This window comes from Miscanthus floridulus, chromosome 4 (assembly GCF_019320115.1).
Source record: "Miscanthus floridulus cultivar M001 chromosome 4, ASM1932011v1, whole genome shotgun sequence".
Taxonomy (NCBI): Eukaryota; Viridiplantae; Streptophyta; class Magnoliopsida; order Poales; family Poaceae; genus Miscanthus; species Miscanthus floridulus.
In genome coordinates, this window is record NC_089583.1 from 35,103,075 (window position 1) to 35,175,163 (window position 72,089).

Consider the following 72,089-nt stretch of genomic DNA (forward strand, 5'->3'; position numbering starts at 1 on the left):
TTGATGCTAAGTTTAAATTGGTTACCATAATCTTAAGCTCTTTTATGCAACTGTGTCAAGCTAGCCCACCTGAAAAGCCTTGCATGATCCTTGGTGTCTTATTTCTGTTTTTGTCAGGTAAGTCTAGCTGAGTACCTTCTCGTACTCAGGGTTTATCTCCCACCTGTTGCAGATGACCAGTTCTACTTTGGTTGCTGCAAGTACTGCCTTCTCCCAGCTGGGGATGAAGACTAGACCATTGGGCGCGGTCTCTACTAGTTCTCGTACCTGATAATGCTTTTATGGGACATGACTCAGACTTGGCAATGTATTTGAAAACCGTGATGTTTTGTACTAAACTATGTTGCTTCCGCACACTCAAACTTGGTTTGTAATATTCTATTTCAACTCTGATGGATGTAATCCGAATGCTACTTGTGAAATGTTGTAACAGATGGTGTGTTGTGTTGAATCACTACGATCTTGGTTTGTATGTCGAGAGTTGGTTGAGATCCTTCATGATTTCCGGACTACCGGGATTATGGGAGCTTAAGTATAGGAATTTGATCGCTTCGGTGATTGTTTTTGTACTTACGTTCTTATGATTTGGTCAGTTCTGTTACATTGGCCGCTATAAAAGTCACGCACGCCGCCACTCCTTTTCCATTCCCCATCCTCGCCGCCTTCTTCTCCCACTGCTCCGCCTCCGAGCCCCACAGCACCGCGCCGTCGGAGCCTTCGAGCAGCCATGCCGCGCCCCCGCTCCCACACCATCGTCGTCGTGCCCACGCACGGGAACGCCATCGCGACCTCAGTGCCGAGCCCGCTTCGCCTTGGAGCAGCGCACCTACACCATGACAATGCCACCATCAAGCCAGCGTCGCGCCACCACATCTACAGCCGTGACCTCGCCGTGAACCGCGTCGCTGTTCCTGCGTCGAGCCAGCGTCGCCACCATCTACCTCGACCTCGATAAGCACCAGGACCCCCAAGGCCTCGCCCTCCTTTAGCTCTTCGGCCCTTGCTTGCCTGTTTCGACCATCGACGTCGGCCATGCCCGCCCGTTGCCAATTGACCACGGAAACATGCACGCCACGCCGCAGCCTAAGCACGTGGCTGTGCCCACACGTGGACACACCCATGCACACCGGTAGGCTAAAGCCGACGGCCTCCCCTTCTTCAAGTCTTGGGCCTCCTCTCTTCTTGGACCGTCAGCAGCACCAGGAGCCCAAGTGCTGGCCCCTCTACTCCTTTTCCTCCCCGTGGGTGGGCCGGCCAGCAAGCCAACCTAGCCTACTCCGGCTTGTAGCCTGCGTGCAAGCCCCTGCCGTGGGCCACCAGCAGGGAGAAGCAGCCCAACTGAAGCCTGCCCCTTTCCATCCTTTTTCTGATTTTCAGAAATTCTTGGCCACATTTGGAAATTCGCTAAAAATTCATCTTAGCTCCTAAAATTATGAAACCAGTTCCATAATTTTTCTAAAATCAAGCCCTATGTCATGGACCTATCCTTGAGTATTTCTAACCCCTCCAAATGGTAAGCCATCACAATGCTTGCGCTCACTCACATTCGCGCAGCTCGCAGACTAACTTTGGATTGCCACCGTGGGACCCTAGCACCTGACGGTCGTGATATATGCCTAAGCTAAAGACTCGACGCTCGTAGCCAACCCTTGGCCACCTATAGCCATGACCGGCCAACCACGGCCCACCGTAGCCCCACGAGACTGGCTAACTAAAGCCGTATCGAGCCATAGCGGGCCATTGTTGGCCAGATGCAAGCTGTGACTCCATCTACTGCGAGCCGTTACCTCTAGATCTTTGAGTTATCGAACCTTAGTCGATGTCTTACCATGACGATGGAAAGCCCCGTCTATTATCTTCCCGTATATGCACATCTACCTTGTCGGACCCCAATCTCACGGCCAATCTGTTTATGCCTGTCTTACAGGACCCTTCATCTCCTAGCTATGGCATGTGCGACTCCACAGTCGTGTCGAGTCGTGTTGCCTTTTTGGTCATGTTTGGATCTTATCGTAGTTGTTTGAGTTGTTTCCTGTGTGCCGTGCTTCGAGCCGGCTAAGGGATCGTACCTCATTCAGACGTTATGATCGCGGGATTCGTCTTGCCATGGCCATGACGACGAGTGTAACTTGACCCCTCACTTTTTAGTTGACTTCATTGCACTATGAGTGTTAACTCCTACCTTCGGCCCTTGGATGTGGTCGTGATGGATTCAATATCGATGGCGATATCGATGCGGATATTACCCGCACATTTTGAGCCCTTTGTGACCAAGTTCTGTGGGAGATAACCTAGGAGTAAACAATCGTGGAACGATGGATGCCAACTCGTTGGCATAGCTTGTGGCCACGAGTTCACCTCGCCATAACCATGGAGCTACGCCTCTCTTTTGCTTTTAGTTGCTTCTTCGTGCTCAAGCCATTGTATGCTTGTACCCCGTTTGACCATCACGTTTCTCTAATTCTCGCGGTGACAACCGCACCACTTTGAATCTGAGAGATATCTTAGTGCTAGTGCACCTAGGTTAGGTACCCTACGAGTGGCTTACGCACTTGGTGTTCTTGAGTGTCGCTCCTTCTGATGCCCCGTCTTTGTCATAGCGTGTGCGTTAGAAGAAGTGGACCTTGTGCTTGGTTGTTCTTGCTCTTATTGCCCCGATAGCCTGCTCTGTTCGATCCCATCTTGCCCATGACGATTGGATCAAAGACTGGACTATTCCCTTTTGTTAGCGAAGCTATGGTCTATGTCGTACCTCGGACCCGTGCGTGTTGACCCGATCGACCGTCTAAAACCATCTTCCCCAAAGATGTGTCTGGGAACATAACATGGACATGCCTAGCTAACCCTGCTGCTTTTGCCATGTTGAATGACTGTCTCCTCGGCTCCCGACATTGATGTGTCATGTGGATCAAGAGGACCCGTCGCTGTCCAACCTCTTTGCGCTACCGCTTCCTACCATAGCGGGTGAGCCAAAGTACATTGGAGCCAAGTCACGATAGTGTTATTCGTTCTTGTTTGCTTCCCATGTCCAATTATGACTTGTGGGATAAGGCTATAAGAGCTGAACCCTATTGTTCTTCCTCCGTTGGGCATGTCTTCCGATTCTCGTCATCTCCATGATGCCCAGAAGGAAAGACAGCGAGCCATGATGTTTGCTATGAATGAGCTCTGGCTTAAACCGTTTATCGTAAAGTCGTACTAGCTTAGCCATGGCATAAACTTGTGCATAAGCAAACCATCACTTGTGTTTCTTGGCCCAAGGAAATCAGACAACCGCCGAGAGGGCTAAGCTGTGAATCTTTTAGTGTGCCATTGGTGTTATTGGATCTTCCTACGTCTTGTCGTCTTTTCGAGTGTTGTGTGTTCTCTAGCTTTCCGGAGTAGCTAGCAATCGGATCAAGAGAATGGAAACGACGACAAGGACTGTGGACTGGAGTCGACTCAGGAGGAGACGACCCCGCTGATTGAACACCAACAGATGGAGAATTGTACCACTACTACCTCTACATCGCAGGTGTCATGGTAGCACCCTCTTTTTAGAGAATCCTATTAGACATTGCATAATGTTAGAATTGCTAGTGCTTTATAATTATTCCTTTGCTAGTACTTTGATGCATGCTACTACCTGAGCCTTTATTACCTGATGCAACCCACTCTACCACGTCACCCTGCTTTGCGCATTCGCTCACTTACATATGCTTACTTGCCTGCTTACTTGCATATTACACCACTATACTTATTATTAACTCCACTTCACATTATATCGAGGATGTGATGCTGGTGGTGAACCCCTGGGAATGGTTTGGCTATGGGTTCCAGACTTGGTGGTGTGTGAGCATGCTGCGTGTGTCTTGGGTGCATGGAGAGTGAGGGTTGTGTCGACCGAGCTAGAATCATGATGAGCCTGGGGCAAGTCTTGCCGTGTGGTGCTACCTGGGCACTTGGATATGGAATACATGTGGTGGGTAAATGGTATTTGGAGGTGGCCTTGGGTGTGAACCTGTGATGGGAGGAGCCCAGGGTGGAGGTGCTATGGTGGCACGTAAAATGGCAACCCTGATGAAGACATTCTGGCTTGGTCATCCCTAAGGACTTACTAGTACTCAGATTCACCGGGAATCCTTTACATCCCACTCGCTCTAAATGGTGCAGGACGGTCGGACTACTTGATAGAGCGATGCCACTATTGCTAGGCGAACGTGTAGGTACGGGGCATGGAGTTCCCCACACCCTTTTGAGACTTCAGGAAGCCTTGTGGACCTAGCTCTTAACACCCGGAGGGCCCCGGCTCTATCTACGACTCACAGTATCAGCCATCCTAGACTAGACTTGGGGTGTTCCAGGGCTAAGAGGTAGGGTGGCATCGTTCTAGGCTAGCAAGCGACCGAAATTCTGCCTAGGAGAGCAAGACTCTGAGGATGGCTAATCTTGTGGGTATGTGAAACCTCTGCAGAGTGTTTGGTTGATCGATCGATACATATGCCGACTTGTCGGCTATGGACCTTTCCTGGGTTTCGTGTCGCTAGATAGAGAGATGAGTCCTTCTTCCTCCCTCTAGGGTTTGGGATATTTTCTAGCCATGAGCCAGGGGCTGCGGGCCATTGAGACAAGTGCCGAGAGGGAGTCGGCCTGTCGACCTGAGTATGTGAGATGAGATGTGGTGATGGTGGTGTGGTTATGGTTGGGATGGGTTGGTGGATGGATATGGATGGATGTGGATGTGTGTGGCTGGGAATGTTTTAAAAATTGGATATTATTATTACATTACTACTGTTACTTACTTCTCATGCGCTAAGGATGCAAACCACAGCCAAATGTTAGGATTGCCAGTTCCCCTTGTTTTATCTTTTCCACTAAAGCTCATCGGTGCTGACCATGGCCTGCACACATCTAGCGGTGTGTAGATTTTCCTGCTTCTCAGAGATGCTGACTTTAGAAGGATTAGGAGGTCTCATGCCTATGCTCAAGTTTGGTTCGGAGATGGAATCTATGCTGCACTACGCCAACTCTGATGATGCCCGTGAAGGAGGAGCCTTCACTCGATAGTCTTCCGCTAGATTAACTCGGTAATAGGTGTGTTCCCCAGTGATGTAATATCTTGTATTCTTGTAATCTTACAATGTATGACTGTGATATCGACTGATATATGATAATATGATGGAATCAACTAATGGTTTCATCATATTATAATTCATTCTGTGGATTTTCCCTTTGCGGAAAATTGAGGATGTTTCAATCTGGACATAAAGCACAGCTATAGAGAACTCATGGCGTCGAAAATCTGTTGACCCCTCTAATTTTCTCCCCCTTTGGCATCAAGTACCAAAAAGAGAAGAAAAGTCACTCATCATTGTCGAAGTCGACGCGGGCACGTCCGACGACGTGGGTGCGAGAAGTGAAGCGTGCTGAACGTCGTGGAGGAGATACCCTAGCTGAAGTAGAAGGACCTGGCTGATCCATCGAAGGACACGGTCTCCTAGAATATGTGCGAAACAAATCTGCCTTGAACCTATGGATTGGCCTCTATAGGGTGAATCTCTGCACCAAGGTCCTGCTGCCTTGGGGGCTCCTCAAAATGCTACCCCTATGGATACCCATAGTACTGACTGAATGGCTCATATGAGTGCCCATACTACTGATCATCTGGCTATTCATCATGGTGCTCATGTGGCTGATCCTGCTCTTCATCAGAGGAAGATAGGCGAGGCAAGTTAGGAAACTGAGGTGGCGACTGCACTAGTGGAAGGGGTGGCAGCCCTGCCATCTCCCTAGCATGCCTCACTACTTCCCTGTTTTCCATTCTATCCTCATAAATAGTCTATGAAGCATATGCACAATGAGCAAAGATTGCCTTCATCCATGCACTCATCTTCCCCCACTTTGACTTCTTCTTTTGTTCCCTAGCCCTGGATGGCTCAGGAATATCTCTATGTGTAGCTCCAGAAGAGTGAAAGCCTACTGCCCCACTATCTCTAAGTCCTCCATAACTAGTGTGCTGAGTAGCTGAGCCAAGTCCCCTTAAGCCACCATGGGTCTTTTTGATCTTGTAAACAGTGTGCTCACAATCCTTAGGGAACCACATGCCAGTCACTCTCTCAATCATAAACATGAGGTAAGGAGCATAGGGCAAAGATCTCCTCCCATCATCCATGGCATATGCTAGCTCAACCCAAATAAATCTTGGAACATTAAACTTTTCACAGCTGGGAAACCTAGACAACACATTTGTGATAAAGCCATTCAAATCTGTTGCATTGTCTTTGGGTTAAGAGTGATTCTGAAAAGATTGTTCATGATGTAATAGAAGCTCTTGAGCTTGGTCCTTGACCAATCAGGAACTGCAAGATTTTGATCCTCCCACATGAAGCTTACTTCCATTGGCTCAAGATGACACTCATTATGAATCCTCTCATATCCCCTGTGGATGTGTCCAAAACCAAGAATACGACAGAAGGTGACAAAATCAATGCGATAATGTCGCCCATCAGTCATCCAATGAAGCTCATCCACTTCCCTGTTCCAATAGTAAGTGCCATGGAACTGTGCAAGAATCTCCCTGTTCCAATCATACCTGAAACTCATGATGTCTATCATCTCAAAGCGGTCACAGGTCTTGATGGCCGCAGCAAATTGATGATCATCTCTGCTCTCCAAGCCACCAAAATCAACGTACTGCATCTTGCTGATCTTGCCCTTTGACTTGGATAGGATGGCTGTGGCATAAAAATCAGATTGGAAAGCATTCCAAAATCCATAATCAATGCCACTAGATATATCAGAGGAGTAAGGATCAATCTCTCTAGCTTCACCAGTCTTCTTCCAACTCATAGAATAATCAATGACCTTATGATTGTCACTATTTTGGGGAGGATTGAGGTTGAACACATCAGTGTTATCTCTCATGTAGCTGCTATCAAACTCTAAAATGTGCAGAGGAGAATCAGGCCACACACGAATGGTCATTCCCATCTTCTGAATTCTTTCTTCTTCAGCAAGGTCTTCATCAAGATTTCTATCACTGGGAATATAGGTTGCCTGTCCCCTGCCTCTCTTAACCTTTTGCTTAGTTGTCATCACCTTTCTTTTTGCTCGGTCCATCTATGCAATTAAATGAGACTTGATAAGAAACTGTAAAAGATAATGAGTTAGAGACAGCCACAAGCAGGTTTTAACAAGAAAAAGAATTTTGAAAATGACATACAAAGCTTTGCTGGATTTGGAATCAGCATGGTAGGGTGGCACTGCCGCCCCCTGAGGCCGGCACTACCACCCTTAGTTACATCACTAGTTCATTTTCACCTTTCTCGTTCTAGCTAAATCCTACTTCCAACAGTGTCTATCCATCATCACAATTTCATAATCATAGTCTAAACGAAAAATATATAAAACCCTAGCCATGGATTTGAAAGATTGAATATGAAAAACTTTAGAAACAATTTTGATAAATGAATCCAATCCATAGCAGTTAGAATCTGCTAGAGGTGCCATTAATGGTCCCATGGGCGGCATTGCCGCTCTCCCCAAAATCATCCAACCGGTGAAATTCAAAATCAATCCAATTCAACCATCGAAAACCTTTCTAAACCCTTCATACTCCCCCTAGAAACAGGAATCCATGACTAAAAGCTTCACATTGCATAGATTGAATGGGGTTAGGGTTTCACCTTGCTTCCAAAATGTTGGAGTGGAGGGAGAAGAGGAGAAAGGGCTCGGCTAGGAGCTTCCTGTAGGGACCAGCGATGAGGAGACTTGGCCGGCTGTAGGGGTGGCACTACCGGGGTGGCAGGCCGCAAGGAATGGCGGCAGCACATGCTTGAGAGAGAAGAAGAGAGGAGCACGGGCGTCAGCGTTGGCTGGGAGAGAAGGGAAGAGTTGAGTCGAGGGGCTAGAGAAAGAAATAGATAGAAGAAAATGGGCCCCGCAACCCAGCCAAAATTTGCAGAAAATAGCCCAGTTTTCAGAGAGCGGCACTGTCGGCCATTAAGAGCGGCACTGCCGCACTGCCAATTTTGCAGGGATTACGCTAAAACTCTATGACCTTCTTTACCTCAGATATGGATATATATAATCTAAATATCATGACCAGTAAGCAATCAACAATACAGACAATGGTCATGACACTTAGTTGGCATTTTGAAATGGTTTTGAAACATAATATAGTATCCTTTTAAATCATTTTCCTATGTCGCTAGGTTGTCAAACAGAGGTGAGCCATATTTCAAACCACATTACGTGAATCAAGTATATTTAGCTCACTATGCAAAGCACAAAACCTTGACTCATCGAGAGGCTTAGTGAAGATATCGGCTAGTTGTTTTTCAGGTGCTCACATGACGAATTTTGATATCTCCTTTGATTTCGTGGTCTCTCAAGAAGTGATGTCGGATGTCTATATGTTTGGTTCTTGAGTGGCTTACGGGATTGTTTGCAAGCTTTATGGCACTTTCATTGTCACACAAGAGTGGGATTTTGGTGAATTGACATCTGAAATCATGAAGGGTTTGCCTCATCTAAAGTAGTTGAGTACAACATGCACTGGCTGCAATATACTTGGCCTCGGCTGTGGAAAGGGCTACACAATTTTGCTTCTTTGAACTCCAAGACACTAGGGACCATCCAAGGAATTGACATGTCCCTGAAGTGCTTTTTCTATCTACCTTGCAACCGGCATAATCGGAATCCGAATAGCCAAGTAGATTGAACTTGGAGCCCTTGGGATACCACAAGCCAAGGTTATGAGTGTGTACTAAATATCTCAAGATTCTTTTAACAGCCACTAAGTGACACTCTTTCAGGTTAGCTTGAAATCTAGCACACATGCACACACTAAGCATTATGTCCAGCCTAGATGCACATAAGTAAAGTAGAGAGCCGATCATGGATCGATATACCTTGATGTCCATGGCTTTCCCTTGTTCATTTAGATCAAGATGTCCATTGGTTAGCATGGGAGTTTTGATAGGCTTGGCATTCACCATGTCGAACTTTTTAAGCATATCATGGGTGTACTTGGTTTGGCTAATGAATGTCCCTTCCTTCATTTGCTTGATTTGAAATCCAAGGAAGAACTTCAGCTCACCCATCATGGACATCTCAAATCTCTTAGTCATGATCCTACTAAACTCATCACAATACATATGATTAGTACTACCAAATATTATGTCATCGACATATATTTGGCACACAAATATATCATTTCCAACTTTGTGAGTAAAGAGTGTAGGGTCAGCTTTGCCTATTTCAAAGCCTTCTTTGAGCAAGAATTCCTTAAGGCATTCATACCATGCTCTTGGTGCTTGCTTAAGCCCATAGAGTGCCTTTTGGAGTTTATAGACATGATTGGGGAACTTGGGATCTTCAAATCCTAGTGGCTACTCCACATATACCAACTCTTATATTGGGCCATTGAGGAATGCACTCTTGACATCCATTTGGTATAGCTTGAAGTCATGATGGGTAGCAAAGGCTAGAAGCATTCGAATCGCTTCAAGTCTTGCCACCGGTGCAGATGTTTCTTCAAAGTCCAAGCCATCTACTTGAGTGAAGCCTTGGGCCACCAATCTTGCCTTGATCCTTGTCACCACTGCCATTTTCATCTTGCTTATTGCGGAAGACCCACTTGGTACCAATGACATTGGTATTGGGCCTTTCCACCAAGTTCCACACTTGATTTCTCTCGAAGTTGTTGAGCTCTTCTTGCATGGCCATGACCCAATCTAGATCTCCAAGTGCTTGTTCTACCTTGAGAGGTTCCAAAGAGGAAACAAACAAGTAATATTGACAAAAATTTGCTAAATGTGAACGAGTTGTTACCCCCTTTCAAATGCTCCCAAGGATGTTGTCAACGGGGTGATCCCATTGTATAGTGTGATGTAGCCTTGGATGCTCAACACCTCCTTGTTCTTCTTCTGGACCCTTAGCCTCTTCTTGTTCAAAGATAGGCTCTAGGTTGAGCCCTTGAAGTGGTGGAGTAGGAGTTGAAGGAGCTGCTGTTGAGGTGAATGGGGTGGCACTATCACCCTTAGGGGCGGCACTGCCACCCTACTGATTTTCAGCAGGTGAGTGCTGCCCTTGTCGATGGAGTACGTCAGCGGAAATTTGTGCAGCAATAGCCTGGGGATCCTCATCATCAGTGGCTCGATCTTCTTGTGGCCTAATGTCGCCTATAGCCATTTGCTTGATTGCCTCACATTGTGGATCCTCCTTTTCTACAACACTTGAATCAACTTGCTCCACTTGAGAGCCATTAGATTCATCAAATGTCACATCTACCATGACTTCAACTCTACCCATGGTTTTGTTGAAGACACGATAGGCATGCTCATTTGATCCATAACCAAGAAGAATGCCTTCATCAACTTTAGGTGCGAATTTAGAGGTTGTGGGTCTTTTGTTAAGTATAAAACACTTGCACCCAAACACTCTAAAGCATGACACCTTTGGTTTGTTACCGGTTAGAAGCTCATATGAAGTCTTCTTGAGTTTCTTGTGTAAGTAGAGGCGGTTGATGGCATGGCAAGCGGTGTTGATGGCGTCACTCCAAAAGAGGTCCGACGTCTTGTACTCATCTAGCATTGTCCTTGCCATATCAAGAAGTGTATGGTTCTTCCTCTCTGCTACACCATTTTGTTGAGGGGTGTAAGGAGTTAAAAACTCATGCTTGATGCCCTCATCATCAAGAAACTCTTCAACTAGAGTGTTCTTGAATTCGGTCCCATTGTCACTTCTTATCTTCTTGATAGGAAGACCAAACTCCCTTTGTGGCCTTCTCATAAATATCTTGACTTTCTCTTGCACCTAGGACTTATCATAAACAAAGAACACCCAAGTGAAGCGGGAATAATCATCAACAATAACTAGACCATATTTGTTACCCCCGATGCTTAGGTAGGCGACCGGTCCAAAGAGATCCATGTGAATCAACTCCAACGGTTGTGTGGTGGTCATGATGCTCTTTGGTGGGTGAGGTACACCTACTTGCTTTCTAGCTTGGCAAGCACTACAAATCATGTCTTTCTGAAATTGAATATTGGTTAGTCCAAGGATGTGGTTGTCTTTTAGGAGTTTGGCCAAGTTCCTCATCCCAACATGAGCTAGTCGGCGATGCCATAGCCAACCCATGCTAGATTTTGCCACTAAACATGTCTCAAGCTTAGCTTTACTTTTGCTGAAATCAACTAGGTAAAGCTTGTTCTTGAGGCGACCCATAAAGACAATAGAGGAATCCTCCCTCTTAGAGACTTCCACACCCTTATCCATGAAGAGACAATTGTAGCCCATCTCACATAATTGAGAGACGGACAATAGATTGTACTTCAAGGAATCAACATGTAAGACATTTGTAATTGAATGATCAAGTGTAATAGCTACTTTACCAAGTCCAATCACGCCCCCTTTTGAATTATCACCAAATATAATATTCCCATCTGAATTTGTAGTTGGGGAGTATGATGAGAACATACTCCTTTCTCCTGGTCATATGATTTGTACAGTCAGTTGTCAAGCACCCAACTTGACCCACTGGAGGAGTATGCCTGCAACACAAATTTAGTTCCTAGTTTTAGGTCCCCAAATATTCTTGGGGCCTTGCACGTTAGTCATTAGAACTTTAGGAACCCAAATGGAAGTATTAAGATAAACATTTCGACCATTGCCAACAAACTTGGCAAACACTTCCCCCTTGCTGTTGTGCTGCAAAACAAAGTTAGAATTCAAACATTGTTGAGGTGCTTTTGCCTTTGGTTGATAAGCATATCTATTTGGAGTGACCCAGATAGATTTCTTTGGTTTCTGGACAACCTGCTCAGGATGAGACACCTTCTTGGGCTTGACATGAGCAGAGGAGAAGGAGGTGGTCTTCCCTTTTCTATGGGGGGCGGCACTACTGCCCTTCACAGCGGCACTGCCGCCCATAGGCTACGGTGCTGCTCTGGGCTAGCCTTGTGCCACCATCTATGCAGACCTATCTATACCTTCCTGCCCTTTGCTCATGAACTAAACACACTCATATCCATTGATTACCTTTCTCCCATTGGTTTTACCTCCATGAGTATGCCCAAGCCCATCTTTGATGCATGGATTTCTTCCACCTTTGTATTGCGGCCTCTTTGGTTTTTCAACTTTGCCACCAGCAGGTTTCTTGCCTTTCATGCACCTTTTTCCTAACATAGCATTGAGCCTAGCAATCTCCTTTTTCATAACCTCCAAGTTTGCAAGGTTAGTGGAATAAACATTTAAGTCAAGATTATAGCATTTTCCACATCCTTGGCTAGTGGAGGGAATAGAAGTGTCATTTGTGTTAGAGGGGAGTGGGATGCCCTCACATAGAAGATTATATTGCTTCTCAAGCTGGTTGTGCTTTTCAACTAAAACACAATACTTGTCATTGAGTGCAATATTTGCCTTCTTTGTGAGAGCATGTTCTCTTTGTTCTTCATCCAAGGCCTTGTTCAAAGAGTTCACCTCACTTCTCTCTAACTCAAAAGCTTCCTTGCAGCCAATATACATCTTTTCAGTTTCCTCAAGATATTCATCTCTATCGGCTACTTTGGCTTTGACACTTTCTAATTCCTCCATTAGATTTATGATGAAGAACTTGGTCTTAGGATCCAACTTTTTAGTCAATTTAGCATATTTCTCAACATCACTAGTATCATCATCACTAGAATCACTAAGTTCACTACTAGAGATGTCACTAGGAGGTGGAGGAGATTTGGTTCTTCATTTTACCTTCTCACCCTTTGCCATAAGACAAACGTGAGTGGAGCGGTGGTCATCATCATCGGACATGTTGTTGAAGAGCCTTGGTGTAGAGAATGACTTTTGAATGGCCAAGGTTGCAACCTTCACATTCTCATCACTTGACTCCTTAGTTGAGTCCCACTCATGCCCAATATGTGCCTCTCCTATTTGCTTGTATCTCTTTTTGTGTTCATGCTTGCCTTCATTGTTGTCCCTCTTGTATTTGTTTTCTTTCTTGTCATAGGGGCACTTAGCAATGAAGTGCTCCATGCTCCCACAATTGTAGCAAGTTCTCTTCTTCTTGTTTGGGAACCTTCTTTGCACTATTTTATACCCATTCTTTTTCAGCCCCTTGTGATAGCTCTTCATGAACAAAGCCATGTCATCAATCTTCATGTAATCAGCCCCATCATCTTCATCTTCACTTGAGGATGAACTTGGATCATCATTTTGTGGAGTTGGCTTGATTTCCTTGGGTTGACTTGTTGATGCTTGCTTGCTGCCCTTTGCCTTGTTGGAGGTGCCTTGATTGCTTGATTTATCGGCCTTGAGAGCTGAAAGGATCAAGATGCCCAAGAGGGGGGGGGGTGAATTGGGCTAATTCTAAATTCTCTTGCAATAATCAAATCCTACGGATATCCCAATTAACCCCTTGTGCCTAGAAATGTGTTTCTATCAAACTAACGCACAACGAACTTGCAACCTATGTTCCAAACTTACTCTAGCATGCAATTCTATGGATGTAAAAACAAGTATTGAATTGCTCAAAGTAAATACTCAAAGTAAATGCTCAAAGTAAATAGAGAGAGAAAGGAACACAGCGATGTTTTGCCGAGGTATTGGAGAGTTTTCACTCCCCACTAGTCCTCGTTGGAGCACCCGCGCAAGGGTGTAGCTCCCCCTTGATATGCGCAAGGATCAAGTGCTCTCTATGGGTTGATTCTTTGACACTCCGTCGCGGCGAATCACCCAAAGCCGCTCACAACTTGAGTTGGGTCACCCACAAGCTTCGCCGGGTGATCACCAAGCTCCCAATCACCACCAAGCCATCTAGGTGATGGCGATCACCAAGAGTAACAAGCACGAACTCTCACTTGACCACGCGAAGCCTAATGAGAAGATGGATGCACACTTTGCTACTCTTGATTTACTAATGAGGCTACTCTCTTGGATTCTCAAATCTCAATCACCTCACTAGGACCTTGCTCTTCTTGGCACTCACAAATGTGTTTCTCAGTTGTTGGAATGAGCAAAAGTTACTCCACACACGAGTGGAGCTTCTATTTATAAGGCAGCCTGAAAAACGAACTGTTATGAGCTTTTGCGGGGTGATCGGATGCTCTGGTCGTGTTGACCGGATGCTCCAGTCAGTTCAACCCGCGAGCCAGTGAGATTGTGTTGACCGGACACTGGCAGGGTCCGGTCAGCACTGACTGGATGTGTCCGGTCGCATGAAACCCTCACTAGAAGCTTACTGGACTCGACCGGACGCTGAACCCTTAGGGTCCGGTCAATACTGACCGGACACGTCCAATCATAGATTCCCTTCTCTAAAACCTTACTAGAGTCGACCGGACGCTGCCTTTCAGCGTCCGGTCACTTGACCTCTCCAGCGTCTGGTCACACCGAACGCTGTTTGCTTGATCAAATGAACTGACCAAACCCTATGGCCAGCGTCCGGTCAGCATTTGACCCTCCATTCACTTCCAACTCTCGATCATATATGAATGAAGTTTGCTCCAAAGATCTTAGGCATTCATAGGAGCTACCTAGAGCTAGTTTTAACAAGTGTGCACCACACCTAACTCACTAGACTTAACTAGGTTAAGCTACCCATTCATACCCCCCTTAATAGTACGGCCAAAGGAAAAACAAAGTCCTAAACTACTCTAAGTGTCACTCCAACTCCAATCGACACTTAGAACTAGTCATCCTTAACCTTGTCGTCCATCCTTTGAAAACCGAAATGATTTCCATCGTAGGGGCATGACAACCTCGATTGCCCAATCGATCACCATTACTATGACCTAACTCAATTGCCTCTGCAAAACACACGTTAGTCATAGTAATCTTGTATTGACATTAATCACCAAAATCCAACTAGGTGCCTAGATGCTTTCAAGAGCTACTTCCTTGATTTTCATGCCTTCTAGCTTGGCTTGCAACTCACCAAGTCATCTCCTCTCATTGGCTTCTTCTCTTTGCATGTCAAATGTCAACAATCTTCCAAGCACATCATTAGGTGTGAAGTGCTCAAACTTCTTCTTATCTCTAATCAAGGTAACTACGGTCTCATTTCTTGGTGAGTAGGCTTCCAACATAACCTTCACCACTTTGTGATCATCAGGCTCATCACATCCATAGCCTCTAATCTTGCCCACCAAAGTCATCAATCTATCAAACATCTCTTGTGGCCCCTCTCCATCAACAATCACGAACCTATTGAGCTTAGCCATCAACAAATCAATCTTTGCTTTCCTCACTTTATCAACACCTTCATGTGCTAGATGCAAAGTGTCCCAAATCTGTTTTGCAACATTGACATTCATCACTCGGTTGTACTCATTTCCATCCAAGGCACTAAGAAGAATACTTGTGGCTTGGCCATTGAGATGGATAGCAGCTAGCTCCTCATTTGTTGGCGCTTTGGGATCTTCCGGTGGCTGCAATCCATTCACTACAATCTCCCAAAGACCAGGGTGAAGACCTACAAGATAGGCGCTCATCAAGTGCTTCCACTTGGCGAAGTTTATCCCATCAAAATGAAGCAACTTGCCCGTGGGTACATTGATAAAGGACCTTTTATTATGGTTAGACAAATAAGAATAATTAAAGGATACGGCAGCATATTTCTTCTTGTTGTTGTTGCTGCCCTTGTCATCGCTATCCTTCTTCTTGTCCTTGCTCTTCACCTTCTTGCTATCTTTCGAAGCATGGTATGACACATCATCATCTCCATCATCCGAACTACTAGAGAGCTCACTAGATGATGCATCATACTCATCCTTCTCTTGCTCTTGAGCCCTTGCTGCCCTTCTCTTGGCTCTTGCCTCTCTTGTGATTCTTCTAGCTTCTTTTCTTTTCTTCTTGTCTTTGAGCCGCTACTCTTCCTTCTTCTTTTCTCTTGTTGCGATCTTGGTGGCTTTTCTTTCTTTTCTTGCCTTTCTTCTTTCAGCATCGGTGGTCTTAGGTTTTTTTATGGTGGTGTCACTTGCTGTCGACATGGACAGCTCGCTGCTGCTGCCGACATCCTCGACGTGCACACCACTTGCATCTGCATCGCGAATGGTCCTCGAACCTCCTCCTTCTTCCATACTTCATGCGGTGAAGCGTATACGAAGCAACCTTGCTTTGATACCACTTGTAGGATCTACAGGAAGATAAAGGAGGCCTAGAGGGGGGGTGAATAGGCCTATAAAAATTCAACTCAAAACTCTGTTAGAATAGAGGGCGACACTAACGGCCTTATAGGGTGGTACTACCACTCTACGAATATAAATCTAACACAGCTGATATTTTACAGAGATAAACCTGACCCCACTAGCTGCTTAATCTTGTAATAGAAAGACAAGATCTAGTTCAAAGACTGAATACCACAGAAACTCCACACAAGAGTGGATCGAGCAACTAAACCCTAACAACAGCTAGCAATGAGCTAAAACAACAAGTAAACAAGATGAAACACGCAAGACATAAGATTTATCCCATGGTTCAGCTCACCACAAAGGTTTGCCTAAGTCCACGTTATTGAGGAAGCCACAAAAGGCTTGGCCTTGCCACAAAGGCTTGCCTTACCCTCGTTCTCAAATCAAGAGAGCGAACTCTTGAGGTGAGACGTGATTTCTTAGCTTTTGAATGAGGTTACAAACCTCCCAAGGGTGCCACACGAGTTAGCAAGCGCAAGGGCAATGCCTAGCCAGCTAGGAGCAAGCTCCAAGAGTAACAAACCCTAGAACCACCGGCCAAACATGAACCAAATGCTCTTAGACTTTGGGAATCAGTGGATCTGCTCTCCAATCGAGTTTTGCTACCTTTCTCTCAAGTTTTGATGGTTGGAATCAAGGATTTACTTGAGGGATGGTGGAGCAACAATGGAGGAGAGAAGTGAGCTTTGGTTCTGTCTTGTTTCGAGCAGAATGACTCAGTGAAGAAGATGACCATTGTGGGCCGGGCCTGAAGGGTATAAATACCCCTCGAGCCCAACGGTCAGTTAAGGGCGGCACTGCCGCCCTAGCCAAAATACTATTTTGACTAGGTGAGAGGATGTAAATCTGAGAATTTGAGCATCTAGTTCAACAGTTGACCAACTATCCTAAAATCCCTCTTAATAGTATGGGTTTCCCTAAACTCAATTTCAAAACATAAAAGAATTTATACCTCCTTTGAGCTAGGTCTAGCCACCTTTTATAATTAGAACACCTGCAACCTGTACATCATCCTTATTTTTCGATTCCCTACTTGTCATCTCGATAAATCTCATTAGTCCTCTAATTTGGTGGTCATCAATGCCAAAAACCACAATAGGGCTTGATTGCACTTACATATAACATGGGATCTTCCTTGTTGTCCTATACACCTTTAATCATTTAATTCATACTGCATGTGTCTACCTTGACTACCACTAAGGATTTCCTAGTACTTTGTTACCTTGTACCTTGTTACCTATGGGGTATTGCATTGGGCAGTATGATGCTAGTGCTCAAACTAAAGCCATGATCTTGTAACTTGACTAATGGAATATGTAATAAACATTAAAAGATGCTTTTTAGCAACATGGAACAAGGGGCTAGAGCATTGGGCTATTTTATGGTGCTCTAGATTCCTCTCCCTAAGGACTTATCTGTAAGTGATCATTCGAGACTCACAGTATAGCTATGAGGGCTACATGGCTCTGGCTTTAGCTCAGTATGAGAACCTTTTTCTAGCATGTTAGTGGTTACCTTTATTGGTGTAAGAATGGATTGACGAATTGGGTATAGGACTGCCTCTGTCCCCTTGTGTATAGGATGCGTGTCATTGTGCCATCAGGAGTGGGGGTTCTTACATCTGTTTGCTGAGTGAATCTAATGGTCCTAACTTGTTACATGAACCTTTGAAAGGCTTCATAGTGAACCCTACCGACCTTGCTTAGTAGTGGGTCAAGAGGCTGATCACCTCGGGTGAAAGGGTAAATTACGACTCATAGTGAAAGTGTACAACCTCTGCAAAGTGTAAAACTAGTATATCAGCCGTGCTCACGGTCACAAGCAGCCTTGGAACCCTTACAGAATAGATGATAAACACTGATGATACTGATGATGAAGATGCTCATTAATGGTTAACTGTTTATGCTATTCATTATTCATGTTTACCTGATCATGTGTTTATATGGGCTTATGAATAAACTTGTTGCTACTCCTATGCTAAAATCATGACTCATTAAAAGCTAATCGTAGTTAAACCAGTGTCAGCCTTTTGAGCATCATGAACCCCATGATATATTTGTTGAGTACGACATGTACCTACGCTTGCTTTATTTTTCAATTATTTGGATAAAAATTCTAGATGGGTGCTAGATTTTGGAGGAATTAGGCTTGTGATGAACCAGTCAGTTGTCCCTGTGGAATTGGAGTCTTCAGCCAAAGATCAGAGTTGTCTTTCCACTATTTACTATCTAAGGTTATATTCTTTATACTAAGTACGTTATATATTGAGCATTGTCTATTGATATTACCCTTATTTGTAGCTATATGTGAGATTTGACTTCCTGGGCTCACATATAGTGTGTATCAGGTTTTGTTCTTAATACCGGGTGCTACAGGTGCACCTAGCAATTTCCTATTCTATGCGATGTGTGTATAGCGTGTGTATGACATGCGAGGCCTAGGGCCAGTGGTGTGTGCCGATGATGTGTGGGCCAGTGTGGCCCTCTTTGACCGCAATAGAGGGATAGGGTGATGCATGGGGATGACATTTGGACATGACTGTGTCACCCACTGGTCCCACTTGATAGCGAGAGAAGGAGGGAGAGGGAGACTGATACCCAAATGGGATAGCCGACGTGATGTCAAAAATAGGGGAAGAGAGCACGAGCTTGTTACGTCGGTGACCTCAGGCCTTGGGAGACATAGAGGGGTGGACAGTGCTCAAGAGGCCTAGCCCCAACCCTAGGCAGGGTTGCCGATGATGGTGGGCTCCTGATGTGATCATGGTGACATGCCGGAGCATCCGTGGTAGTGCCGTGTAGTGTGTAAGACATAGAGGTCCTACTCTAACTAGTTTACTACATGTACGTGAGTGTGAGTGTGGAATGGTGGTGCTAGAGGTGATGTAGGATCCAGCCGGGCCTTGTCGACGGTGACCGACAACCATGGCGTCTCGAGGGAGCAAGGCGCTCGGTGGCAACATAATGTAGATAGAAAGGGAGGGAGAGATATGAAGGAGAGGGTACAAGAGAGAGCAAGGGATGCACCTGCTTTCCAATCGGCCCGAGACACAATAGAGAAAAAAGAAGGGGAGGGTGTCTCCTATGGCAACAAGGGCGCCTGATTTGGGGGAAACTAACCTAGAGGTCTACAAAGAGGAGGAGAGGAGGAATGGAGGGGGAGTTGGAATGTTCTAGCTTATGGCGGAGCAAGTGTTCGTGGTGTGGCCGGAGTGCCACTGGCTGGGCCTATTTATGGCTTGGCCATGGCGGCACCTGCATCGAGATATTTCCCGATCGTCAGGATACTTTCATTGCCCATGCACATGTTTGAATTCCAATGGCAGTTCACAACAGTGCATCCTTATCAGCGCTCAGCTAGAGGAGCTTCGAGCTCAGCCATGGCGGCAACGATCGAGTGTGCTCCATCCACCGCGTGTCAAGGTAGAGCAGGGCAGGAGAGAGAGGAAGTAGTGGGCCAAGAAGCTTCAGGAGGGGTCCTTGAGTTTATCCGCTCGATGGCAGGGCGAAGTGGTGGCGGCGCGGCCGAGCAGTCGGCAGCGACGTAGTTTTTGTGTCGCTGCGGCAGGAGGTAGACGCTGATGTTGTCGACAGCACCATGCATCAATGGAAGGAGGAGAGGCAGAGAGCGAGCGGGTGCTCGGCTAGGCTAGGCCGGCCCATCGCGGAGCAAGAGAGGAGGGAGCGGGCACACAACGGGCTGGACCGGCACCGCTGCAGGCCTATTGCGGGAGAGAGGAGAGGGAGAGGAGGTAGCTACTGTGGGTGGAGGGAAGAGAATGAGCCCAGTGCTCATTTTTCTATTTTGTTTTCCCTTTTCTTTTTCCTAGAATATCTATAATGGGTTTTTATATGGATTTGAATTCAAATTTGGTTGAGACCTTTTAGAAAATTGTACCACCATATGTTTAAGCAAGTCAAACAAAACCACAAGCACTCAAGCATTTGTCACACAAGAAGTTTTTATTCTAGGTTGGTTTATTTGTGTTAAAATAATTCCTGGGTATGTTAAAAATAGTAAATAATTCCTTTTCGAGTTTGTGATTATTTTGTTTTATGTAACGTTTTAAAAAGTTCAAATTTTAGCGATTTTTAAATTAGGGCCAAAATTCTGGGTGTTACACAGCTCTCCCCTACCCCGACGTGGCACCCTCCCCACTCTCGGCGGCGCCCTCTCTCACCCCAGCGATCGAGCTCCCTCCACCCCGGTGACCCAAATCGACCGGCCTAGCCTTCCCTCTCCCTATGTTACATATGTATGTTTCAAGTGTTTCAGCCATTTCAGATGTATGTTGCATTTATTTTATATGGATGTTGCAAAAGTAGATCAGGGGATGTTGCGCATGTTGCAATTATTTCAGAGGCATGTTGCAAGCGTACGTTTTGTGTGTTTCAGATGTTTCAGATATATGATTCATCTGTATTTTCCGGACGCATGTTGTAAGTGTGTTTATCTGGATGTTCCATATGTTTCATAGATACATTGCATGTGTTTTATTTGGATGTTGCGTATGGTTGTAATGGTTTTTAAGTGTTTTCAGGTGTTCTTTTTAAGTTTTTCAGAAGCATGTTTGAACTGTTTCAACTGTCTTCAGAGTATGTTGCAACTGTTGTATTTGGATGTTTCTAAAGTTCGATTAGGTGTTGCGTCTCTCCTCCCCACCTTCTGCTGCATCATCCCTCCTGGTGCCGGCAGGGCATCCATATGACGCCACGGTCGGGTCCTTCTGAATCGGAGGCACCGTGCGCCCTTCCCCTCTTGTCACTTGAGCAGCATGGGCCCCGCTTGGAGCATGAAACGGAGTGCAGTGCGCAGGCATCCGGACGTGGGAGTCCATCCGGGTGCTAGTGGTACCATTTGACAATTTCAGCACCCCAAAACCAAACTTCAAAAAGGTGAAATCCATTCAAATGAAGTTCAATTGAGCTCAAATTTTGTGGAGATGTCCCTAAAGATGTTTAGAAACTATCCCCAAAAGATCAAGTCCAAAATATTCACAGAACAATGTAGATAAAAAACTCTCCAAAATTGGGGTTTTCTCAACTTTCGCCAAAATGCCCAAACTTTGTGCTCGTGTGGAAACTACCAAATATGGTTGGTAGACATGTTCCCTAGGGTCCTAGCACGTATGCATCCACTTGAATCGACCCAAAAGCTCAGATTCAAGAAATATCACAAAAGAGAAAAGAGAGGTGTTTGGGCAGAGGAAAACCAAATCCCATAAAAAAAGTTCAGACTTGAGCCACGAATTTTAGAGGACAACTTGCTTTATTGCTAAAGAGAAAGAAGCACAAGATCTGGTCTTACATAGATGATAGTATTATATAGGTTCAGGCACTCATATGTGGATCTCTCTCTTAGAGCAGAAGTCTAGATCTAAAAACTACTGCTAAGGCACATGAAACAAAAGTGCATGAAATGAAATGGTAGAGAGATAGGCTGGTTTGGAGCAGCAATCCTCTTATTTATAGAGCTAACAATCCCCAACCTTCCCTTAGATACTTAGGCTGGACCACTTAACCCCGGAGGCAAAATGGTCCATCTCTTGATTGATGCATTAGACGACCATGAGCTCTTCACGACTTTGCTTCGTCTCGACGCAAACTTCGTGATGACGCCACATGCTACTTCCCGTTCCCGCTAGAACTCGAACCAAGTTTTGAGACCCAAACCTAGCTGGTGGTTTTGAGGCCCAAACCACCAAACCCCCTAGAGAAGTGTATCCGCTACGCCTCCTCCATGATCTTAACACGTGTCACCATTGTCCTCGACCACCCAATCACCAAATCCTCTAGGTTCTAGCGCCTTCGCTTGACTTGGTCAATTGCTGCCTTGACTTGGTCAACACAGTCTACTCCTCCTCATATACTCTTACTTGTTAATGTCCACAAGTGACAGCCACCCACGGTCAGTCTTCTGGCCTTCTTCGTCCCTCGTTCTAAGCCTCACGTCTGTCCTTCAGTGCACCCGCTAATCCATCGGCACGGTAGGACAACACGTCTCTACTTGACCTTCTCCACATCCGTCAACTGTCTCTGTGCTCCACACCTGCACAGTAACGCAGCCAAGAGACATGTTACACACACACTCACACTAAGTTTAGTCTCAACCGCAACTGACGCCTGATCATCTCCTGACAATCACTTATCACAACTCAACACACATGGGCACATATCAACCATGTGTTCGCAACACGATGTTTTTTGGATCTGCTAGCTAGTGCGTGACATTTCCTGGGAGGAAGACGCCACAAATATCCTAACAATTCCAACAAGGGCTGACAGAGATGATTGTATTGCTTGGCACTTTGATAGGAAAGGTGTGTTCTTGGTAAAATCAGCATATCATGTGCTGGAAGACCGAGAGCAAAGGATGAAAAAGCAACATCAGGGTGAAGGCAGCTTGAGCAGTCGATCAGGTGATGTAGTAGCAAGGCAGTGGAAGCAAATCTAGAAGTTTCAGTGTCCTCCAAAAGTAAAACAGTTTGTGTGGAGACTTGCTCATAACAACATGCCAATGAAAATGAATATCAAACAAAGAGGAATTGATCTGGATACAAGATGTCCAGTTTGTATGAGGTTTGATGAAGATGGAGGTCATTGTTTTCTGAAGTATAAATTTGCTGGAGGGTGCTAGAGAGAGCTTAGGCTGGATGCTGTACGGACTTCACTTTGAAGACACATTCATCAAATGAATTTGTCCACGAGATTATGAAGCTAGATAAGACAATAGCTATCAAAGTAGTCCTGCTATTATGGAGGTGGTGGGATGCAAGAAACAAGGTGAACGCAGGCGAAAAGCTACAGTCAGCATTTGAAATTGGCTGCAATATGCAGCCACGGCCAACCTGCTAAGAGCACATGAACCAAGGTGTGGTCACTCAAGAAATTCAACAGATGGGTGGTCACCACCGCCAGACGGAATGCTGAAAATCAACACGAATGGAGCTTATGTGAAGGGAACAGGAGCAGGAGCAGGAGCAGGAGCAAGGGGCTTCTGTTGGCCCCTAGATCTTTGGCATGGGTGAGCCGATTGCTCACCGGTATTGGCCGACCACACACTATGGCTAGAGGTAGAAGAAGGGAGAGAACAGAGCGCGCCCACACACAACACAAGCACCAGCGTTGGCCAGAGCTCTGCAGAGGAGATGGCAAAACTGAACTCGCTCACTTTACTGAGTTGCAGTGGAAAACTATATATACAACTTTACCTATCTAATCCTAGTACACAGACATGTCAGGATGCCATGCTGCTATAGTGACTAGATGTGACAACAAGACTGACTTTGACGCCTGCCCCTGCTATGGCTACAGTGCGACAGGGGAGCCTTTCGGCACCTGCCCCTGCAGCAGCAGGAGAGCCCTTTCGACGCCTACCCCTGCCGCGCGTACAGGAGATGAGCAGCAGATTATTTAACAGCTTCATCGTCAGGGACCATTCTGGTTGCTCGGTTCTGGCAGGGGCAGGTAATGCAGGGCAGGTTCATGGCGCGTTGATGGCGGAGGCCCTAGCCTACATGAAAGCACTGTAAGCGGCCGATGTGCATAGTATTTCGCGTTTCCAGCTAGAGATGGACTCAAGTGATTTTTTTGAGGAAGTTTTTTTTAGGAAGGGACTCAAGTGATTTGAAGAACACTGTATGTTCCACGGCAATGGACAGAGCCCCAGGTGGGATGATGTTCAGTGATATTCGCAATCTCTTGCATGAGCGTTTCGTTTGTTCGAACGTTGTACTTAGTCCGCGCACAAATAACTCGTGTGTCAACGAGCTTGCGATTCAGCTGAGCTCTTTGGTAGAAATGTAACGCATTTTTTTCCCCCTAAGGGCACATGCCCTGCTGCCGTAGATCACAAGATTCACACTAAGATTCATGCACAGTAGCATGGCATGTGCCGTTAGGGGCAAATTTTTTACTCTACCGGACATAGAGCCGAACCTAGTTAAAAAAATAAACACATATACGGTATACTTTTAAGACTGTAAGCCAATGATTGGTTAGCGGTAACGACTATGTGTCTCCACTAGATATGCAATTGTCCAGCGAATGAAGTTGAGGACTTGAGGTTGTTTTTCTCAACTATATGCATTGATGGTGGAGCATAAAAAGTAGGAAACATTCACCAGACTCAGCTCCTCAACTAATCTTCAATATGTTGTTGATCACACTAACAAGCCACGTGACATTCATTGCAAACAGTATCATCAATTAGTAGACTGTGGTTTCGTATACACTACTATAATGTCGTTTCTGTAATAGAATGTTCTTTCACGTATACTCCATTCATACACGCCACAATAATTCTTTACAGTTTTCAGTAATATTACGAATTACTACCGGCTTTGGTGCCTCCACGGATGCAATGCAACAGGTTTGTTGGCGGCTATATGGTTCCCCATTTAATTCCTTCTTATCAAGTCAGCATGCAGTACATTTCAACTTTACATTAGGACACCTTTTTTTTTTCTCTTTCAAGAAATTAAATACAAGCTAATTACACTCCTTTCTTATTGACGTTGACTTCAAAGTACTATACGTGGATGTGCTCTTCTTCATTTGTCGTTCCCGCCTTAGCCATCCTCTTGTGCTACTCGCTATAAATTAGCAGGCTGTTCGGGAGGCCGTATCATATCGTGGATTATTTACTGCTGGCTGGTTTGGTGTGAGAGAAAAACACTGTTTCTGACTGAAAATTTACGATCGTTTACGAGCAAGCGAACAGGCTGTAGACAGCTAGCCTCATACGCCACAACACAGCATATATGTCACCAAAGTTGAAAGCAAACTGAACCAAAAAGACGTGCGTGTGCACACAAAAATATACCTATAGTCATAGCTATAGTGATATAGTGATCGTTGATCCATGGCAGCCTCGCCACTGCCGAGATGTGCGCCGGCACCAAGCCCGACCAGACTACTCAGGGTGTCGAGCACCGGCCAAACAGCCATGTCTTCCTCAGGTAGCAGTAGCTGGTGGGTATTGTGCGGCTCCGTCTATCCGCCGTGGAGGCGCTCTACACCTCCGTCGCCGCCAGCGGGTGATCCGGTCAATGCCGCGGATGATCGTCACCGGTTCTGCTCTCATCCATTGGACTGTGTTGGAGCCAGAGGCTGCAGTCTACCAGAGGAGGCCAGCCGTGAGGTGTTCCTGACATGGGAGGATCTTTCGGTGACAGCCTCTAGTGGGAGGGCGAAAACTGCTGTGATTCTCCACAAGATCAGCGGCTATGCACGTCCCGGTGAAGTGCTGGCTCTGATGGGGCCTTCGGGTTGTGGCAAGACAACCCTACTTGATGCCCTAGCTGGTAATGACTCGAAAATCTTATTGAGTTACCTCACCTTGTAATGTCTTTATAAGCTAACTTGTGTTTGGTAATGTCTTTATGCCACATTTTCACTGCAAATGACTCTAGATTGACACCTTTTTTTGTTGAATTTAAAGTAACATCGTCGTTTATATTAACAATGTTTTGATGGAATTGCAAAAAGAAGGAAATGAATAATGATAGGTTCTCATGAACACGCATCGCTGCCAGCACTATCAAGTTCATGACTACAAACCGGCCACAATGATAAGGTAACCAATAGCGATAGATACAACTATCATAGGCACAAACCAGCAGTGAAAAGTTCGGTATTACTCTCGGGTAGCAAAGTATCACTTGGGTTGCACAAAAATTCTAACTTTTTCATATGAAGTCGGACCAAGACGAACTTTGTACCAAAATTGTAGAGTTCAAAAAGATATAAAACTTTATAGCTGATAACTTTTTAATTAATTTGACATGGTTTATATGTGCATATATGCAATATATGTTCTCTTACATGTTAAACAATCTCGAATGAAAACAAAATCAACACCAAAGTTGTAGTATTTGATGAGATCTACAATTTTGCAGTTAATAACCCTTTTTCATTTGAGATCATTTAGAGTTCAAATATACAATACAAAATTCATTAATATAAAGTTAAAAGAATATAGCATCAGTCATATAATCACAAGTGTTGTATAGCTGAGATACTTTAGACTTTGAGAGAACATATTGTGGTTGGGAGTACAATTCTAGAAAAAAATATCTTTTTTTTGTACACTGTAGATTCATGGCTACAACCGACAGTGATACTATTTGGCATCACTGCCGTTTGTCCACTTCGCATGTGCAATGGCTCTGGCAGCAGCCTTGCCGCCTCTCACCATATCGCACCACCTATACGCTGCTGCTAACAATCTTATCGATGATGCTATCTTCAATTAGGGCATGTTTAATTTGGATCCCATAGTCTGAAGTTTAGCCACTAAACTTTAGACCACTTTAGCTCGTAAGGCTCCAAACATGTGGTCTAAAGTTGTTTCTGAAGCTTAGCCAACCTCACAAAAAAGGCTTTAATTTATTAGACCATATAAGTCAACTAAAGTGTTCTAAAGTATATTTAGCCCTTAACTTTGGCCAACAAAACTTTAGAACATATGATCCAAACAGAACCTTAGTCTCTCCTCTAGGGCGAGCGAGTGGCCCACAATAGTGACTAGAGACCCTCGAAGCCCAAAAATATTAACCTGCCCAGTTGCCGTCATCGTCTCAACAGGGTCAGCATAGTCCATCTTGTGTGTGGCCTGTAGTAGATTAGTTTTTGTACCGAGGATAACATGAGCAAGAGCAGCAAAATAGTTGAGTAGATATATTTTTTGTCATTTCACCTACTTCGACATGGACTTTATTTACTTAGGAATCTAGCTAGACTGAATTTCCTCATCGAAATTGAATCTAGCATATGTGTAAGTGAACCTGATTGTACATGTATAATGGAGTTTCCACCTCTTGATTCATACAAACAAGTTTTAACATACATAGTAAGATAAAAAAAGGCAATATCCAGCTATGAATGCGGTATGTCGTTGTCGGTTCCACAAGTTTTATTTGGCTATGAATTCGGCATGTCATTGGTCCATTGCTAAGGCGTGGGTAGCGTGAATGCTCTCCGATCCACAAGTTTTATTTGGCCATGAATTCGGCATGGTTGTCGGTTCCATTGCAAAGGTTGCTAGCATCAACCTTTTAAGTTCCTCTCATGCTCTCAACAAGTTCTTTTTGACCATTAAATTTGGAATGAATGTAGTAACAATGACATGTTATTTTGCCCTCGATAATATCAAAATAGACGAGAATGTTTGCATATATTGTTATTCCATATTTTTTATAAAGAAAAGCTTTTATTAATTCACAATTATTACATCAGGTTGATACAATAATCATGAATTTACTTTCAGACTCTGCATAAAAGCACATAGCCTAAACAAAAATAAAGGAGAGCCTGTCACTCTAATGACTATCAATTCTAAATCTAGATTGTTATGCCATATGACCAATAACAGGTACATCACGACAATAATGTATATGCCATATTTGAATTTCTCCAAGAGACTGAACCATACTAAAAATGTGCCGAGCTCGATGATTTGAGTCTAACATTTGGATGTCTTCCTGACACTTGAATAAGTTCCTTCACACACATACATAAAGAGTCTCTATCCAAGCGTGTATGGGAATGATTAATAAAAGAATGTTATATTTAACTGTAGGACGACTTGGGTCTGACAAGAAAAAGACGGGTAACATCTTGATCAATGGCCGACGAGAGAAACTTGCTTTTGGAACATCTGTAAGCATTACTGTTTCTATGTTTCAAAATTAAGAAACAATAAACATGTTGTACATACAAAGAACCCACCCAATTAATACGGTGGTGCATCTTAATTTCCTTGCATTGAAGGCCTACGTGACCCAAGAGACCCTGCTGATGGCGACGCTGACGGTGATGGAGGCCGTCCACTACTCGGCGCAGCTCCAGCTGCCGGACTCAGTGCCGGCAGCCGAGAAGCGGGAGCGCGCAGACCGCGCCATCAAGCAGATGGGGCTTGCCGTGGTGGCCGGGCACCGGATGGGCGGCCGCGTGTGCAAGGGGATCAGCGGCGGGCAGCGCCGCCGCGTGAGCATCTGCATCGAGCTGCTGGCGTCGCCGGCGCTGGTGTTCCTCGACGAGCCCACCAGCGGGCTCGATAGCGCGGCGTCGTTCCACGTCATGAGCCGCATCGCCAGGCTCGCGCGGGACGAGAGGGTCACGGTCGTCGCCGCCATGCACCAGCCCAGCAGCGAGGTGTTCCAGCTCTTCCATGGACTCTGCCTCTTGGCGTATGGGAGGATGGTGTATTTTGGGCCAGCATCGGATGCAATCCAGGTTATAGTGACGTTCTTGAAAAGCATACATATCACTACTGCAGACGCGCTCTTTGCCGAGTGCCTGGGGCACTCGGCAAAGGTCCTATTGCACTCGGCAAAGGCTTTGCCGAGTGCCACACTCGGTAAAGAGCAAACGGCAAAGCCGCATCCGGCGAAGGGTTCTTTGCCGAGTGCCGTTTTTTCGGGCACTCGGCAAAGGCTTTGCCGGGACGGCACTCGGCAAAGAAAATTGGCCGTTAGCCGTTGACGGCGTCTTTGCCGAGCGCCGGGTCAGGAAGGCACTCGGCAAAGCTTTCTCTCTCTTTTTTTTTTTTGAAAAATCCTTTGCCGAGTGCCTTCCTGACCCAGCACTCGGTAAAGAATTTTTTTTTTTTGAAAAATCCTTTGCCGAGTGCCTTTCTGACCCGGCACTCGGCAAAGAAAAAATATTTTTTTTGAAAAATCCTTTGTCGAGCGCCTAGCTGAGACAGCACTCGGCAAAGAAAAAATATTTTTTTTTGGAAAATTCTTTGCCGAGTGCCAGAGTCCTGGCACTCGGCAAAGCTGGGAAACACATGGTAGTGTACACAGCTTTGCTGAGTGCCAGGGTACTGGCACTCGGCAAAAAAACCTGATAGCGCATCTTTTGGCAGCTTTGCCGAGTGCCAGGGCAAAAGGCGCTCGGCAAAGGCTCTTTGCCGAGTGTTACACTCAGGCAAAGTGACCAAAATTTTTTTTTTGTTTTTTTGCTTTCGATCACTGTAAACATAACATATGGCATATATATCACATCCATCACATATATACCACATCCTGCACCATATATGTCACAATCCATCACACATACCACATGAATCACATCCGTTCACCACATGTCACAGTAATTCCATCCATTATTCGACAGGATTCCACATCATTCAACAAGTAGTTCAAATCCATCACCACATGTCACAATAACACATGCATGACAACAACATTGTCTCGGATAGAAATCCATTGCGAAGAGAACAAGACATGAAACTACAAGCGCTACTCACTGAAGCGGCCCTTGATGTGGCCATCCTGCTGACGACGGGGAAGGAAACATCTGCTGGTTCAGAGTGCCCTAAGCTGGGTTGTTCGAACCTGCCGACTGAGGCTGCACACAGGAGAAGAGATTGCATGAGACAAGATTAGTTGAATAGCGATTGTAGCAATTCCTTTCATGTGTGACATTACTCACTGGAGTAGCGGAGTGAGGAGGCTGAGGTGGACCCATTAACCCTGGAGGCATAGCAGCACCCGTCGTAGTTTGCATCTAGGCAATAATGTCCGCCAACCTTTTCTCCTGGGCGAGTTTGTCGGCCTCCCACGCGGCCTGCTTGGCCACCAACCCCAGCTCCAGCTCCTGGGCCCTCCTGTTTGCTTCTTCCACCTGGGCCTATAAATTGTTGCAAAGCTAATGTTACAATAATGCAAAGGAAATAGAGTTGTGTAAAGATCAATGTACGATGAGTAAAACATGAATAACCTGGAGTGTGTCGACCCGGTGCTATGAAATGCTCGGCCGTGAGCGTATCGCCAGGAGTGAGGAGGCGGTCGTGCTCTGTGCTCGGATCTGGGAGAGAGTGGGAGTAGAGGCCGTGTCGATCATGCTGTCGCCAATCCAGTAGCGGCCATGCTTCTTGCCTTGTCCAATCCTCATGACGGTGTTTGCATCAATGTTGTCGGTCCGTGGATCGTACTCCGGCCCATGGATCGACCTTGCTGCCGCCGTGTACTCCGTGATTTTCTCATAGGCGCTCGAGTCTGTGTACGCCTCGGCCGGGTCATCCGGGTTGAAGGAGACGTCGCACGACGTCTTGCCCTTGTGTGCCATGGCAAATGCGGCGAAGTTGGAGCACTCTTGGCCTTGATGTGCCGCCGACTGCAAGAACGAAAACAAGATGATTAGAATTCTTTGCCGAGTTCAACGAAAGCAAGAAGAATAGAAACATGACCATGTACCCATGCTCGGGCGTATCTGGAGAGGTTGCGGTTGCCTTGATGGTGTGATACACCTAGCATGAACAAACGCCGCTGCCGAGCAGCCACGTGCTGAGCGGCCCACTCCGCGCTTAACCACCTGTCCACCATCTTCGCCCAAGCCACGGGGCACCCATTGCACCACCAAGGAATCACCTACACGTCATCAAGTAGTTGACATATTAGAAAAACAAGTGATTCGTACTTAATCTCAAAAGGAACCAATTTTAATGTTCTTTAGCTACCTCAAGGAACTGGGGTTTGGTCAGCGTCAAGTCTTGTTCTCGGATGTCCTTCTTGGTGACCTTCTATCCGAGCTTCGTCCCATAGTAATCTATGATTGCCTGGAGTCACGCCTCATGATGGACGTCGACGACGCGTTTCCTGCAAGCTCGCTTAGCCGCTGCCTCCGCCGTGCCCTCGAATCCGTCGTCAAGTTTGAAGTACTCCTGCATATACAGACACGATGTATGCATTAGTTATTTCAAGTAGAGTCCAATGAGTGCGTTGTATTGAGCCATGTAGTGCGAGGAAGACTTACCCAGAACTCCCAAATGACGAGCGCAGCCACGGTGCCTGCTTCCACGTGGGGGCAGACTCGTAGTTGTCAAACGTGAAGGCGGGCTCGAGGTTCCCGACATGCATGACCATGCCAGGGAAGTGTCTCCTGCACAGGAGACCTAGGATGCCATTGACATGGCGGGAGGCAGTGTTCCCCAACACAATCTCCCACCCCCTGCAGAAGTGATTAAGAAAGCATATTAGTCTCTATTTCGATATCGAACATAGCATATGAAGTAAAAGTGATAACATGCAAAGGCACTTACCTTTGCCCCTTTGGGTGAATCACTGGGCATAGATGAGTATGCGGTCGGTCAGGGAGGGTGGAGGGTCCTCGCAAGTAGACACCTAACAAACTAGAGGAAGCGGTAGCTCCCGTCCCGCCCCCGTCCTCGTCCTCGTCCTCGTCCTCGTCCGCCTCCTCCTGGACCAGCGTCTCCTCCTCCTCGCCGACATTCACAAGGGCATGAAGGCCGACATTCACGACATTCACAATGGCACGAAGACCAACATTCACAAGGGCACGAAGGCCGACATTCACGACATTCACAACGGCACGAAGGCCGACATTCACGGCACGAAGGCCGACATTCACAAAGAGATGGTGCATATACCTTGGGCGGTGGCGGGACGTGCACGCGTAGAAGAAGATGCCGAGAACTCCTCCTCCTTCCTCCTCCTTCTCCTTCTCTTCCCCTTCCTCCTTCTTCCTCCTTCCTCCTTCCTCCTCTCCTTCTTCCCCTTCTTCTCTTCTTTTCCTCTTCTTCTCCTTCTCTTCCTCTTCCTCCTTCTCCTCTTCTCCTTCCTCCTACTTCACCTCTGCCTCCTCCCCTCCAAGAACTGACGGCGAGGGGGGGGGGGGGGGCAGGCTGGGCGCAGCCCCCACAGGGAGGGGAGGTGAAGGTGGCCCTCCCTCTCCTTCTCTGGCGACAGTGGGCCGCCGGCATTTAGTGGCGCCGGCGAGGGCGCGGGTGGGGCGTGGAGGGGAGGAGAGGCGGGCGCACGGGTGGGGCGGGCAGGCCGGAGAGGCGGGGTCGGTGGCCGCCGGCGCGGTGTGGGCCCGTAGTAGTGGGCGGCGGGGCTGGGGGCGGGCGGCGGTGCTGGGGGCGTAGGGCGGGGACGCGGTGCAGGGATGGGGGTGCGGGGGTCGCCGACGGTGGTGGGTCTCGCCGGCGGGGGGGGGGGGGGGGCGGCGGGCCACAGAGACGGGTGCGGGGGCGCGCGCGCTTGTGTGGCCGATGGGGCTTCGGGGTGGGCCGGCCGAAGGAAATTCCCTTTCCTTTGCCGAGTGCCCGCGAACTGGCACTCGACAAAGGATTTTTATTTTTTTTTCAAATATCTTTGCCGAGTGCCGTAGATATGGCGCTCGGCAAAGAGTTTTCTTTTTTTTTTAAAAAGAAACAACCGTACTTAAAAGAAAAACACTTACCTCTTTGCCGAGTGCCGTAGATCTGGCACTCGGCAAAGCTCAGATTAAAAAAATCCGAAATCATCCACGTTTTTTAAAAAAACTTTCACCTTTGCCGAGTGCCCCCCCGTTAGGCACTCGGCAAAGAGTCTTTGCCGAGTGCCAGAGTTGGGCACTCGGCAAAGCATAATTTTTTTTTGTTTTTGCCTCCAAACTTTTTCTTCAGCCCTTACACATTAAGTTGAAGTACATCCTCAAATTTGGCACATTTCTCGATCTTTTTGCTATATATCCTTAATTTATTTCATTTAATTGCATTTTTTCGGGAAATGTAAGTTTGAACTGCAGGTGCATCGAATCATAGAATTCAATGAGTGGAAAAATGATATCCGCGTTACTTATTGTATTTTGAGGCCGTTTCCAGGAGCACACCCGAAGTTTCAAACATCTCACGCACGAAACATGGCGACAAAATTGCGGGTGAAGTGTTTTTTTAATTATATAAAATGCAAACAAAGTTCGAAAATCATGAAACTTGGTGACGCGTCTTTACATCACATGTGGAGGCTATGGTAAAAATTTGAGAACATTTCGCGCACGTTGTCACGTAGGATGGTTAGAAACCTAGACATATCATTTGTGGGATCACGTGAGATGTCTAGGTTTCTAACCATCCTACGTGACAACGTGCGCGAAATATTCTCAAATTTTTACCATAGCCTCCACATGTGATGTAAAGACGCGTCACCAAGTTTCATGATTTTCAAACTTCGTTTGCATTTTATATAATTAAAAAACACTTCACCCGCAATTTTGTCGCCTTGTTTCGTGCGTGAGATGTTTGAAACTTCGGGCGTGCTCCTAGAAACGGCCTCAAAATACAATAAGTAATGCGAATATCATTTTTCCACTCGTCGAATTCCATGATTCGATGCACCTGCAGTTCAAACTTACATTTCCCGAAAAAATGCAATTAAATGAAATAAATGAAGGATATATAGCAAAAAGATCGAGAAATGTGCCAAATTTGAGGATGTACTTCAACTTAATGTGTAAGGGTTGAAGAAAAAGTTTGGAGGCAAAAAAATTATGCTTTGCCGAGTGCCCAACTCTGGCACTCGGCAAATACCCCCGTCAGCTCTTTGCCGTGGGCCGTCCTTTGCCGAGTGCCCGGCACTCGGCAAAGAGGCTCTTTGCCGAGCGCCGGTCTTCGCCGAGTGTCGGGCACTCGGCAAAGGGAGCTTTGCCGAGTGCCGGTCTTCGCCGAGTTCCTGGCACTCGGCAAAGAGCTCTTTGCCGAGTGCCCGACATTTAGCACTCAGCAAAGCTGGCGACACTCGGCAAAGCCAGGCTCTTCCGTAGTGTATGGAACATATGCCATGTTCTCCAGAGCACAAGTTTTCATGAAGGAATAGACATTTACTATAACTACCTACATACTAGTTCATTCCAACCTAATTTTAACACATTTCTAGTAGATTTTTTATACTAATGTACTGAATTCGCCTTCCAATATAATCCATCGCAATGTTACTAAACTAAAATGAATATAACAGTAATTGTGACTTCGTTTAAAATATCAATATGTTTTCTGTATTATCATCTTACAAGAAAATAACATAAAAGTAATTGAATCGAAGGGCACTATAGGTACAGTTAAAGTTTTCATAACTGGATAACAGTAATCTAGTTTTAACATGTTTTTTTGCAAAAGAAGGCAGCTCAATTGATCTGAGTATATATATCCACATTAGTGTAATAACTATCCGTGTGACAAACCGAAATGTTTGACCCAATATAATTATGAGTTGCTGTATGATAGAGATTAATTTGTAGAATTTTCAGCTGTTAGTTAGTTGTTGGCTACATCAAATTGCTTTCAACATTAATTAACCATACATCTCAAGTCTACTCATGTTTTTCATATGATGAAAAAGACAGATGGTTCGAGTATCTCTCCACATGATGTTTACCTAATATGAGTATGTCTCCATATGATGATTAGTTGATTACCTAATATGTTTCTCTTTTTTTTTCCAAAAAGAGCTAATATTGTTATGGTTTAATATATCTGAGGGTTATTAGAGCATTAATCCATATGATGGTTATCTAATATGTTCCGCTTTCTTTTAAAAAAAAAGAGCTAATATGATTATGGTTTAATATATAACCATTACAAGTACAAATTGTTAAAAACTTTTTAGTTGTAAAAACTGTAGAAATGTAAAAAAAAATTGTAGGTACGTTTGAAACCATGAGCATGAAATTCATTGTTTACATATATTCCATAATCTATCCATCATATGAATGATTTCTTTACGGATTAAGTCAACTTTTGGCCCCTCAACTATTGTGTCGGTCTAATTTTAACCCTCAACTACAAAACCGTCTAGTACTGGTACCCCAACTATCAAAATCGTTCACTTTTAGCATCCGGGCGGGGCAAGGCTGCTTTGACCGACGTTGAGCGGTTTTGACACGCAACCTCCATCTCAATGACATGTGGGGCCCACACGTCATCGGCTCAATCCCTCTCTCTCCATCCTCACAGCCATGGCTCACCGGCAACCGGCCAGCTGTGCTGCTCGCGCCGCCACCCTACTTGCGTGTCACGCGCGTCGTGCTGCTCGAGTACCACCGCCCTGCTCGCGCACCGCTGCCGCAGCCTGCTCGAGCGTCGTCGCCCTGCTCGCGTGCCGCCGCTGCAACTTGGCATCGGCGCCTCGGCGCGGACGTGGGCACGTCTGGCTCGAGGAGCAGCCCGTGAGCCTGTGGCCGGCGGCGACATGCCCGCCTTACCGCGTCTCGGCAGACGCGTCCCGGTGATGCCACAGCAACCCCCATGCGCGAGCCCGGCAGCAGCTCGGTTGGCCCCACGGCATGTACGCCCGACAACCTTGGCGCGCTCGGCGTGGTGTCGCGGCTGGTCCACGTGCTCAGGGTCAGGTCCATTGGCGCGCAGTGGAGCTCGCGAATTTTGGCCGGCGGCGGCTGCTGCTCTCCATAGAAGCGACGAACAGAGAGAGCAGGCAGGGAGAATGAGCGAGAGATGCAGGCACAGCACGGGCACAACACGGCACAGGCAGCAGCACTGTGTGTGGCAGCGGCAGCAGCACCACGTGGCAGGGGCACTGCTCAGCACAGCACGGGCGCAACACTAGCACGGCGACGACACAGCACCACAACAGCCCTGGGACCGCCGAGAGGAGTGGAGGCCTGCGCCGCCGCGTCGCTCGCGCCGGGACCGCCTGCCACGCGAGGGTCAGCGCCCGCGCCCACTAGAGGAGTGGAGGCCAGCGCCGCCGCATCAGAGGGAGCAGCACCCGCCTCGCCGCGCGCGGAGAGAGGACGCGTCGGGGGAGTGGCCGTGAGGATGGAGAGGGAGGGATTGAGTTGATGACGCATGGGCCCCACATGTCACTGAGATGGAGGTTGCGTGTCAAAACCGCTCAACATTGGACAAAACAGCCTCACCCGCGCCCATGTGCTAAAAGTGAATGGTTTTGACAGTTGGGGTACTGGTGCTAGACGGTTTTATAGTTGAAGGTTAAAATTAGACCATACAATAGTTGAGGGCCAAAAGTGAACTTAATCCTATCTTTACTCCATGAACAATGCCAGCTGCCCGTTGAAGTACATTTTACATATATATCGTTTCTGCAGTTCTTTGATGCTAATGGCTACCCATGTCCTATGAGAAGGAATCCTTCAGATCACTTCTTAATGATGATAAATAAAGATTTCGAGGTATTTATATTATCGGCTGGAATTAAGGCCATGCTTTGTTCTTTGTTTGCATATTTTCCTATGCCTACAAGAAAATACATTTGAATAGGAACTTGAGGAAGGGTCCACCCTTCTGTTACCATGTGCAAGTGAAGTCATACAAACTTTAGTAGATTCTTTAATATCTCAGAATAGTTTGGCAATGAGAAATGAAGCCTTTATGATGAAGCAGGTAAGCCTCTATGTCTAATTTAGCAAGCTACAATGACCGTATTATTACCGATATTAATTCTTACATCACTTTTCATTTAATTGTCCAGGGTGCACCTTTCATTAAGAAAAGGCAAGCTACCTTCTTGATCAAATGTTTAGTGTTGACCAAAAGATCTATAATTAACATGCATCGAGACATGGGCTACTATTGGTTGCGGTTTGGTATTTATATAGCCATTTGCGTAAGCATTGGCACAATCTTCTTCAATGTTGGCTATAGTTTTGCATCAATCCAAGTAAGTAAGCTCAAATCATTATATGCATATTAGAACATTGGAAAGTATTTGACTCCATCACACTCCTTGAGGATTTCAGGCAAGAGCATCTATGTTAATGTTTACATCAACTCTATTGACAATGATGTCAATTGGGGGATTCCCATCTTTTGTCGAGGACATGAAGGTACAAATGTTAATACCAATAGAAATATGTCTTAGATTTTTCTTGGATGTATTGTATGTTGTATATTTGCCTTTCGTTCCTTTTTTTAAATGCAGGTGTTCAGAAAAAGAGTAGCTGAATGGTCATTATGGTGCTACTGCATTTGTCATTTCTAACACACTCTCATCAGCACCATACTTAGGAATCATCTCCATAATACCAGGTGCAATATACTATTACTTGACTGGGCTTCAAAGAGGCTTTGATCACTTCCTCTACTTTTCGGCAGTGCTATGGGCTTGCACAATGCTGGTTGAGGGGTTGATGATGATTGTTGCTGCCATTGTGCCTGATTTTCTGCTGGGCATAATAACTGGTTCTGGAATGCAAGGGCTGCTGATGCTCAATGCTGGTTTCTTCAGGCTTCCGAATGACCTCCCGAAACCCTTGTGGAAGTATCCAACATACTATATCTCCTACCAAAATATGCTACACAAGGACTTTATAAGAACGAGTTTCTAGGATTAGTATTTGATGATTTAGGAAGGGGACTCACTGTTAGTGGTGACTACATACTGAGGACCAGCTTACAAGTGGAGATGGGTTACTCTAAGTGGGTGGATCTTGCAATATTGCTTGTGATGGTATTGATCTATCGGGTCCTTTTCTCAGTCACTATTAAAGTAGGTGAGGCAATGAAACCCATGATTAAATGCATGTCAATTAAAGTCTAAGAAATACCTTTTCTTTTCTACTTTAGCCAAAGATATGATGCAGCCGTCATCAATGTATTGTAACAGTACAACCTTGTTCAACCTCCAACAAACAATGGATGATGACAAATTGTTGAAGGTTTGTAACTATATTGATGTGAAGAATGTAATTGGATTGCTGATACGACACTTGGTTCACCGCTACAGAATAAAGAATTCCTGTCGGAGAATCACTGCTGGATATGTATGAGCCTTAACTGCAGGGTCGTAAGCCTATAATCAGGACAAATGTTCGTCATCCGAGAGACTCGATAGTGAAGTCCAGTGGCAGAGCTGGTGAAACTCCAGTCCTAGGGCCACTGTCTAAGTAGCTAAGTGTAAGGAAAATGGACCCTCTTAGCTCATTTACTTTGAATTTTGATGTTTGATAATCAATAGGACCAAAATGGACTAATGTGTTTGCAAGTATTTGTTTTGTAGTTCAATAGGATGCAAAATGTGACTTGAACGAAGGCGACGTGATGATCTGATGATCAACACCTCAAGCAAGACTCTAGAAGCACAAGAGAAGACCTAAGAAATCATGCAAGTCTAAGGCACGAAGATGTAACCAAGCCAGACGTAAAGATCGCGAAGAAACGAATGAAGGCGCTCGGCAGAGAGGACCGGACGCTGCCACGAAGGCACCGGACGTGTCTGATCGTTGCTCATGCAACCGCAGTGACAGACGCGATGACCAGACGCTGAGCGAAGCAGTGACCATATGCATAGGTGACACTGTTCACCAGCGCAGCAGTTTCTCAGCAATGACCGGATGCGATGGCAGGTGGACGATCGGACGCTCCAGCAGTAGCGTCTAATCACATCCAGAAAGATTCTAAAGTGGCGCCAATGTGATCGGACACGTCTGATCGGTTGAGACTAGACTCGGCCTAGAGTCTGATCAACGCGCGCGCTCCAACGGTCGGTAGGACCGGACACGTTCGATCAGGACGTGATCAGCGTTCGGTCACTAGCAGAAAGTTAGGTCTCGGGTCCAATGGCTAGCTCTCATATGTGGGGCTATAAATAACCCCCCAACCAGCCATTTCAAGTATGGAGAGTTGAGAAAACATACCAAGGATGTTGATACACTATTTTAGTGATCTCTACTTGCTATAGTGCTTAGTGATTTATTAGGTGATTAGTGTAGATGCTTTGCGAAGTGCTTAGCTTAATTAGACCACCGCTATGAGCTTGCTCTTCGCTTAGGTCTAGTTGCTAGTGAGGTTTGCATACCTCTTGATCAAAGGTACTTGCGCGCACCGTGTTTGTACTCGGCGGGGCTTGTAGTCTTGCGAGACCACACCAACCATGCTTGTTGTGTGGCCACCATCGTGTACCATAGAGAACAAGGCCTACGGCAGTTCAGTCGAAAGCTAGATAGTGAAGATGGTAGGGAGCGGTCCGGGAGAGGCTTGCTGCAAGGCACACCAGGAGATCCACTTGCATGTGGGGAAGACCCAGGGCTATCTACGGAGTTATCCGACTGGGAGCTTGGCCCTTGCGAGGGGCTCCAATAAGGACTAGGGGGAAGCTTGAGAGCTTCCCGATACCTCGGTAAAAATACCAGAGTCGTCAATGGGAGTTTGTATCTCTACCTCATCTTTACCTTTCGCATTTATATTGCTACCTTGGTTGTGTGCTTTATTTTTCTAGCTTAGTTGATAGGCTAGTTGATAGGATTAGAACCTAGGTTGCATAACTCTTTTGCGGTAGAGATAGAAACACACTTAGCAAAAAAACCATAGTTGCACATTTAGATAGATTACTTTATTGCATAGGTTTTACTAAGGTGGAATTAAAGGTTGTAGTTAGAAGTAGAATTTTAAGTTGCCAAATTCAACCCCCTCTTAGGCCTCATGGTCCCTTACAAGTGGTATCAGAGCCGGTTGGCTCAATTTAGACCTTTGGCTTCACCACCGTTGAGCCGACGCTATTTAGAGTGGTTGGGATGGATACCTCTAGGCCTCCGCACTAACTTTCTCTACTACAAAGCTAGAATGGCTTGTCACCTAGAGGCAGTTGATTTAGGTGTTTGGAGTGTCACTCGTGACGGGATGAAACCCATTAAGAATCCCGATAAACCCATTAAGAGTAAAGAAAAAGAAATACATTTCAATGCAAGAACTAAAATTGCTTGTTTGAATCCTTTAGCATGGATGTCTTTAACTAAGTGTTCACCTTAAATATGGCACATGAAATTTGGTTAAAACTCGAAGAGCTTTATGACGGCACAAGTAATGTCCGTGAGCAAAAATATTGTCTAGCTAAACAAAATTATGATTTCTTTAAAATGAATGATGATGAGCTTGTTCATGACATGCATTCTCGCTTGAATATAATTATCAACACTACTAGAAATATCCACTTCTATGACGAAAATCTTAATGATGAATCAGAAACCGTCATAGAAGAGCGATTTTTGTGATGAATGTTTCCATTTTGTCATAGATCGATGGGGACGATCCTGCAACCCTCCCTTTCTATGATGAAATCAGGCATCATCACAAAAAAAACATCATAGAAGAGCACGGGGTTTCATCGCAAATCACTCATGTGTCTCATATGTGATGATCTCCTTTAAGACTATGATGAACAGGACTTCGTCATTGAACTAATTACACATCTATGATGAACAATATTTGATCCGTAATGAACAGCTTCATCATAGATCTACGCACGATACTTTATCCATCCGACGTGTACCTGTGGGACCTGTAGTTACTCATCTGTGATGCTTCTAATTTGTCATAAAAGTCTCCACTGGTCCTTCCTCCATCCGACATGTACCTATGGGACAGCCCTGTTACTCATCCGTGACACTTGCAATTCATCATAAAAGTCTCCGTTCGGTCCTTTCTCCATCCGACGTGTACCTACGGGATCCTTCTGCATCAGACCAATGGGACCAAACATTTGACATGTACCTATGGTACCTATAGTTACTCATCCATGATGCTTGCAATTCATCATAAAAGTCTCTGCTCTATCCTTTATCCATCCGATATGTACATGCAAGACCTTTTTGCATCTGACCTATGGGACCCTTCTACATCTAATCTATGGGACCTGACCCTATGGGACCCTTCTGCATCTGACTTGTGGGACCCGACGGCTTACGTGTCCAGTCTACCTGTGGGACCTTTTTCCATCTCCATCTGACCTTTGGGACCTAACGGCTTGTGTGTTGCCGGTGTTTAATAAAATCTAATTAAAAAACACTGGGACCTGGGAGTCGAACCCGGGACCTAGAGCAAGGAATAGACCATCTTCATCATTGCGCTAGATGCCTAGTTGTGTTGACATGTCTTTAGAGTCCTTATAGTAGTATATTCTCTGTGTAGATACCCTATAGGTTGACCTATATATTGGATATCCACTGCAAGTGGAAATAAACACTACTACAGATTCACTTATCACTATCGCCACTTTCACTAGCGTAGCGATAAAAGCGTCGGTGTGATACTTCCACTGTCGGTTGTACCGATAGGGAGGCCTCCTTAGGATGGAAACCGACAGTTGAAAACCGTCAATGCGGTGGTGGTAGTGGGATTGAATTCCATCGTCGTTTGGAACGCCGAGCCGACTGGGATAGGTGTTATGGCCGCCAATCCTACACGACCGTTTGGTGTACTGGCGGTAGTAAATTCAGCATGAGTTATTTCCCCATTTTCCAACTACTCACAGTACAGTTGCATCACCATTACATTCCTATGGAGTATTGCCTCGTCTTCCCTGATGCTTATATTGACTGCTCCTCTCTGCTTCTCCATCTTCAAGATTGGCCTATTTAAGCCAGGGCTAGATGCGCTTCTTAGCAATCCACACACTCCTTCCTCCTTAGATATAGATACATACAAACAAAGCTCTTGAGCTAACCATCTATATTTTCTTCATCACCATGGCGCTCCTTCTCCATCTCCTCTGGAGATAGCGGCGGTGTTGGGAGAAGGCCTTCAAGATTGGGTACTACCGGCATCTAGGTGTATCGGGTGCTGCTCGATCTAGGTGCTAGTGGAAGTTTTGGGATTAAGGGGGTTCGCTTATTTGGACAATCCAAGGGGTACTGAATGCACTTTGGTGTATCCCTAGTTTGCCCTAGCGTATTTCTTGTGCCGATTCACCATCCTGGCACCCTAGCGATCCTCCTTCCTCTGGAGCAGCAACGATGATGGTGGTGCTTCTCTTCCACGCCCTCTTCATGACCGTGAGACGTGAGTACCACCATATCCTAATCGACATGGAGTTACTACATAAGAAAGGTGGGCAAAAAATGGTTTCTTTCATTTTTTCCTACTGCTAAACTTACATGTTGACAATTAGTCATCCTATGCAGGAATGCACACGCTCGCAACCATGAGAGGTGGAGATGCTCCTCTTGCTCTCTCTCTCGACCATGAGAGGTTCAGCAGGGAAGGTAAAGCACCTCACTGAGATGCTCCTCTTCTTGCTGTCTCTCTATCAACCATGAGAGGTGTAGATGCTATTGGAACTTTTGCAAGATGATGCCTTGTCCTTAGCTTGCGCTGCCTGTCTCTAGACTCGACTATGGGATGTACTAGTACTTGATAGGTCTTTGTTATTGTACACCTAGTAGTCTTCGATAGGTTGTTATTGTACAACTGGAATGTAACTGGAGTTATCAATGAAATTGCTGTGGTAATTGTTATTATGTTGTTTATATATATTTTTGCCTTAAAACAATTAATAACTGAATGGTTGTGATGCTTGTTACTCCATTTTTTTTGAAGTGTTGTAGTATTTGCCTTGGCTACATAGACATGAGCTAAAGCACCTCACTAAGATGGTGCTAGGGTGGAAGTATTTGCCTTGGTTTATTTACAAATTATCATTATTGCAACTCCTATCACCGTTTCATACAGTGATTCAACATTAGTGTTAGATCGCAAAGTGCAGGGAATCAAATGGTGGCCATGGATGTCACATACCTTGACTACTGCCTTCCCCGCTCGTGTTTATTAGTAGAGATGAATTGAATAACTTGTATGAAGAAATTAGAAACATGTGGAAGGGAATCTGAACCGCATCATACAAGAAGGAAGGTAACTGTAACGAGTTTAGAAAGAAATCATACTTGCATATCATTGTATTAAGGAGAATGAAGAGTTTATCAAACAAAAAAAGAGTTTATCATACAATTCTCATCATCCACATATATACATATCTACATTGATCTGCACAGAATCTACCACATTGATCCGAAGAACCTATCACACTCATAGCAGATCCTATACTCCTCGCTGCGAGAACATAGCCCACTCCTCCCAACTTTCCCATCCTACTTGGACGGTGCAGCCTCTGCCTCCGCACTAATGTCTGTCCTGGCGATGCACTGACATGGCCAAAGGAGGCGGAGGACTAGACTGACCCGGCACCGCCCACCCAGCAAAGTCCTCCAACACGAGCATTGCCTATTGGAGGCGTTGTTTACATATCTCATTCTTCCACATCACATTCACTGTTAGGCCCGCTTCATCACCTTTGACCTTCCTCAACCACACCGGGTAATGTTGTCATTGCCAACACCGCTATTGGACCTATGGAGCACAAGGGAGAGAACAAAAGCTGCAACATCATCGCCTGCCACGGTGGAGCGCTCAAGCATGTTGAGCTGCGGCATGAGCACAGTACGGTCTTCCATGAAGATGGTGTGCATCCCAGCGTAGAAGCAGGCCTCCGGCTTGTCGACGCTAGCAAGCCTAGCGATGAGCTTGGTGCGGTACTCGTGGTCATAGAGCCAGTTCTAGGTCCCAAGGTGTACCCCACATAGCAGGACCCACCATAGTGGTATGCTCCATCCCACTACGGCATCGCCGCACACCCTACACATCTACAAATAGGTTGCCAGCAGGCTACCAAGATCTTTCATGGGATTTGCTACAGCCATAGCAACACGGCTAGCAATCTCATGGGATTTTCTACAGCCATAGCAACATGGCTAGCAATCTCAACAACCATATCCTTTGGGAGCTTCTCCATGGAATGAGGACATGTGCGGCGGCTGCAAAAGATGGATCCTTGGGTCGGGGAGCGACATCACGGTAGAGCAGAGCACTAGGGAGGGGGATCGGAGTGGAGCAAGGTGAGTTCCAAAAAACCCTCTTGGGATTTTATGATCACTTCGTTCTTGAAGGTTTCGTGGTGCAGGTATGTCAAACATCTCAGGGAAGTCAATCATCATCCACTATGTGAATCGCAGTAAACCATGTATGAAAATGTGAAAAGAATTTAGAATGAATTTTTTTATCTTACTATCCTACGAATTACTAATTAGAGGCCCCAACAGTGTAAACTGTGTGAACCACGTAAACTGTGTATGTAAACCGTGTGAACCCCCTAATTTTGCATGTAAATTACTGACCTCTACCATTACAAAAGATAATTCAAAGCAATCGATAAGAATAAAATAGGCTAGCGGTTCGTCACTTCGTCTTCCCTAAGATCATGGTTAGCGCTAGAGGGGCTGAGCCGCGTGGTCAAGTCAATTTTCTTCGTCCAACTTCCAACACCGTTCCATCACCATTACTTCCATAGGGAGAAGCATGCTCCACTAAGATCGTGCAAGACGTGGCCTCACCTTAACTCTTGCTCTCGCTCAGTGCAATCGAAGGGAACTCCAATGGGCGCCTATCTCACCCATCCTTCTATAAAAGCGGAGGCTAAGGTGGGGAAGCAAGTACACTATTCCTTTTCTCTCAAACTTCTATCTCTTCATCGGTGCTTCACCTCGACACCCTATGTTTCACATCTCATCCAATGGCGGATCGGGCAATGAAACCCCTAATGGAAGAGTCACTAGAGGTTGTCCCTGCTCGTCCCCGCTTTCGTGCGATGCTGTGATGGGACAAGGAGGGCAGCTCGGCGGCACCACCACCAGAGAGTCGATCCCCACTTCCAACTATCTCCGACAATGACGATAGGGGGGGGGCAGATGATGTCCTCACATTGGTGGAGCAGCTAGACGTGGCCACCTCTGCCCTCCACGAGGAGAGCCAGGAGGCAAACTGGCTGCACCTCTCCATTGCAGCCGCAATGCAGGAAACGGCTACGGTGGAGCTTGCCACCGTCGAGGCCTAGGCACGCCTCGCTGGTAAGGCATTCGGAACTATATGATCTTGCTCTTTCACTACATGTCTTCGGTTTTAGCGTTTTCTTGTCTCTTTTTCAGCCATCTAGGAGCAGCTGATCGCCACGCAAGACGAGGCGGCGGAGGTGATCCACCTTCGCCAGATAGCCGAGGAAAATGCCTGGATGGCGGATGAGAGCAACAGACCCTACCATGACCTCCACACAGCAGCAGGCAATGTCGTCCACGTGCTTTCACCTCCTGTGCCTATGGGGATGACCCTAGCGGACCACCTCCGTACCATGCCACCACGGGTCATGGAGGTGGCCACGTACTACATTCACCTAGGGGCTGCTTCGGCCATGGCCACCGCCCAACTTTGGCTGGGTGAGGACCTAACCATGGTGGAGCCAGGGTTGTCAGGAGGGACGAGCTATTGGCAGCTCCAGAACCTGATCGGCAAGTTCTCCGCCATCAGTGATGGTGTCCTAGCCGCGGTGGATGTAAAGGACATCGTTCGTAACACTCCCTATGAGTAGTTCGATTGTAACATGCCTCTATATTCTGAATAAAAATGTTCATAATATTTGTACTTATTACTTTGAGTTCATCTCTATTTGCTGTGACTTGAACATTCCATTTCTGTGCCTTAGAGTTCACAGACCAAATGATAGGTCTGTTGTTAGTCGGTGCTAACAACTCCCAATCATCACCGCCGGTAGCCTTCATCGCCGCTTTCATCAATTTCCAAGCCCGCGTGTGAGTCCTACATGTCAGTCCTGCACATATTTACAAAGTTTTTTTAGAAATTTGCATTCCCACATCTGATATAGTTGCTTATAAAGGACGCTCCCCACCATATCTTTTTCCTTAGTGTTGTTGTTCCTCATCACCGCCCCTACTCCCAAGTGCCGAATTGTGCCACCGCCCCTATTCAGCGGTGTGCAAGATGTCAGTCACCGTCGACAAGCTAGTGCTCCACACCGGTATGCCTCACTGATAGGTAGACATCACAGATCCACCGGTGACCAGGGTGGTACACATCACCGCCGTCGCCGCTCGAGCTCAATGCCGCAAGATTCAAAGGCAATGGTAATTCTTTTGCACTTCCCTTAAGCATTGTTCTTGGATTTTTATTCCCTTCTTCACTCATCTAAGTACAAATGAAGCTTCCATCTGATTATTAATGAGCTCAAGAACACATCTCTGTAGTCACTCAATCTCTAATCCAGGCGATAGTGCCATTGCTTCCATCACCATCCCCGCTCCACCAGATCCTCGTCAAGATGTAGGAGGGGGCCCCAACAAGAGGATTGAAGTGGCCATCCTCTCAGACCATGTCTTGGTCCTCATCCTCAGCCGCCTCACGTCTCGCTCCTTGTGCAGCTACAAAAGTGTCTGTCGCTCCTGGAATAGCCTCATCTTGGGATCTGAGTATCGTAAGGAGCTGCCCTAGATTCTCTCTTGATTCTTCTACCACAGCTAGAAATGCAAACGCAACTTCACCAGTGTCAACGATGATTATCCCTTCTTATCCTTCTTGCCCTTCTCCATTCAGGATGTCATGATCTCATATTGCTCCTAGGGACTCATCCTCTTCTGGTACTCTGGGTTTTGCTATGTTTCTGCAATCCAGTGACTAAGAAATGGTTGCTACTACCGGGTAGCAACCATTCTAGTGGTTCAACTCACTTGGGGTTCGATCCAATAGTCTCCTCACACTTCCATGTGTTTGAATATGGGATCAATGATGATGACTCCTTAGGAGTCAACATCTACTCATCTAAAATTAGAGCATGGATCTTCAAAGAATTTGAATAGGGCGAGGGTATTGTAGTATCCACATATGGGAAATGTGTGTTTGTTAATGATTTTATGCACATGCTAGAATTCACCCAGATAGTTGTTGATATGGAGGGAAAGACAGAGGAAAATTCATAGGCCAACTGGTGATGCAATCTCCATCCATGAAGCTCAGGGTCAGTTGTGTTTATGTACTATTGATACTTTGAATATGTATGAGCTTTCAATCTGGATCCTTGAAGACTATGGTACTAGTAAATGAACATTGAAGGATAAGGTGACCACGTTGGAGCTATTTGGAAAGAAGAATATTAAAATTGGTACCGAGGTTTGTGATGAGGCCTATAGAGTGATTGCAGTTCATCCAGAATGGAATTTGATTTTCCTTGTTGGGGAGGACAAATCATTGCTTGCATATGACATGAAATGCAGTAAAGTTCATGTCCTCCCTACCTGGGCCATCGACTATCCTAGAAAGTACCTAGAAACTATTATGTATGAGAGGCGGACCTCACTATCTTCTTTATGTTCCCTTGTTCATGGAGTCATTAGCACAGCAATAAAGGTGCATATGCTGTATTTTGTTGTAATTACATCATCCCTTTGTTTGGGTAGGTAGTTGTTTTGATTCTATATATAGGCCAATTTGGGCTTCGTAACTAAAGGAATGGTGTGTTGAATATTATTAATTGTGTTGCTTTGTGCAGATGGAGTCTGAGTGCTTTTGAACAATTTTCCTACATTGGCTAGGAGCAAGAAGAGGGATTCCATGGTGCATTGCCTACAAATTCGAAGGATGCACTAATTATATTCATTTTGCCTAGCAAGCAGGAGTGCCACATAGGAGGAGCACAGCTATGTTGTTTTGTTATGTAAGCCCGTAGAGATCAGTACCTTTAGTTTGCAATCTATTTACCGCTTGTGTTGGGACATTAGTTGAGAAAGATATTATGGTAAGCATCCATTGTTATTGTAAGAACATGGTTTATGGATGCAATGATTATATATGTATGCTTTGTGTTCAGTAATTTATTAAGGGCCGTTTATTGTTTTGTTATCACCACCGTCGTTGGTGGTGCAAACGTCCAACACCATCGCTATACGTATTATGCGGTAGGGATCAAATTGTATCACTACCGAATCGTTTAGTAATCCAACACTGACTAAATGGTCATCAAAGGTGGATCATGGTGCAAGGAAATGGTGACCATGACTTTGCACTGGTGGATCATACGCTGAAGCAACAGTGGTGTTAACCTCTACACAGGCATCTCCGCCGTCGAATCGATAGTGAAGCCGCGTCGCTGACAATTGGGCCAAAGTACAAGGCGACGGTGCTGGTGACCACTACACAGGTGGTTGATGTGGCCACACAACAGTTTTGATAGCCTCAACATAGTCGGATCATTTGCCAATGTGACGGTGTTAGTGTACATCCACAGCTGGGTCATGCTCCAATGCGACTAAAGTAAGGACCTAATCACAGACGGATCATAAGCTAATCGGTAGTGTTAGTGCACACTACAGTTGGTCCCAGATGGTGACGGTGAAGGCTATGACCATCACTGTCGATAGTTTACTGTCGTGGCCAAAATTGGACTGCAATGTGGGTTATGACACGGCTATGAAAGGTACGAGTGTAGTAGTGAAATCTATGCCCGTTGGACTTGCGGTGGCGGTGGCGGTGGTGATAGAATCCCTGGTGTGTTGTGCTGGCTTAGGCATCCTTTTGGAGGCTAGGTGGAAGAGCATCCCGATTGAGCAAGGTGGCATTGGTGTCCGTGTCCATTGTGTGCCACAGCAGAGCCAATAGATCTGATCTGTAGGTCCCCTTTCTCACCTTTTCCTATTTGCTTCACTATTTTGGTCCTTGCTTGAACATGAGCTATAAAAGAAACATTCTAGCGTTTGAGATCTGGTTAGGCCAATGATGATGAAAAGAACTAGGATGTGGCACTAATTGGTTTTTTGCTGATGTCTTGGTTTTCTACATATTTTAGTGTTTTTACTATAAATGCCTATGTGCAACTAGGCCTATTAATTGTCAAGTGCTTGCTTGATTATACCTATCTGTCTAGGCAAACAAACAGGCCCATTGCTTCTGCCTTGAAAACTGTTGTAATTGTCGTCCTCTTAATCTTTGTTTGTCTCCTATGGAAAAGAAGCTCTGAGGTCGTGTACTGATTGTAAGTGTGATGGTTAGACTTGATTTAGCTAGAATTGTAATGGTTACAGCTCCATTAACTGCTACTCTAGTACCATAAAAATTATTAATGATTGTTAAAGTTGCACTTTGGTATGAGTTGAGGACTTTAATCAATGATGGATCTTTGTTGGATTATTTTCCTCTTAAGTGATCTCATTACTAAGCAAGCTCTCAATAGATGAAATGGAGGAGACCTCTAACAAGAGGAATGCACGGGCCAGCCTTGCGGATGATGCCATTGTCAAGATCCTCTACCGCCTCCCCATCTGCTCCTTGTTCTGCTACAAATGTGTCTGTCACTCTTGGAACCGCCTCATCTTGGACTACAACAACCATAAGGTGCTGCCCTAGACTCTGGCTAGCTTCTTCTACGACACCAACCAAGGCCATTGACACTACACCAGTGTCAATAGTGAACACCCCTACGTGTCCTTGCCCTTCACCTTGGTCAATGTAGCTGTCTCAGATATCTGCAATGGCCTCATCCTATGCTGGTGTCGAGGGGCTGATGGTTTAGACCGCTATGTCGTCTGCAATCCAGCAACCAAGAAGTTCAAGGAATTACTACCTAGCATCCATTCTATTGGTGAGGCTCGATTGGGGTTTGATCCGATAGCCTCCTTGCACTTCCATGTGATTGAATATATAGAAGAGGAGTAGGGTGATGAGTGCATGGGTGTGGACATCTACTCTTCTAAAACTACAACATGGATCTATAAGGAATCTAAATGGGAACTGAATACTTGTGTGACATTTAAGAGATCAGAAATAGTGTATCTTGTCTACACATTATGGACTACTCACAGTCTTACATACTTGCTATGGATATGGAGAGAGAGATATGGAAGAAAATTCCTAGGCCATGTGGTTCTTTACCCTCCATCCATCGAGCTCAGGGTCACTTGTGTGTATGTACTCTTCATGGTTGCAATATGTCCAATCTTAAAATCTAGATCCTTGAAGACTATGGTACTAATAAATGGACATTGAAGCATACTATCAGCACTCTACAGGTGTTTGCGAAGACTAACATTTAATTTGGTCACTTGGATGTTGTTGAGTACTACTCAATGGTTCACCCAGAATGGAATTTGCTTCTCTATATTGGGGTTGGGTGGAAAATGACATCATCGCATACAACATGGACAATAGAAAAGTTCATGTCATCACTACACATTACAGTGCATTTTTGAAATGTAGCGTCCTGCCACAAATCAACTACAGACCTTACTATCCTCCCTATGTTCCATTGTTCTTGGAGTTGGAGTCATTAGCAGAGGAGTAAATAAAGTTCCATGACGTATCTCTCTATCATGATATGTTTAAATGGATCAATGTTGCTTGATTGTCTATGCATATGCTCAGTGTTGTTATTGTAAATGCCTGTGTGTAACTAGGCCTATTAATTGCCAAGTGCTTGCTTGATTATACCTATCTGTCTAGGCAAACAAACAGGCCCATTGCTTCTGCCTTCAAAACTGTTGTAATTGTTGTCCTCTTAATCTTTGTCTATCTCCTATGGAAGAAGCTCTAAGCTCATGTAATGATTGTAAGTGTGATGGATAGACTTGATTTAGCTGGAATTGCAATGGTTACAGCTCCATTAACTACTACTCTAGTTTGAGTTATATATATCTATGTGGTGCTACTCTAAATTTGTTTGAGGTCATACCATGAAAATTATTAATGGTTGTTAAAGTTACACTTTGGTATGAGTTGTGGACTTCACTGTTGGATCATTGTTGGATTATTTTTCCTCTTTAGTGATCTCATTACTAATGAAATGGAGGAAGCCCCCAACAAGAGGAACGCACTAGCCAGCCTCATGAACGATGCCATTGTCGAGATACTCTGCTGCCTCCCTGCTCGCTCCTTGTTCTGCTACAAATGTGTCTGTCGCTCCTAGAACGGCCTCATCAAGGACTACAACAACCATAAGGTGATGCCTCAGAATGTGGCAGGCTTCTTCTATGACACCGATCAAGGCTATCAATGCTACACTAGAGTTACTAGTGAACACCCCTCCTTGTCCTTCTTGCCCTTCACCTTGGCCAATGTAGCTATCTCAGATATCTACAATGGCCTCATCCTATGCTAGGTGCCGAGGGGCTGATGGATCATACAACTATGTCATATGTAATCTAGAAACCAAGGAGTTTAAGGAGCTGCCGCCTAGCATCTATTCTATTGGTGACGCTCGATTAGGGTTCAATCCAAAAGCCTCCTCGTACTTTCATGTGATTGAATATATAGAAGAGGAGCAGGGTGATGAGTGCATGGGTGTGGACATCTACTAATCTAAAACTACAACATGGATCTATAAGGAATCTAAATGGGGTAGGAATACTTGTGTGACAATTGAGATATCAGAAGATATGAGATCATCAGAAACTATGTATCTTAATGGTTGTTTGCACATTATGGGGTACTCAGGGTTTTACCCTCAGATACTTGTTGTGGATATGGAGCGAGAGACATGGAGGAAAATTCCTTGCCCGCGCCATTCTGAAGGTTCAATCCACCAAGCTTAGGGTCACTTGTGTGTATGTACTATTTGTGGTAGGGATATGCCGAATCTTAACATCAAGATCCTTGAAGACTATGGTACTAATAAATGGATATTGAAGCATACTGTCAGCACTCTAGACGTGTTTGTGGAGACTAACATTGAATTTGGTTATTGGGATGTTGATCAGTACTACTCAACTGTTCACCCAGAATGGAATTTGCTTATCTTTGTTGGGGTTGGGGAGGAAAATGACATCGTCGCATATAACATGGACAACAGAAAAGATCATGTCATCCCGACACGTTACAGTGCATTTTTCAAACTGAGATGTCTTGCCGAAACATCTGCAGACCTTACCGTCTTCCCTACGTTCCCTTGTTCTCGGAGTTGGAGTCATTAGCAGAGGAGTAAATAAAAATTCATGATGTATCTGTCTTTCATGACATGTTTAAATGGATCAATGTTGTTTGATTATATATGGACTTGTTAATTTCCTTTTGGATGTATGCGGTCATTATTTTATAGCAACTTTAGCTTGTTTGCAATGTAAGCTAAGGTCTATGTAGTGTGTTAAACACGTTCAAACCTACAGAGGTTGGATTTTCTTGTGTGTCAGTAACATTTCAACACCAATGTCTCCTCTTTGTTCCCAAAAAATTAAAAAAACACCAATGGCTCCTCTCTAGTAGTGATATATTAACCGCCGTGATCTCTTCCGCAACTCCACTTATTTTCCTTCCTTCCCCAAGCCCACCCATTCCCACTACAGATCTAAAATCACCAGGAATGTGCGGTTGCCTTCTCCAAACCTACCTCACTCTTAGTCACTGCCATGGTGAAGGGTGAGCCTTCTATGAAGCGCACATGGGATGGGGATGGTGCCGTGCCCGTGGAGAAGGAGGATGACACCGTGCTCGTGGTGAATCAAGATGAAGCTTCAGTGGATCCCTTTGGATATAGAGATGATTGGGCCATTGGCATCATGAGTAAGGCTTTCTTGAAGATCAGGCATGTGCTATAGAATATCGGTTTGGGCACCCTCAACCCACATTGGGAGGAAAAGGTGAGCAATTATGTCTTCATTTTTCATCAACTCATCGATGTCCTAGAAGAACTACCAGCCTACCTAACCAAGAATCGTGCGGACAACGCAGAGTACATCCTCGCCTACTACCGAATTCGAATAGATGGCTTCGACACTAGCATCATGATGTTGGGAATCAGCACCGCCCACAACACCAAGAAGCACTGGCACAACCTGGTTCATGCTGATGCTAAGTAGGTGGCCAACCGCATCACCGCTAATGAGGACGATGACGATGTTGATTCCAACGAGGAGGATGAGGACGAGGACAGTGATACCGACGACGAGTAGAGGAGTAAATAAAGTTTCATTTGATGTATCTTATGTTGCATTTGATGTATCTACCTTATGTTGGGGGTACGGAGGGAGTACATGTTGTTACTCTTTCCTTATGTTGTTACTCTTCCTTATGTAACTTCCCTTGCATTTTATGTCAAACACGTTCAAATGTACAGAGGTTTTGATTTGTGAAGTCTCATTCGCATGCCTGTGTTTACTATATTGTTAAACTTTGTATTAGTTAGGTGGGTTAAACTCTATTGAGCATGGTGTAGATCAGGTGCTTTGGTCATTTGGTAGCAAGTTTCTAGCCGATGTTGGTTGGTTTTGCCTACAGGTTTTTTTCTAGTTCTTTTTTTGATCTGTATTTATGTTAAACATGCATAACAAAATTCATCTAATCAAGTCTTGCATCGATGTAATGCCTAACAGAGGAGCCACATAGCTATTCAAATTTTATAGCACACGCAAGAAAGTCCAAGCATCGTAAATCTGATCGGGCCGAACACATCTCACGTTATACAAGGAAACCTATTTTGTACAAATACATTCGTTGAATTCCTAAAGAAACAAATAAAATTTAGAATCTTTGTGGGAAGGGGGACGCTCCTCCCATATAGACCCTACATGGTTGCCGAGAGTGAAGTGAATGCGCAGGAAAGCTGGACATAAGAAGTGCATCTTAGAAGAAGAGCTTTTGACCACCATGACACGCTTAAGAATTGAAAGCCTAGTGCGGCTATGAAGAGGACTCATAGAAGTCGAGGGGCAGTAAGGCAATCAGCTAGCTAGAGATGGCTATATAATAGGAGTGAGGCCAGACTTTGTACACACAGGGATGCCAGGGCTAGAACAGACTTCTGACGTGACCGCACGAGGTTCATCATTACTAGTATCCGAGTAGTGAATATTTTAGATGGTCGGACCTTCTATCATTCGACGAAGTATACAATGCACTCCAATCCAAGCAGTCACAAGCTCGCAGTAGCCGAGGGGCAATAGCTAGCTAGAGATGGCTACATGGTTTCATAGGTTCTGATCGACTGAACTCCTTGGGCTATTTTTATGCTGCCACTTTATTAGGCGCCCGTGGGTTTTAGAAAAAGTCCATATTATTAGGTGTATCCTAGAAACAAGGCTGCAATTAACTCCCGATGGAAGCCGAGCTCATCTCTGGTTCATTCCAATTAAAGGCTACATGCATACATGCATGGAAGCTAGGGAGACAACTCTAATAGAGGCTTGGATGTGATATTTTTAATTAATGCAATTTCACAGTCTTCTTCGTTCCTTGGTATCTGAATTTCATCCTGTGCGCCTAACAAACTGGCCTAGAGGCAGTATGAACAAATGCACTCAATTTGCTATGACTTTCAAATGTACAGATGACACTATATATTGTCCTATGAGATGAAATGTATGGCAGGCGGACTTTCTTATGTGTGTAGTAAAAAATGTGAACAGAAAGAAATGTACAAATCAGAAAGAAAACTAGAAAACTCCGCATTTCCTTGTAATCTGACCGTCTCGTCCACCTGGTCCCTCGCCCACCCAGTAATCTGAACCGTGTAATCGTTGGAATTCCTAGCTAGTCCACAGAGGGTATTTAAAACTCTTACTATAACCCCTACTTGGCCACCTCCCCTGCCTCCTCCTCAATCAACGTAAGTCGATCGCATTGCCCCACCTCTCTAATGCTCCATTTCATCGCTATCCACACACCATAGCTCCATCCACACCACCATGCGAGCCCTTGGTTAGCCTCCTCATGTTCCTGCATCGTGCGACGTTGACACCAGCAATCATGGTGGCGAGGCGGCACCCCACGTCGTGTTTGCTAGCGCTCGTTGTCGAGCTAGCCATTGAGATTGCTAGCCACCTCGCTACAACTTTAGAGTGGCCCATGGACGACCTCCGCAGCCTATGGGTGACCTGCTCATCCATGTGCCACATCTGCGGCAACCCCACTGTCGGTTGGCCCATGGCACTAGACCAGTGTAGATGCGGGCCAGGGTGGGATGATGTCGGCAATTACTACGCCCTCCTTTCTAGCCTGACCTAACTCGGTAACCCGAAGGCTTGCTTCCTCACTGGGATACCAATGGTATTTGAGGTAACCCACAGGCCCTAGCCATGTCTCGATGATCTCACCCACGGCCTCACTGGGCACAATCAGGCGGCCTATCTAGTCACCATATTGCTCTATAGCCACAATGGCGATGCTTGTGACGACGACACTGCTGAGGCGGTACTTGAGACGGGTCGAGGGCAAGGAAGAATCATGGGCGGCGGTGGCAGACCAATGAGTAAGTGGCTACACAACAAGGGGGTGTGCTGTGCTACCACAAGGCGGACGCCGAGGTGATCCACGAAATGAGGTGGGCCTGGGGCAAGTTGTCGCTACCGCTGCTAGCACAAGTGCAGCGGCGATCTTCCATGCGCAGGTGGCACTTGCGGCAATGTAGATGGATGGGAAAGAAGGGCTATGTATTGCAGCGAGGACTATAGGCTTCGCGACAAATTTGACTTGTTTGCATGGGTAACTTGGAATAAGAAACTAGTAGTTCACTCTTTACATGCGAGAGTGAATTACTCCCTCCATCCTAAAATATATTGTATTATGGCTTCAACAGTACTTTTCAGTGAACGCACAGTGTTTTCCTCTCACAACAAATCATCATAAGCATCAGCATAAGCCAAATTTCAGAGAAACGAACAGAGCCTCATTTTGCTAAAATTTGGCTTATGCTGATTTATTGTTAGAGGAAAATACTGTGCGTTCATTGAAAAGTATTGCTGAAGTAGTTCAAGGTCCTCAAATATAGTGTACTCTATAGCTTTTGATTTTCTGATGTTTTGTTTCAATTTTATTCGTTTCCTTTAGGGATTCAATAAAAGTACTCATACAAAACAGATTTCCCTATATAATGTGAGATGTGTCCAACCCGGTCCAATTTATTATGCTCGGACTTTATTGCATGTGTAGTAAAATTTGAATAGCTATGTGGCTCCTCATTTAGGCATTAGATCGATGTGAGACTTGATCGAACGAATTCTGTTATGCATGTTTACCATACTATAGATCAGAAAGAGAACCAGAAAGAAACTTACAGGCAAAACCAACCAACAGGGGCTAGAAACTGGCTACCAAATGACCTGATCTACACCATGCTCAATAGAGTTTAACCTACCTAATACAAAGTTGAACAAAAGTAAACACAGATATGCAGAGGGCCAAAAAAGACAGCCCTGCCCCTCAATACTGCAGGCAGCAGCAAAGATCCAAGGGAATTAATATGGGCGGTCTGATCTTTTTTAACTGCTTTAGTCTCTTTTAGTCATCTAAACCAAACACCCTAGGATCTTTGCTGTTAAACTTTAGTCCTATGTTCCCTTGTTCTCGGAGTCATTAGTAGAGGAGTAAATAAAGTTCTATTTGATGTTATGTCATGTTGCATTTGATGTATCTTCCTTTATGTTGGGAGTTGGGAGTTTCTTACGTGTCAGATGTGTCCAAACAAGGAAAAACTATGGAGGAAACTATCAGACACGACCAAATGTATAGAGGCTGGACTTTCTTACGTGTGCAATAACATCTCAACACTAATGGCTACTCAGCTCTGCATTAGACTAAGGTGAGACTTGCTCCTCGATGCAAGGTTCCTGCATGTTCAACAAAGATTGACAAAGACACCAAGGCAACAAAAAAACAGAAACCAAATGACCTGAGCTACACCACGCTCAACATAGTTCAACCCACCTAATACAAAGTACCACCCCATGACCAAGGAGCAATAAGACGTTTGCGTGGTTTGGAGGTGTGGCTTGGCCGCGTCATGTCAATATGAGCGTCCCTGCTACAACAGGCTGCTGATGCCACTGTTGCGTGCATGTCTGCACGAGAATGCAGGAGCACGCAAGTAGTCACGATAGTCGAGGGGCAGACTAAAGGCTGGAGACTGATGAGTTACAGACTGAAGACTAAAGCAACAACAAAAATAAGATGAGTTGGGTTCAACACAGATTAAAGCCACTCATGACTACTACTACTGAACCAGGGGTCATTTGGTAGCTAATTTCTAGCCCCTGTTGGTTGGTTTTGCCTACAGGTTTCTTCCTAGTTCTCTTTCTGATATGTAGTGTGGTAAACATGCATACAGAATTCATCCGATCCAGTCTCGCATCGATCTAATACCTAATGGAGGAGCCACACGCAAGAAAGTCTAAGCATTGTAAATCTGACCGTGCCAGACACATCTCATGTTATATAGGGAAACTTGTTTCGTGCGTGTACTTTCATTGAATAAGGAAACAAATATAATTGAGTGCCTATTCCTGGGTCTTGGTTGGTTTTGCAGAGCTAGGCATGGCTACATGCATAATAAGAGGAGAGCAGTGCTACTAGAAAGATAACATAACATCAAACCAGACTTCATATATATATATATATATATATATATATATATATATGTGTGTGTGTGTGTGTGTGTGGAGTACAACAACGATACAAGTTCAGACTACATAACCATGCCTTCATCGACCATAATAAGAGGAGAAACGTGCCACACTAGTAATACAACAACTACATAAACATACTAGTTCTAGCTACAGATGATTAACATGACTTCGTAGTAGTAATGAGCACCAAGCAGCATGCTCATCCTAACTATAAATGTTTACATGAATTGATACTACTAATTAATTCAATGAGCGATGCCATCCCATAGCTCTAAGAGAGTCAAAAGTCTTGCAAGAAGGGTACCAACAGGCATGATCAAAATCCAATGCCTGCAAGGTAAACTTGCCTGGGTTGAAACCAGCAAATCTCTCCACCACATCGAACCAAAGGATCACTTCACTCGCTCTCGTCATGGGGCAGTTGAGAGCCAATCCAACAAAGGCGAGCTAGACTATGATGGGGCCACCTCTATAGAGCCCTCGGACATGTCCTCGGTAGATGGCGAGTGGGACCATGATGTTGTAGGAGACCTGCTCCTACTTTGGGGCACTAGGAGTGGATCCGGTGATGACGAGCTCGACCACGACAGTACCATCGACGACGACGAGGTGGACCTGCACTGGGAGCGGTGGTGGCGAGCAAACCACCAGTGCAGATGGCATCAACATCATCATTGTGGGTGACGGGGAGACCAATGCCAACCTAGGGGATGGCGTGCGGGACCACGACGGTGCCTGCGATGATGTCGAGGTGGACCGCACCAAGAGCAGCGGTGGCGAGCGAACCACCAGTGCCAGTGGCATCAACATCGTCATCGTGGGTGACTGGGAGACAAATGGCAGCCTAGGAGATGGCGTATAGGAGTACAATGGGTACCAATAGTCATGAAGGGTATGAACAGGCATCAAAGCAGGGTGCGCTAGCGCATTGGAGGTAGCTTGGACCGGAGCCTGGCCATGATTCCTCGAGTAGGACCTGGAGCGCTTCATGGGGATGGCCTTCATGGGAATCAATGGAGTGGTGGAGGTGGGGACTTTGTGAGGCAGTGTGAGGCTAGGGCTTTTGGCAATGCAAGAGGGGAGTGAGGCTAGGCTTTGTACACATAGGGACACCAAGGCTAGAACATGCTTCTAACGTGACTGCATGACGTTCATCATTACTAGTACAATCCAAGTGGTGAATATTTTAGATCGTCAGACCTTCTATCATCTGGTGAAGTATACAATGCAATCCATTCCAAGCAGTCATAGGCTCACGGCAGCCAAGGGGTAGCAGCTAGGTAGAGAAGGCCACATCATTTCATAGGTTCTGATTGTCTGAACACCCTCGGCTATGTTTGAAGCTGCCACTTTAGGAATCCAATACCTTACTACTTCATGCATGCAGCACAAATGGTGCAGCTCCTGTTTGTAGCACAGCCGATTAGGCAAAAGTTCTAGTCATAGCTGAGTACAAGAGTTACATGTTCAGGCCATTCAAATTTACATTGCTCAGACTATCAAGTGAACATACGGTTTACAAGAAATAGGTAAACGTCATTTCATCTAATATCATAGAGGGATGTGGTCAGGGGAAAAGTTGTGAGCGAAAGGTTGGGTAATATGCAAATGGTTGAAAAAAGGAGGGAGCCAGAAGGTAGGTGATTGATGCAATGCTATTGGATCAGGGAAGGGTATGAGAGTGAAGCGAATGCGGCAGGAATGCTAGACACAAGAAGTGAATCAAGAGAAAGAGCTTTTGACCACCGTGACACACTTGATGCCTAAATGCCTAGTGCAGTTGTGATAGGTCTTTTCTGTACTTATGTCACTCTAATCCAAGTAGTCACAGCAGTCAAGGGGCAAACAGATTGCTACTCCATATGACACTTTACTCTATCCTATGAGATCAAATACTCATCGAGTGGACTTTCTTGCATTCACAGTGAAAGTCAATAGCTATGGCTCCTCTGTTCTACATTAGATCGAGGCAAGACTTGTTCAGATGAAGTCCTTGCTCCATTGTTGTTTCAAGGTCAACAAATTTTATCAAAGACATGAGTTGGCCTCAACAGAGATCAAAGGCACTTATGAATGTTTAGCATATTATAGATCAGATCAAAGACAACTAGAAAGAAATCTATAGCAAAAAGCAATCAACAGGGGCTACAAACTAGCTACAAAATGACCAAAGGACCTGAGCTACACCATGATCAATAGAGTTTAACCCACCTAATACAAAGTTTAACAAAAGTTAACACCAACATGCAAATAAGAGTTCACATATTTGCAAGGGTGTCCCACAGATCAAACCTATTCATGATTACTATTACTACTAATACGTCCCACAGATAGGGTCGAGGCTGGCATCCAGGATCAGCTCCACGTCCACCTTTGCTAAGATAGCGTTGGTGGCCTAGCTCGAACTATCGACCAGATCTACGATGTCATCGTCCTTTAATCTCGATAGAAAACCCTGCTCCACCACCCGGACGTTCACCGCTGCACCAAACTAAAGCTGGGCAGTAGCCAGCACCATGGCATCCCCCTGATAAATAGCTTCGGTCACCATGGCTCAAAGGTAGATATGCAGAGCTCGGATGAGCTCCTCTACGGTGACTAGATTGTCTGTTGTTTCCACAGGGAAGGCCGCGCCACAGCTGGCTTGCGCACATAGCTACAGGGTCTGGACCCGCGTCCTTAGTTCCATAAGAAGGTTCATCATGTTATGGGCCTTCTCCTTGACCACCACCCAGTTGGCTCACACCTGGGAGGCCTCATTCTCATAAACTTGAAGTGCGTCGCACGCGGTGTCCAACTCACCACACAACATCTCGGTGATCAGCCTGGACGATGACAACAACGCTTGGACCTTGCGGTAATCCTTCAACAATTGATGGTAGTCTACATTGTCTAAGTATTCGCGCTCTTTTGATGATTCACCCACTTTAGAACTAGAGGGTTGTGCAGGGACACACGGGCTTGGCGGCAGCAAGCGGCGATGGGATGACTCTCCGGCAACACCGAGGGGAAGCCCCATGTCCAAGGATGGCACCGTCATAGAGAAAGTGTTGCATAATGTATGCCAAGTTCAAGCCCATATAGGATAAGGGGGAGAGCGATCGGATTGAGAATGCAAACAACTTATACCAAACTGACCGATGTAGCATGGTATAGAATCACGGCTGGCTGCCCCCATCGATGAATGCCTCATGGGGATGCTTTCTGAGCATGACCATAGATGAAGAACCAGGCTCTAGGGCCAATCGAGACACCATCATGCCCATGTTCACCTATTGATAAAGTAGGCACATTCCATATACTAGTTAAATTAAACAACATGAACACATACTAGCTAGTGTGAGCATTGCTCGCATATTCTAGTTAAATGAAGATAAACAACATGAACAGCGGTACGATGATGATCCACCTTCGAAGGAGGAACTGGTGGGTCAGAGACCATGCTGATGAAAGGTCCATCTATCGGAGGAGGATTGCTGGCATGGAAGGCATCTAGGGCTACCCCATCGCCATGGTGCTGTGGACACTCCAATAGCTATCATCATCAGATCGTCTACCTTCTCCAAGCAGGCAGGGATGCTTGACTCAATTGTAGGGTCCGTCGTGCCCTGTAACTCCCACTAGGGTGGCCCCTCATCTTCAAGGGGAGGACCCAATGGCTGAAGAAGGTACGGATCACCCTTGGTGCCATCAGTCCCTGGTCCTTCAGATCCTCAATCGCATCCAACAATAAGTGCAAATGTTATGGTGTCGATAGGGTTGGCGGCCTCAACCATGATTTTGGCGTGTTAGGATGCAGGCAGTCATGAGAAAAAGTAGGTAGTGGTGGCCGATCATTGTTGGGGACGTAGAGCCACCTATGTTGCCAATCTAGGTCTATGGGATAGTGGCAGTCAAGGCTCAGGTAGCGCTCCTCCAATCTAGGACAAACTTTGATCGAGGCGCCCCCCATCGGACAACGATGGTGCTAAGAGCACGCTGATGGAACCACCCAGAAAAGAAGCCGCCATAGATCATAATGGGCAAGTATTCCTAGGAAGCCCTTGCATAGAATGATGAAGACTGAGAGGTGGAGGATCCCCTTCAGGTTAAAGTTGTGGAGGCGGAGCCCGTAGTAGTAGAGCAACCACCTTAGTAAGGGGTGCACCGACAACCCAAACCCAAGAAGGAGGAAAGGGATGAAAGAGATGACCTCATTTACCTTTGGCATCGGCTCCACTTCACTTCTCATAGGGGCTCTCCACCTGAGCTCCTCAGTGGTCTCTAGGATCACCCCCTCTCTCAGAACCGGTCAAACTCAGCCCGATCGATAGATGACCTCATCCACTACACCATGGTCCTAGCAGGAGGCATCGATGGCGTAGTAGGGTGGAAGGAAAAGGCTTTGGGATATTATTGGGAGCTCTAGAGAGAGAAGACTATAGGGATAACCTTCCCTCTCACGCCGTTGTCTCTACTGCTATAGTTTGGGGGGCCATCGACCACCCCATGACCGAGACGTTTGCTTGGGTGGGCAATGGGGCTTTGCCCTGTCCCATCAATGTGATGGGCTAGGGAGGCGAAGTCCCCTGCTGTAACAGGCTACTAACTCCACCCACGTGTGCATGCCTACGTGGGAATGCAGGAGCATGCCATCTGGGTAGTCAAGATTTCAGACTGTCAAACCTTGTGTGATCCTGTGAAGTATAGATAGTGCGGTCTAATCCAAGTAGTCATGATAGTCGAGGGGCAGACTGAGGAATTGCTTCAATTTCTCTTGGTTTGCAGAGGCACACATTAGATTATAAAAACCAAATTCTGAATTAAATTATCTTTGATGCATGGTTCTTGCAAGTTCAACAAATCTTATCTAATACATGAAAATAAGATGAGTTGGGTTCAACACAGATCAAAGCCACTCATGACTACTACTACTACTGATACAAATGTTGTGACCAAGTGCACTCTGTTGACAATAGTTTTACTCATAGCTCTGTACTGCATAGTGTCCGACGAGATCAAATGTGCCGCATCCGGACTTTTATTGTGAGTGTAGTAAAATATGAACAGCTATTTGGTTACTCCGTTTTGGCGACTCATTTCTCGATGTGTATTTCTCGGAAGGCGTGCTCCTCAGAGATTGTGGGGATGTGGCCTTATCTTACCTCCTGCTATCACCCAACATCTGCTGGAATTTAGGTTTATCGGCCATGCACATCCCCTGCTATAAAAATAGAGGAAAAATAGGGGAGTTAGTAAATTTGCCTTGTAACCTTACGAACTCACCTTTCCTGCTCGTCGCCTCCTCCCTAGGACCTCATTCTTCAAGCTTGAACCATATTGGCGAAGAAGCATCCAGAGGAGCTGATGATGGTGCGGGACCTAGATGTGACTAGGCAGGCTCTCTACATGGAGAACAGGGAGGTGGAGTGGCTACAGTCATGTCTCTCCGCCGTGAAAACGTCACTCTTCGCAACTGATAGGGAGACAGCCGCGGCTGAAGCCGCAGCGGGTTAAGTGCAAGCGTAGCTCACCGGTAAGACATTGTCATTACCGTATCTTCTTGTTTTGTGTGGCGTTGCACCTTATTAATTGGTACAGTTTTCTCGTTCTTGCTCTTTCAGCGGTCATGGAGCAGCTGAATGGCACGTCCGTGCTGCCGGCGGGGCCAAACTTTCTTGAGCACGTATGTGCTCTACCGGCTCGGATCCGGGAGGTAGTGATGCATGGCCATCGCCATGGGGCTACATCAGCCCTAGATGCCACCCACCTCCGTTCAGACATAGACTTGCGTGCGGTGGAGCTAGGGTTCTCGCCGGAGCTACTAGTCCAAAGGGCTTCATAGGATTTTTTCCTATAAGATTTGGATCCTTCGAAATTCATGTTTCTCCTCCATTCCAAAGGAGCCATAAGTTTTTTAGTTTCTTTTGTCCATTTCTCGGGATTCCATTTTGCAGTGTTGGTGGGCCCCGAACAGATGAGGAGATCTGCCCGCACGAAAATTTGATTTTTGGCAAAAATTTCGCACCGCGCCGAGCAGTCCCGCCAACACGCACAAAAAATTAGATGTCTCTCTTTTGCCCTCGACTCCAAAATTAGGTTTACCATGCCATCGATTTTAGACAAGGGCATTTGTGGTACTGTGATGGCCACATAAAAGCACAAGGAATCACTGTCTCCACCTCAATCTCCATCCTCCAGCCTGCCACCGTCTCTCCTCCCGCTCTAAATCCTAGCCCCATGGCCTTCCTCTCCACTCTCTAGCCGCCCCGTCTACCACCCCTCTCTAGGACCCTAGGTGCCATCGACACAATAGCTTGACTCATCAATCTCCACTCTCCAGCCGCACCCTCTCTCATAGCTTTCTAAACCCTAGCTAGAGCCAGATCCCCTTCGATTCGTCGATAGCAGGTCAGCTGACGGCGGAAAGACAGCCTCGACGATGGTATAGGCTAGATCTAGATCCCCTACTCTGGCACCTATCATGACCAGCCAGATCCAAACCCTAGCCGGAGCCAGTTCTGGTACCCCTTCATCAATGCTGGCCACACTAGTTCTGCAACCATGATGACAAAATGGTTGTGCCAATGACAAAGCATAGCCAGGGTACACGGAGGAAGAGGTACCCAAATTCCTTTTATGATGTGTGCTATATTGTAGTGGTTCAACCTGGGATATGTAGATAGCGATGGGGTTGCATATTTCCTATAGTTGACATGTGCTTTATTGGATTAATGATTTCCGTATAAGCTATAGTTACTAGTTAGACGCTTATTTGCATACTCTTGCTCTCTGTTATGTTGACATCCGCTAGAAGCTTTAGTTAATAAATACCTTTATAATCTAGATGAACAGCCACTTAATGCTTTTGAACAAGGGAGAGAGAGGCACAAATCACAAAGAATCATAGGAAGATGGAAGAACTATGGGTGGTTGTTGAGGGATTTGGTGATATAGATGAAACATATTTAGATTTACAAGATGAGCCAGTGGCCCTTGCAGTTGAGGTGCTTGTTGTACCTTGTATTGAGTTCGAGTGGGAGGGGCCGGGGGGTGGGGGTGCATATAGCAATGCAATGCTTTGTTGTCTGGATAGCAATGCAATTTGTACATGCTTCCTGCTTAAATTTGTTCCTCCAATTTTAGCGCCCAGTTTGAAGAAGTCGCAGAGGAGGCTTCGCTAGTACGACAAAAGGCAACGCTGATATCAGTCCTAGAAGAAGGTAGTCCAAGAGAGTGAAGTCAACACGATCTAGAGAGTTGACTCATGGATCTAAGAAGAACAAGCAAAACTGTGCAAAAGCAAAGTGCCACCAGGCTACAGGATCTCGCTCCTATGGTGTACAGCTACAATCATTTGTAAGTGATGGTTGTGTTTTTTTGTTACTATAGCCTTTGTATAAACAGAAACTCAAGTGCACTATTAATAGAAGCAATAGAGGCTGGAGCCTAAGGCCCCCTTTGAAATGTAGGATTGGAAAAATGTAGGAACAGGAAAAATATAGGAATATGATTGGAATGCATGTAAAAAATAGAGGAATGAAAAATAGAGGAATTTTGTTAGAAGGGTTGTTTGGTTTTATACATGAAAAACATAGGAAACCAATACAATGAGGTTTCACTGGATGTTTTTTTCCTTTGTTTTTCCAATGAAAGTTGAAGGATAGGAAACTTTCCTATGGTTTTCCTTCTCCCATTTATTCCTATGAACCCAAGGCCTCTACGGTGCTGATTCCATAGGATTACTAATTCCAACATTTTTTTCTTTGGAAATGATATGCACCAAAGGGGCCCTAAATTTGGCATCATCATTTGATTTTGAAGTTGCAATACCTATGCATTGTGCTTATGTAATCCATATCTGTAACCTATTGTTTACTGCTTGAATTTTGCAGTATGTAATCCATATCAGTACCTGTGCATTGTGCTTATTTAGAGGGTGTTTGGTTGAGGGTCATCGGCCGCCATGCCACAAACTAGTGGCTCACCATAGGAACTGGAGCAGCTATTTGGTTGTTGACTTAAATGAGGCTACCATAGCTTTACTCAGTAGAGAATCAGCCACAAGAGTGTGGCGGATGAAAACCCTACAACCGCCACAACTCGCCATAGCATGGCTATGTGTGGCCAAGATCCAAGCAGCCCCGTAATCTATATCAATATGAAACCTGTGTCACTTGTTATGAACTAATTTCTTGGGTTTTTAGTTAAAGTCCTCTTCTACTATTTGTAACATAATGTTGACTACTTGAATTTCACGGGAAGCTATGGAAAGTATGCAAGCAGAACCTGTTGCTGATGGGCATGGACCAATGACAAGTGTTGATATTGTTCCCATGGTCCTTTGCCTCTCCCATGGCTAGGTCCACTCCCAGGTCTACGGCAACACCCTATTTTTGAAGAATGCTGGTATCTCGACAAGCTCCGCCAAAACAGAGACATCGACGGAGAGAATGCTTCGAGAACAGCTTGTTGCTGAATAGGAAAGTTTCGCTAACCTCATCAAACAAGTGGATGAACAGAAAAGGAAGATAGAAAAGACTGAAAGGGAGTTTGAGGAGTTCAAGATATAGCAACATGAGGAGTATAATAAGCTACATGAGGATATCATGCGCTTCAGCTCTTCTTCTGGTAATTCTCAGTCATCAACTCTGTTGGCTTCATGTAGTGAACACTTGTGGTTTGATGTGTGTACTCATGTGCTGGTTTGATGTGGTGAAACTATCAGTGGGTTGCTACAGATGTGTAAATAATAATTTGTTGTATTTGATTGTCATGTTGAATAATTATGTACACATCATTGAATAATGTAGTCAATCTATGCAGCAGTGATGATCTTGAATTACTTTTATGACAAATTGATTGTTGGGCACGTCGTAGAACCTAGGCAGTCCATGTGATCAAATAAAAATGCAACACGTGGATGAACCAATGCATGACACATGAAATAGCCATGGCATGGCATGTGGGCTAATAAAAATCTAACATGTGGAAGGAAGTCGTCAAGCCACATGGCTGAATCAAAAAACAAAACATGGACGGACAACACCATGACATGTGGTCGAATAGGAAATGGCCATGTGGACCAATAAAAATAAGACACATGGTCTAATGAAGAAATGACATGTGACCCAACCGCAACACGACACGTGTGCCAATAGAAAACAGACATGTGGAATACCAGGGGCCCAATACATGGTCCATTAAGATCCTGAAACATGCAAGAACCAGAGATGGCCACATTGTCCAATAACAAGGTGACATGTACCAAAACCATCTCCGATGCAACCGGCTATAGCAGGTACACATGGAAAGCATCTCCAACAAAAGCAACCGCCAGCATGGCTGCCCCCTACCATGCATGCCAAAGCAGTTCTATGGCGATCAGTTTTCGTCACAGATCTATCTAATCATCATAGAATTGCAAGAATGACACGACTTCTATGACAAACTGTTTTTCATCATAAATTCATCATAAAACTAAAATTATGATGAATTTTGCTCTTTTAGTGATGAAATCTGATTGTCATAGAAGTGGATATTTCTAGTAGAGCAATGAACTTCATTCAATAGGATTAACAAAGCTAGATAAGACGAATATCATGAGGAAGATCATCTCCACGCTACCAAAAAAGAAATATGCAAGCATCATCACCATCCTCCACAACATGGAAGACTTTGTAACACCACAGGTGTGTGTCACCCGTTAAGCAATGGGTTTGAGCTCAAACATGACATGTTAAGTGGTGATGAAGGTGTCAAGATCAAATCTACAAGAGTGAGCCCCAACTTAAACTTGGACAATGCACCTTTGCTTACATGTGGACCCTTGTTAAGATTATGCAAGAGTAAGGTTAAACATACTTATTTCATGTACATTACATTAACATGCATCCATCTTGACTAGTGGAAAAGTTTCATGAAGTTTGGAATCAAGAAGTCACATGAAATGATAAGTTATAATCTTTCTTGGATTGCTTTATTAAGTGAATGGAATTATAGGTCATCAACCAAACCTTACTACCATGCCAAATGACTCTAATTGAGCTCTACAACAAAAATCATGAGGGGTTCATGTTGAGCAAATGTCAAGAAAAGACCTCAATTTGGTCAAAAAAAACCTAATTCCAGGGTTAACGAGATGCTGCTTTGACCAAGATGAAGAATTGGTTCATATACTAGATATGAAGTTGGACCTTTAATAAAAGTTGAAGTTTGAGTGGAGTAGAACAAACTTTGTTTTTGGACCAAGAGCTAGATCAAATTGGAACTAAGTCAAACCGAGGCTCAAACTTTAAATCTGCAGTTGCTTTCAGTACTTAAAATTTTGCTAAGTCTGAAATTCATCGTCGTAAACCTTGGCATCTCGCGTTCTCATGATTTGTTAAGCAACATGATCGGGTCCCAAAATAAAATTTGGAGTATACATTGTGGCGAAGAGCATGTAAGAAGATGGCACTTGTTTGACTTCGTTTGGACCATCAATTTGGATTTTTGTTTGTCGCTGTCAATATGTTGACACTATCACTTTGGAGCTAAAGTACCTACTCATCCATAGCGCTAATGGTCTTGCTCCCTTAATCAAGTTTGTAGAGCATCAGAAGAGGAACAACTTTACTTAAAGGCCCATAGCCCAGTTCGGAGCAGAGCTGGCCCAAAAATGGACGCCAAGTCGGGCACAGCGACGCACCCCATGTGCTTGACAGATTGCCTATGTGGCCGCCATGCATGGAAGCCGCACGCCCCCACCGCTGCCACGTGCCCTGCCTCCCCATCGCGCCCCTGCTCCTTCAACCGAGCGCCCGAGCTGCCCCATCCCTCACTCGCCTCTCCACTCTCCCTCCCTCGCTCTCTCGTCTGTGCGCGTGCTCTGGGACGCAGGCCGCCTTGGATGTCACCAGTGAGCTAGAGCTTGGCCGCCATCGTTCTTCCACCTCCGAGCCTTCTCCGACCGAACCGAGTGTTGCTACACCTCCACCGCCTCACGCCGCCCCTCCTAGTGCCCCTTTTCTGGACACCGCGGTCGCCATAGTGCCGCCACCGCCAGAGCTACGCCTCTACACACCATGCACATGCATGGCTAGGCCACTGCAGGCCACCGTGGGCCGTGTTATAGCCATGCACCGGTGCGCACAGGCCCATGCATTCTGCGCCACCACTCCTCGTTGTCGTTGGGCCGTCGGCCAGCCCTTCCCGCTGTCCTCCCCTGCTCTCTGTGTGTGGAAGAAAGAGGAAGGACCTCAGGCTTGAATTCAAGAAAAGAGAAGGGTCTAAGTGTGAATGCATGACTCAGTTGAATAGTACCAGATATGACCTTTTTGTTTGAGTTTAATTTATGAAAACCGTAGGGTCCCCGATGCAAGATTTACATCCCTTTTTCTTTGGTTTTTGCATATTTGAATGATCAACTTTGAAAATTCGTAGTAATTAGTAGAAAATCATAAAATAGTAAATTAAGACTTTTTGGAATCCGTGTGAAATTATATATGCATTAGATCTATAATATGGCATGTTTTAGTTTAAATATTTTGTTGTAAAAATAGATTCATGCAGTTAGGTTCTTAATACTAGTTATGTCTTGTATTTTTCATAATTGTAGTTGTGGTGCTCAAATAAATGAGAACTTTTTATGGAGTGCTACTCAGGTGATGGTTGTTGTTTGGTAAAAAGTTTAGGAGTTTAGGCTTGATAGTTTAAGATCTATAAAAATAGCAATTGCCCTGTGTTGCTTTGCTCCTATTCTGAATAAGCCTGCATGTTTGAATTAATTGGCTCAGTTAAGTTATGAATCATGACTTAATGACAATACATGAGTTGTAGTACTTTTCTTGATCTTTCTTTAGAGCTAAAGAGTATAATTTTTGGTTAAGTAGATCTTTATTTATGGTTGCTTAAATCTCTGGTTGTTTCTGCCCAAACCCAGACAGGGTTGCCTTGTTGGTATTGTGGAGCCTTTTTAATAGTAGAATTAGGTTTAGGTGTTTATAATAAAGTTGTTTATAATTTCCTAAGATTTCTAAAAAGTCTAGAACCACATTTATTAGACATGTATAACTCTAGTTATAGCTGTTGAAAGTGGTATGTAAGATTCTGTCCATATTTTGGACAGAGATGCATTCATTGGATTAATAGACCTTATTAACTATAGAATCGTCTTAAGATGAGAATAAAAAAATTGTAGGTAACTTCATAATATTTTCAAAAAGTTATGATTCATGTTTGTTGGAGGTCTAGAACTCCAGTTATGCTTCTCTGAAATTCCTATCAGTTTTATGTAACACTGCTGTGTGGACTGCATGTGCAGTTTTACTTGTGCAATTATTTTTGTGGTGTAAATGATATTTGCTGTGGTTGTAGTGAATACTAAAGTTGTAGATAATTTCATAATCTTGCTTGTGTTCAAATTGCATGACCATAGGACTGATAATTTAGGAGCTATGGATTTTGTAAGTTCATTGTCAGATTTTGCATGCTCTCTGTATAGATCTAAATGATTGTGTTGTTTGACTTAGCTACGCTTTAAATCATATCTTGGAGATAATATAAGAAGTGTAGTGCTTTTCATGAGATTTCTAAATTGTTAAATATCACTTCTTTTGGTGGTCTAAATCTCCAGTTATAAGCTTGCGAAGTTGCATGGTAGAATCTGTCCAAGTCTGGACAGAGGTGCTCAATTGTGCTTGATTGACCTTGTTAATTATAGAATCACCTTGTGATAATAATAAACATGTTTTAGATAATTTAATAATATTTCTAGAAAGTTAAGGTTTATGCTTGTTTGATGTCTATAACTCAAGTTATGCCTTTTTGAAACTACTACTACTTTTATGTCCTAGTTCGGTGCAGATCTGAAACATTGGCGTGTTTGACCTGGTTAGCTTTGGAATAAGCTTTTGGTGATAATGACAATGTTGTAGGCAATTTCATTAGCTTTCTATAAAGTCTAGGATCACCTTCTTTGAATGTCTGGGCCTCTAGTTACGGGTAAAACAAGTGACTGTTGTGCTGCTGTCCAGATTTCTATACATGTGCTAGGTGATTGCTTTAGCTTGCTCTTGTTTTGACTAAACATGTTGGTTAGTTCTTGATCGATGCATGTGTGCAATATCTGAACTTAAGTTCACTTGTGTGCCATGCCTAATATGCTTACTATCCCTCTATAATAGGTTGTGTGATGTTTAGTTAAATAACTCTAGGTGCCTATGTCTTGCATGATTTTATGTTTACCTTGAATGCTATTATGTGTTGCATCTCATATTACCATTCTTCATATTCATGCACTTGCATCTTGCATCTCACCTAGGTACGCTAGATGAACCATGTGAAGGCTGTGATGTTGGAGCCGAACCCAAAGACTGTGTATGGTGGACATATCCCAAAGATGGAAGGACCCCTAGAGTACATGTCTGAATAGGAGATGCTCACCAAGGGAGTGTCGTCTAACAAACACTAACCTAGTGTTGGATCACAGGCAAGCTCCAAAGCATTCTAAGCCTCCTATGTTTTTACAAATATCACTTGAGTCCTTTGTGTTTGATGCATTAGGTTATAAGAGTTGATTGGAACCACTTGATGCATATAATTTCCTTGTCCAGAAATATACCTTGAACCCTATGTAGGTCCTAGGATCAAATGTATGCTTAGCGATGCTTAGACCGGTAGGAGTCGGGTGATTTCCTGTCACCTGCGAGATATAGGTGGATACCAAAGCATAGTTGGTTATATTTGCTATCGTGGAAATAACCATGCGTTAATAATGAATGGAGATCGAGCGGGATGTCGATAGAGAAGCAACAAGACATGGAGGTCTTGGGTGTGGATCTATCCCCGTCTGTGTCGATTATGGACCGTACCGTTGTTGGCGCTTTTTGACAAGATTAAACGCATGCCTATCACTTAGCTGGCCGGATAGCTCGTTCCAACCACGAAGCCGAGTAGCTCAACTCAGGCCAGGCCCCGCTCTGTAAAAGTGCGCACTCTAGATCGTAGTAAGGATGTGCGGGGAGCAGATCAATAAACTATGGGCAAGCATGACCTGAGTGACCTGGTCCGGGACCATGGGCAGGCATGGCTTGAGCGACCTGGCTACCATCAGTCCTTGATTGTGCGACGCTGGGCGAACCCATGAAATGTGGACCTGAGTTGTACCAAAGATTACCTAAGACTACCTTGGCACAGGTATGTCTGGGTTTGTGTTAGGAATAAATTCTCAATGGGTTGAAATCGATCCGAATCGTCGTCTCTCCCAGATAGTGAGAAACTTGGCTAGTACCAACATCATAGTAACTATATTATGGAATATGATGGTTATGATGAATATGAAAATCTTACACTAGCTATGGTTACTATTGTTAGGCTTCTAAATGATGTACCACATGTTTGGCACAGGTTAGTTTCTAATCTAGAGATGAATAGCTATAATTAACTTGATGACCAAAGTATAATTGTACAACTGAATTAGTCGCATTTTATGCAAAATCTTGTCAAGCTAGCTCCACCTATAAAGCCTTGCATACTCTTTGGTGTCACTTTATTTTTAGTTTATGACGGGTAAGTCTAGCTGAGTACATTCGAGTACTCAGGATTTATCCCACCATGTTGTAGGTGAAGTTCTTGGCCTGCTGAAGATGGTGGCTAACCACCGGTGGGCTCGGTGACTCTATATTTACTTCTCATCTATATGCTTTTATCAGGGGATGTCACTTATGCTAGCAATGCATTTGGAACTTATATTAATATAATCATTTGAAAGCTATGTTGTTTTCACTAATTGGTTTGAAACCCAAACTTGTACTATTATTTGTGAATGCATTTGTAATCTTATTTCTGCTGCAACTCGGCATATGTGATGTGTATTTGCTTAATCACGCAATCTTGGTTGTGATGTTGATTTACCGAGGTCCTTCGTGACACTCGGCGGACTACCGTGTTTATATAAGTGAAAGTATGCGCGTGTCAACATGTTAGCGGGGACAACCGTACTTGATCTTATATAAATTGGGCGATTATGTCATAGACTTGAGCAACATGACCCCAACCATAGTCATTGGTAAAGTGGTGGTATTTGAAATGTCATGCAAGATGGTTCAAGAAGAAGCCTCTTCATCAAGCAAAGGCAAAGCTCTCACATGTGATGAGCATGAAAAGAAGATGAAGGGCAAGCAAGTTGAGACAAGCTCAAGCTCAAGCTCCT

The 72,089-nt window shown here is 45.1% G+C and overlaps 1 protein-coding gene across 5 annotated transcripts; it reads left to right on the forward strand.

The window, feature by feature from the left end:
• Window positions 1-24,940: 24,940 nt before the first annotated feature.
• On the forward strand, window positions 24,941-37,663 carry LOC136551301 (ABC transporter G family member 1-like). Of its 5 annotated transcripts, none has more exons than XR_010782525.1 (8): window positions 24,941-25,470; window positions 27,747-27,826; window positions 27,938-28,402; window positions 36,020-36,103; window positions 36,192-36,314; window positions 36,403-36,591; window positions 36,671-37,423; window positions 37,497-37,663. XR_010782525.1 is itself a non-coding variant. In XM_066542871.1 (8 exons), exons 1-8 carry the CDS (start codon window positions 25,029-25,031, stop codon window positions 36,910-36,912), a joined length of 1,530 nt encoding a protein of 509 aa, XP_066398968.1. In that variant the 5' UTR covers window positions 24,941-25,028; the 3' UTR covers window positions 36,913-37,663. The 5 variants fall into 5 exon arrangements, 2 of the variants coding, with proteins under 2 accessions (XP_066398968.1, XP_066398967.1); XR_010782524.1 differs by having other exon boundaries at window positions 36,671-36,959; window positions 37,026-37,663; XR_010782526.1 differs by having other exon boundaries at window positions 36,671-37,419; window positions 37,497-37,520.
• Window positions 37,664-72,089: the final 34,426 nt, after the last annotated feature.

Excerpts from the sequence above, each read along its gene's own strand:
- LOC136551301 (XM_066542870.1), top strand. The coding sequence starts at position 25,029 with ATGGCAGCCTCGCCACTGCCGAGATGTGCGCCGGCACCAAGCCCGACC. Across the intron at positions 28,403-36,019 it reads CAGCATCGGATGCAATCCAG|TTCTTTGATGCTAATGGCTA; the intron begins GTTATAGTGACG and ends TCGTTTCTGCAG. Across the intron at positions 36,315-36,402 it reads AAGCCTTTATGATGAAGCAG|GGTGCACCTTTCATTAAGAA; the intron begins GTAAGCCTCTAT and ends TTAATTGTCCAG.